Genomic DNA, 58,998 nt, shown 5'->3' with positions numbered 1-58,998 from the left:
CTTCTGTCTGACATTTGGCATCTTTGAAAACTTTTAAAATAAGGTTCTGTGACTTTTAACAAAGTTTGACTACACAGCCAGAGTTTGTACTGACTGACACACAAGTGAGGTTTTTAAACATATTAAGCCAATAAATTTATTCCAATAGAGCGGACAATCCCGCTTGTTGTTCAGGCAAAGTGGACAACTAGCTAATTAGCTAATTAACTTAATGTTTTGAAGCAATATCAGATTAACAAGAGCTCATCATTTAAATTAGCTAAAAAAACACACACAACTGCTTTTTAACCCCCACTGGACAACCTTCGTTTGTTTGCAGCATCCCTTTGCCCAATTTGCTAACGTGTGTTATGCTAGCTAGCTAAAGCTCCTATTCTGGATTAAGAGGAAAAAAGACCGTTAATTTAGTAGCATAACTATTGTAGCTAACGGCTAGCTAAAGTTACCGTTGAGCTTCAAGAAAACTGCTTTGACTAATATGTATTATGTATAATTTACCTCCAACTAGCTAATCTTTGTGTATCTGTGGCGACTTTCAAAACTCACCACACATCAAAAACCTCCAAATCATCCAGTCCCCCACACCAGGACACTCTCCCCGCCCCGCCCCGGCCCGGCCCGCCCCGCCTGCTTCCCGGCCCGCCCCGCCTGCTTCCCCCGGCCGGCACTAACCTGGTTGTAGTGTCCCTGTGTTCAACAGCGGGAGCGACGTGGAGAGGTCTCGGTAGGTACTTGAAGGGGACTTTCTCCTCCATCTCCACCGCACCGTCTGTCTGTTGCTTCCTCTCCCCAAACATGGGCTTTGAGGGTCTCGGTTCAACGGTGCTCTTGGCCTCCTTGGTAGCTCTTGTCGGCGTTTGCTCCGCGCGCTCGGACTCGCCCCGGGGAGTCGCGTTCGGGTTCGTTTTCGACCCCAAAGCGAAGTGCGAACCGCCGTGCGAACACGCAGGAATCTGCACCCGCAACAACACATGTTTCTGCTCCAGGGGCTATGAAGGAGAGACCTGCCAGTATGGTGATGTTACAAACCTTTTGTCTACGTTTATATTTAAGTGAATTTAATGTGTAAAAGTTTTCCTCAAGTTTATTTAGTTTCAACCTATCAGTACAATATACAGTAAAGTTTAATGTACATTCCTCCTCCTGTAGAAGAACTGATGCTTATAGAGATTTGTGTATAAATCAATAAAGACCTTGAGTCATGCACTTACCTGTGGTAAGACAAACAACTACAAATATAAACAAAAATAAAGCATATTATGCTTTCCCCTTAAAGCAGATTTAATGTAATTTACGTCAGTTTAATGCAGAAATTATTCTACAAAGATTTGAGTCAGCATAAGCAGGACAAAAAAAAATCTTGATTTTAAGATATAAAATGCTCATTTCCAGAATACTATGAGCGAGTATATTCCTCATCATAATAACTTATTTTGCTACTCACTTTTACAATATCTAATATTAATACTATAATATAGTATGAACGGTAATGTCAAAATCTTGTGTTTCCTTGTGTGAACGCAGCCAACTGTTATCCCAAATGTAAGAATGGAGGAGAGTGTCTTCGCCCTGGAAAATGCAGATGTCCTCCAGGATTTGGAGGAAGATACTGTCACAAAGGTAAGCAGGTTTCTTTGCAGTGACTTGTAAATGAAATATCTGCTTGCTCCGGTTATTGTGAACTTGTTGACAGAGTTGTGTGATTTGGAAGCCTGGAAGACTCTGAAAGCTGTCTACTTTTTACGAAGTTTTGCCAGGACAGTTCACATTGTGTGGAAGTCAGTCTTCATGCATTTACTCTGAATCTATCTGTAACTGTATGTGTTGTGTATTTTCCTTCTTCCACGTGATACAGTAAAACTATAGACATACATTCCAACACACAGCTGATCCTCTTTTACCAGACATTCACCGGATTCCTTCTCCAGTCGGGAAGTAGAGCAGCTACATTTTTTCCCAGGGACAAAACTGCAGCAGTAGTTCAGTAAGCATGCAGTAAACATTTCTCCAGTGGCTCAAGCTTTATGTGCTGTTATTGTAAATGAGCCTAAAGGTTAGGTTATCAGTATTAGCTATGCTGTAGTTATCACTGAGGTCATATCCTCAGTATTTTCTTTCTGTGAATTTGGGGATTTTACCAACGTGTGGAGGTGTTTATGTTACACAGTTACAGTCATATCACACATAGTGGGTTTTAAAAAGATATTTATGAGATTATTTAATAGTAAATATCTTTAAATGTGTCTATTTTTTGGGCAAAACATTAAGTTAAATCAAAATAAAATGACAGGATTTTTGTGTTTATCCAAAGAATTAACTGAAACAGCATTGTTTCCCAACATGGGGGTAGGGGCCCCCACAAGGGGTCGCAAGATAAATCTGAGGAGTCGCAAGACAATTAACAGGACAGGGACCAGACTTTCTTTAATCATTGCCTTTATTTTTTTACTGGATAATTTTACCATTAGACTTATGATAACTAGTGACTAGGGGGCCCAAGTATACATAGAATTATTTTAAGTGGTCACAAGCTCAAAAGATTGGGAAGCACTGATTTAGGCAATTGTGTAGGGTGATAACATTTACAGAAAATATAACTGAACAGTTAGGCTAAATTAATAAATAAAATGAGGTTTATTTGGTGTCCAGTCAGAACATTTTACAGGGGGATATCATGGCCAAGTTATATATTTCTAAAATCAATGCAGCCGAAAGCCGTAAATCTCATCGACATCACTGCTGATAGGTGTGATCTGTGTCTGTCCTTTGGCAGTGACGTGTGATGGGGGATGTTGGAACGGAGGGGAATGCATCGCTGTCAACGGAGTGGCCAAGTGCATCTGCCCCTCAAGCTGGACCGGCTCAAAATGCCAAGAGGGTGTGTTTCTAGCCGTATCTAATTACCCTATTAACACCACATGGAGCCGGGTTCTCATCTGGAGCTCATCAGCAGTACCCTACTAAAACATTTCTAAGCCTTTTCTGGTTCCAGGTTGCTGTCATGATGGGAAGCAACATTTAGTGTTCACCGGCAGCAATTAATCTAACTTAGTGGTTATGAATGACATTTAGGTTTACGGCTGTGAATGATGACTGAGACATTTTTGGCAGTTAATTGCAGTTCAAGTTGGGCGTAGCAAACATTTCTAAGAATCTTGTTGGTTGAGATAAACCTTGAAGCAAAGTTGTCCTCCCAAAATTACGAAAACCACTGCGATGAATGAATTAATATTTAAATTTGTCCTATTAAAATGTATGGTTTGACCACAGTCTCTTCTGCTACCACATTCACCCTTAAGCTAACCTGCTTCAAAAAAATGTTTTTCTCAATCTTCACCTACTAAGATTTAAAAGAATAGTTCAACATTTTGGGAAATGTGCTTATTTGCTTTCTTGCCCAGAGTTAGATGAGAAGATCGTTACCACTTTAATGTCTGTACACTAAATATGAGGCTACAGCCAGCAAGCTTATCTTAGCATAAAGATTGGAAAAGGGGGAAACAGCTAGTCTGGCTTTGTCCAAAGCAAACAAAATCCGCCTACCAGCACCTCTAAAGCTCACAGATTAACATGTTATATCTTGTTTGTTTAATCTGTACAAAACTGAAGTGTAAAAATGAAAAGTTGTGGGTTTTATGGACTACAAGGTTTTAAAGGAATAGTTTGACATTTGGGAAATATGCTTATTCACTTTACTGTCAAGAGTTAAGATGAGAAGATCCATACCTTTCTCATGCCTGTACACTAAATATGAAGCTGCAGCCGTATAGGTCAGCTTAGTTTAGCAGTAAAACCGGAGGCGGGTGAAACAGCTAGACTGGCCAAAAAACTGTCCAGTATATATCGCTTGTCAAACCACATCTTGTCCTTTTTCCGCTTTGGTATGGAAGACACAAGATATATAACATGTTGGAGCTTTAGAGGTGCTGGTAGATAGATTTTGTTACCTTTGGACAGAGCCAGGCTAGCTGTTGTTTCCAGTCTTTATGCTAAGCTAGGGTAATCAGCTGGCTGGCTTCATATTTAGCATACAGATATGAGAGGGGTATTGATCTTCTCAACCTAACTCCTCGCAAGAAAGCAAATAAGCGTATTTCCCAAAATGTCGACTATTCCTTTAACTCGTCCAAATGTGTTATTGTCTCTCGAACGCCTTCAGTAAATGTGTGTCACCTCTTGCTAAAGCTCAGATCTAGCATGCTGACAATGCCTTTCTATGGCTTGTTCTCCGTGCAGCGATCTGTCCGCAAGGCTGTAGGAACGGGGGAATCTGTGTGGCTCCAGGAATCTGCAGCTGTCCGGAGGGATGGCTGGGCGGTGCCTGTCACACTGGTGAGTTCAAAGACCAAACACTTTCATATGCATCAAAGCACTTTACAAGCATGATTTCTTTTGTACCTCTTCTTCCTCTCCGCCTCCTTCAGACTCTGTTCAGTTTTAGCCGTGCTTTGTCTGGATCCCTGTAAATCTTCTACATCTTACTGAGAATAATGTTACAGGTATCAGTCTGCCAAACAGCCGAGAATGATATAAATCATATGTATGTGTCTGCTAAGGGAACGTTTTCAGCTCAGTGTTTTTCCAGATGTGACAAAACCCAGACAAGGAAACACTTCTCACCTCGGTGGCCAGTTGCTGGATTTGTGGTGTTTGGATTTACAAGCTCTTCATTTACTTGTTTCTCAGGTTTTACAAATGATTAAACCCTGTTTTGTTTTGTTTTTTGTGTGTCTCGGTTGTAGCTGTGTGCGCCAAGCCCTGCCTGAATGGAGGGAAGTGTATTTCTCCCGACAAATGCCGCTGTCGCCCCCCTTTCTCTGGCCCTCGCTGCGAGGAGAGGAAAAAGTCCCACTAGTGTGACCCTGTCGGGGTCAGAGGTCAATGAGGCCCAATAAGGGACTTTATGCTGATGAGGATAATTATTATTTTTTTTAGCTGAAACATTGTTAGTTTTTACTTTTTTTTTAACCATATATGTAATTATTTTTTAAGAAACATCAAACCTGTTTAATGTTCTCATTTGACTGTATAAACATGTACTGTACTGTAATTTGTGTCATTAAATGAATAAAAGAGTGAATTGCATGCATTATCAAAGCTCATTTAACAAAACAAAAGCATAGAAGTAGTACATTTTCTTTATTTTGTCACATGTAACTTGTATCACATCGATGATTAATCTGGATTTTGTTTTAGAAAACAAACCACTGACTGTATATTGACTGACTTTAAATACAGTCTATGAAACAAACCCTATATATAACTCCAACAGGTGGTCATTACTTTAAGACATATGTTTAGTATCAGTGTAAATGGATAACAGTCCATAACTTAAACTGGCCCAATCAAACAATACATTAATGAAAGCAATAAAGAAAAATAAACAAATGCAATTTTTGTCAAATTGCCACATATTCATATCAGTATCTTCAGTCTAAAACACGTTACTGATGTGTACCATCTAAATTAGGCATAATTAAAGCAGACTTGCATTAATTTTTCTCATAACTAAGAAACAAACAGTGCGCATCAGTTTGGTAAAAGTTAGACCAGGCTATAATTTGGCTAAATTGTGAAAAAACTAAAAAGTTGCTGGTAATAACCTACAGCTTATGAATGAATCATCATTGAAACAGATTCATTTGTCATTTACCTATTTTACATAATACCGTGCAGTAACACTCACATATCTGCATAAAGTCTCTGTAAGCACTGCTGATGCATTCAACAGATGTGTGTCACTTTGAACCTTGAGGTAGCGATAAACAGGGACGAAAAGACAAGTGCAATACATCAAGTCCCTCTGTTAGCCTTCAAATTTGCACAGAGCCGCACATTCAAGCACAGTATCCACCAGCACACACTCTCACACACACACACACACACACACTCATACACACACGATTTATGCTTGCTTTGTGCATTTTGTAGCTTCTTTCATCCCATTTCTCATTTCTTTTCCATCACGCTTGTGATGCCTGTAAAGGTGCAAACGTAAAAATTAATTAAAACTAGATTTCACATACTACGTTTTTCTATATATCCAAGGTGGTGGATGCCTTTTAATCCTAAGAGTAAAACCGTAGCATGGAGAGGCTAAGGTGAAGCTAGTGCCTCTAATGTATTAGCGTTACATCTGAGTCACAGAGCTAGGCATCTTTTTTTCTGAAAGATACCGCTGTTCTGAAGGTATTTCCAGAATCCTCTTTTGACCATCTGGAAGAAAAAATATTTGGTCCTGTGACTGTTAAACGGCCGTCTGGGTCTTTCAAACACCGCCAGGTATTTTATCTTTCAGGTGAAACGGATGCTTAGCTCTGTGACTCGAATGTAATGCTAATACATGAGAGGCACAAACTGGGGATAGGAGAGCCCCAGAGGGAATACAACCTTTAACCCTGGAATCATTAGTGCTGCTTAGTACTTTCCCCACTGAGTTACACAGAGACATGTATGCATGAAGTGTGACTCCAATGCTGACCTTATTTGCGCAGGTGAGGCCCTTGTAGCCTTTCCGACAGTGGCAGTAGTCAGGAAGGACACACCTCCCTCCGTTCAGGCACTGCTGTTTACAGACCGCTGAGGAGGGAATCAATATTATAGGATTTTCTTAACACAGTAAGCGCTCATGATTACATAATTCCAAAAAATTATTCAAAACAATATAGCCTGATAAAATATATTTGTCTGTTTATCCTGACAACAAACTGCGAAATGGTAAAAATAAAGTTCAGGTAGAACAGGAGGCAAGTTAACTACTGTACTCGATTGTATGTCCTGGCCAGAGTCTCTATATTGCTGCATTGTTTTATCATGAATAAACTCACGTGTTTGACACTGCAGACCTTCCCAGCCGGTGGGACAGTGGCAGGTGTTTGGTCCCAAACACTCGCCGCCATTTTTACACCTTTGCAGACAGACAGCTACAGTGAAAACAGAGAGGGAGGCATGAACACAGCCTACAGCAGCTTAGCCAAAGATGTGGATGAAAACCACAACTCTTTTTAACAAAAAAGATAGTATGACACATTGTTTATAAAGTATAGAATCCTGTGGGAAAAAAACATAAAATACTGTATATTCTTATTGAACATAGCAAAACAATACAAGCTTGACATGACAACAACTTTTCAAGTGACAGCAGGAGAAAGTGTTAAAGCCTGAAGTTCAGAAATAATGTGCTGCGATATCAGTGGGGACCTACATTTTGTATTCTTAGTGGCTACTTGGGGTGAAGAAAGTAAACATATCTTCACTGCAGTGCTCACCTGCTGCTGTGTAGTAGAGCGTCCTGTGTTTTTGTATATAAAGTCACATTGAAACAGCATTTGCAGAGTGGGCAAGGGACTAATTTTGCCCTGAACTGAGCCTCCTAGGCAGTGATTCCACCCACTCTGAGCTCTACTACTCAAATGACTTACTTTATAGATATTTTAGCTGGGGTTAAGGTCTTGAAATTAGAGGTGCAACGATTAGAAAATGAATCGGCAACGGTCAAATAAAACAAGCCATTTGAATACATCCCCTTGCGCTGTGGGAAATTATGATGAACATTTTTCATTATTTTCTGACATTTTACAGACAAATCACTTAATCGAGAAAACGACCGGAATTGAAAGTAATTGTCCTGATTTTGATATGAAAATACAAGAAAATAAAAAATATGTTTTGCAGTGTATTGATACTTGTGTGTATATTATGGCAACAGTGGCAAACAAGGTGAAAATGTCATTTTTCTGTGATGTTTGTTTTGAGTCACTTCTTCCTGTGGTTTCAGAGGATTTCTTACAGCAGCTGTACTCAATGTTAAACTTTGAAATTAAATATTTGGACATTTATGGAGAATGTGTCTAAACCCTAACCTTCCTATGCAGATACCACTGCATGATCTTTATATTGCCTGTGATGTATTTGGTGTGTACGAATAAAACATGGAGTCACTCACGTATGTTACACCTCTTCCCTCTCCATCCTGACGCACAGGAGCATGTGTTGGGTCCCACACACTTGCCTTTGTTCATGCACATTGGATCACATACACCTGGAACACATTTGTTTACACATTAGGTTACCAGTATTTTACCAGTGGCAAGCATTTAATCAAATAAGGCCGCATTCAAATATGCAGTCAGTCATTTTACTTACTCTTTTGACACCTTTTTCCTGTGTAGCCTTCAGGGCAGGAGCACACATTGTTTCTCATACACTGACCTCCATTCTTACAAGGAGGACTGCATACAGCTGAAAAACACAACAAAATTCAACTGTGAAGATATCAAGAGGCATTAGCTAATAGAAATATAAATCAGACTTGTAAACACTGACCCATATTTTTAAAGAAATATTGACATAACCTCCAACCTCTTGTGCATAAATACGTCAAATTAAATAGGAAGGAAGCCCCACAGCGAGGTCTATGTACCTGACCCTGAACACTGACCTGTTTGTGTAGAGGGGAAGGGAAGTATGTCTGCCTGCAGGGATCAGCAAATAATCACCATATTATTAGTGAAAATAAACCCTCAGCACTGCAACCTTGCCGATATCTTTGTATTAAAAGTGCTAATTTCTTCTGGCAATTTTCATTCTTTAAATCTGGCATTTCATTCTTGCCACTGAAACAGCTGTTAGACCACTGCGGGACACTCTCCATAAATTAATTGAAACCCAGACTAATGAAATTCTTCTAGGTTTTGCAGCTTGGTGACCCACATTTAACAAATGTTTAGGGGAACTTTGGAAAACATTATAATTAATTGACTAAAAAAAGATAGAGCTCCAATGCAGGATTTACAATCTGTTTTTATGCAGCTGCTGTCAGAAAGGAACCTTCATCATATTAGGGGTAGAGTTTAAATAATAAAAAGCCAGTATCAGCAAACCAATGCATCTCTTTAATCCTGATTGTTACTGTATTGAAAGCCTCATCATGTAAGCGACCACCTCAAAGATCCTTCTCTGCATCTCCTAGTAGCTGAAATGCAATCAGGATTTTCTGCACAATTCCTCTCTGTGTGTCACTGTGATAAATATTCATCACAGTCTTACCGATTTGACACTGAGAGCCATAGAAGCCGCTGGGACAGGCACAGATGTTGGGCTTAATGCAGGTTCCTCCATTCAGACAGACAGGGTTACAGAGAGCTGGAAGACACAAGGAGCTACATTTAGATTCCACGGATTTAATATTTGTATTTCAAGCTTTCTTTTGAATCTGTATGGCAGAGAAACGCCTGTACGTTTTGCTGTCTCAGGTGCATGATGTTTGATGTACTGTGTTGTTATGGCAACAGTTCCAATTAAAAGGGCTCACATTAAGATCCAGTTGTATGCCACCTAGCAATGTGCTCTATATAATAATGGATGTGTGTTACATGTGAGGAAAACATTTCAGCAGAAACACTTTGTAGCTGCAGTGTGAATGCACACTTGGTTACAGGTGTTATGTTGTACCTGAGTTACACGTTGGTCCGTACCAGCCAGGTTTGCATTTGCAGACATCAGGAGAAACACATTCGCCTCCATTTTCACAGTGCCTGTTACACACCACTGAAACAGACAAATTATTATTTTACACATTTCTAAATTTTATCATACAGACATGAGAGTGGTATCGATGTTATCATCTAACTCTTGGCAAGAAAGTGAATTAGTTTATTTCCCAAAATGTTGAATGACAGTATTCCTTTAAAGTCGGCACCTCGCAATTATTATTTCATTTGAATTCTAATGTGCTCGAGGTCAATACAACAAAAAATGTGTCACTGTCCTACTACTTACAGACAGACTGCCACTTTAATACAAATTGTAAACACATCAAAAAATGTAAAGTAACTCACTGATTTCACATCTGGGTCCCACGTAGCCGTAGGGGCAGGTACACAGGTTTCTGGCCAGACAGGTGCCTCCATGTTGACAAGGCGGTTCGCAGCTTGCTACACACCGACACAGGGTTGTAAACAACACAAGGATACTCATCAGTATTCTGTGAGCAGAGAGCGTGTGTCAGCGTGTTAGACAGGTGTGAATATAACTTCAGGTTACCTTCCTCACAGGTGGGCCCACTGTAGCCCGCAGGACATTCACACACATTAGGTTTCACGCACTTCCCCTGGTTCTTGCAGTCAGGCCGACACACGGCTGAGAGGGAAGAAAAGAGGCAGGTTTGACGATCAAAATCAGACGCTGAGATAAATTCCAAGCCAAATCCTCAGAGGTGATTTAACAGTAATGTGCCATGACAGCATGCAGAGTACTCCAAGGTTTACTGTCTTGAAACTGTGTGAGCTGCAGAGGTTCGTTCAAGAGTGATATGATTTAATGAACTTGTTTCCAAGTCAAAATGCTCTCCCTCTCACCGATATGACAGTTGTATCCGGTGTAGCCTTCCTTGCAGGTGCAGGTGTTGGGCACAGTGCACTCCATATTCCTCCCACACTGATACCTGCACACAGCTGAAATCAAATCACAAGTTTACTTGAAGAAATCCCCCCCTTATGGAAGGACATGCCACTCCAGTGCGTAAAGAAGTTGAGACTGAAACGATTAGTTACCTCTTTAAGTAATTGATCCTGCAATACAAATACAAACACAAACAAAAATAAGCAGATTGAAGGAATCATTTTGGGCCGGGAGCCTTTGTCATTATTCTTTTACATTTTAAAGCTACACTAAGTAACTTTTGCTCAACAGTGGCCACCGGTGACAATTATGAGATAATAGTAACATAGTGTAACAGTAGCACAGGTCATAAAGTCAGTGAACTGACTTAGTAACATAGTTACACAGCAATATTAATCTAAAGCTTCTTATTTCATTGCAAAAGACACACTATCTACTTTCTACAACTTTCTACTTTTATCTTAATAATGATGCATTATTTTCTTGAAATTAGTAGTTATGTTCTCTTTTATTTTGTTTAAACTTTGTTTAAATTGCCACAACATGCCATATTGTATTTTCATACACTACAAATTTATATTTGAAGTGTCCTGCAATCTCATTTGAAACATTTTCCCTTAGTGACACCTTATCATTAATATCTGATATGTTTTTCCATAATTTCAAAGAGTTGGAAGTGTTAGTGTGAACAATCTTGATTAAAACAGCCTCACCTATGAATAATATTATGTAGACAAAGATGCATATAACTTACATAAAAGTGACAGAATCGCAGGCACAAAGACGTTTTTATCTTTGTCTCACATTATCGGACATCTTAACAGCCATTTTACACAATGAAGGAAGGGCATAATAGTGTGATTTGGACAATTTGGGCCAAACAGTATGTATTCTCTTCCTTTCAGAAACAGTGTATGTACAGAAAGTAATACCGTATTAGTAGTGAATCACCTATAGTTTGCCTGGCACTGCCTCTGTGTTCTGTATTGAATGTCTGCAAGTCAGCATCTCTAATTCCCATATCAACATTTACGGTCCTCTGGAAGCTGTTTTAAGACTACCTTGACACTAAGTACCTTTACATGTGACTCCGTCTCCAGTGTAACCGTACGGGCAGCGACCACACCTGAAGGACCCGGTGACGGTGGGCTCACAGGGAACACCGGGGAAGCAGGGAGAGTCAGCACAGGTCACATGGTGAGATGGTGACCCCCATTTGACCCCGGTGGTGAGGTCGGGGTCGGGCTCCACCCCGCTGGGCTGACCTCTGTGGACAGTAGGGGCGAACACTCTGGTTGCAGTTTGATTCTGTGGCGTTGCTGTGGTCTTTCTGTCACTGGAAGACGTTCTCCTGATACTGGAGCTGGTGGCGTCTGGTCTTGTCCTCCTGTCAGGGGGTCGTTTGGGTGAGGTGGGAGATGACGAAGAGGAGGATGTGGGAGTCATTTCCTTGCTGGAATTTGATTTGATGATATGAATATGACCATCTGCTCCGCTGGCGACAGTCCCCTGACCTGTAAAATACTGGAAGTTAGAGGATATGACGTAAAAAACTAACACAAATATAGCTTTGGTTTGTCAACATGTGACCACATGGAATGATAAACAATTTTTCAAAAACAACAGCAATAAATTAATAATAATAAGTTTAATTTAGTTTAGATTTCTCTTACAATGAGACAAAGAAACATTACAGACATCAGGGAGGCGAACATTCGCCCGTTTTAAACAATATAACAATTAACTAGTGTCCCTCTATTCTTATACTCATATCTTTTGGATCATTGATCCCACTGTCATATTTTTAATGGTTATTAGATTTAAATGTCTTTAATCTAATCCCGTTCTCTTAAAACTTGCACTTGTTTATTTACTTCTTATTCATTGTTAATATTACTGATATTTCCCATTCAATTCGTTGCTGTGCTTTTTGTCCTCTGTCTTCTGTTTTTTTTTATGTTAACGACTTTGAGCTGCATTCATTGCATGAACTGTGATATATAAAGAAAATTATTATCTAATGATTTCTACTGTATAGCCCTAATGACAATATACATCACAATCCATCACAGTAAATAATATATAAACAAAAAAGTAAAAAAACTCACGACTACTAACAACAACAATAATGATAATAACAACATTTATAATTGAATTGATACGTTTTAAATATTATGCATCCTTACAGTTTAGAAGTTAAAATGTTGGTTTTTATACATGAGCATGTGGAATTTCTCATTTCTCCAGTATAATAACATTTTCATCAGTGAAATGTCACTTTGAGAGTTTTATTGTTTGAATGACTATTGTCATATAATAAACAACATGTGTCCAAATATTACATATTTTGAACTTGCGTATGGATTTCTCTGTGAGGGTATGGCCTACTGTTTAAAAATTAAAACCACAAAGCATACAACATGGTCACCATTGTCCTTTCACCAGCATCAGGTTTGAATTCAAAGAATTGCTTCACGCTCACCTGGTATTGCGCACGTTCGTCCGTTTCCATAAAGACCTGGAGGACAGGGTCCACAGACGAAGCCTGCCGAGACGTGGGCGCTCTGAAAACACTGAACTCCCGGGTGACACGGCTGTCTGGAGCACGGCGTCGGGCCCGAGGGTTTGAGCCTCAGTGAAACCTCTGAACCTCTTGCTGGTGTGGACACTGCTTTGACCGGAGAGTCTTGGTTACCTTGGAAACAAAAAGGATGAAAACAACCTTAAACTGGACAACAAACATTTTCTTATTTATGTAAGAATGCATGAATCCCAGAGAAAGAAGTGGACAGATGTACATCTTTAGAAATGAGAGGATGTGGTTTAGAAATGAGCCAACAAATCATGAATTAGCATTAGATCAGCATTATTTAAAGGATAAGTTTGGTGATATTCTATATTTTTCTTATTATCAGCAACTCCCATGAAAAGACCAAAACCATCAATGAATGTATCTACTAACAAGTATTACAGTATGTGTGTATCCAAAGCCTGATATATCTTATTCCTCTGTGCCATAGAGCTCCACTGTTGTCCAAAAACTATTAAAAACACATCAATGAGCAACACTGTTGACATGTTCCTTCATTACTATGAACACACACACACACACACACACACACACACTGTAGTTTATTTTAACTCAATCACACATACATTGTCCTGTTGCTGGAAATACTCATTAGGGCACCAAATCCACGGCAGAAAATTCCTCCTGTTTAAGTAACGTTCGGAAAGTCCTGAGAGACGGACCAACACATTGTTGGTTTTGGTCTTTTTATGGGATTTGTTGGTAATAACAAAAATATAGACTACCAGCCTTACCCTTGAAATGAATGAAACCATCTATTTTTAAAATAAAAGTTGAGGTAGAAGTCTTACGCGTGCAGTTTTTCCCGTCACCACTGTATCCTTGTGGGCAGACTCCGCAGATGAAGGAGCCCAGCGTGTTGTTGCAGCCCGCTCCAGGGAAACAAGGCTGAGAGACGCACTCATCTATATCCTCTCTACATGTGCGGCCTGAAAGCACATGAAACACCAGACGATATAATGTGGAAACACTGCACAACTTAAACTAAAGTGCACCACGACCTTAATATGGTCGACCGGCTTTCAGTTTCACACTGGCTGCTTTCTTGTTGTTAAGATGTCTTGCCCCTTCCAAGTGCAGCCCTGCAGGAAAGGAATCCACTACTAAATCCATACTTTCCTCCTAAGCCTTTTGCTCTGTGTTTTTGAGGTGGTTTGAAGGAAACAGTTCTGCAGGTGGATCCCTACCTGTCATTCCAGGTGGACAGATACAGGAGAAGGAGTTGGGGCCGTCACTACAGCGGCCCAGTCTGCAGGGGTTCGGCTTACAGTCATCAATGTCCACCTCACACCTTTCGCCTGTAAATCCATCGAGACACACACACAGGTGTTCCCCACTGCCGGCAGGGAGGTTGACGTTGGTCACACAGGAAGCTCCATTCAGACATTCACAGGAGCGCACAGACACCTGAAGGAGAGGGAAAACTGGAGGTTTCGTTTGCAGTCTGATTTAGTCTGATTCATCATTTGAACTACAGGTTTGTAATGTGAAAACAATGTTTTGGCACATGGTGTATTTCATGCGTCTGGCTTTAGGTGTTCTTTAGACTTTCTTTATTCCACAATGACCCCTCATGGAGGTATATGGACATACTGTTGTTACATATGTAAGAAAACAAAAGAAACAGAAATAAAGTAAGTGGACAGCGACACTGAAATCACAAATATATTCAAAAGCTACTAGAAGCCATTTTTATTTTTAACAAACTTAGCGAGACTGGTTGACTGTTCCTGTGAAACCTAAAGTACACAGTCTTGGAATATAAACGTGTAAATATCTCTTCTCTTCATACTACATACAATTACTACTGTATACAGAATGTGCTGTATACTACACAAAAATATTATATATCTGTATATAGTTATATAAAAAAATCAAAGTAATTCACCACTTTATACGAACAGGAAATTATACAAGATGTCCACGATGAAGAACGTCAAACTGTGGCACTGATTAAGGAATTAAGAAAGGAAGAGAAATATTAAATCCTTATTTTTTGTTTTCTGAGATGTCCCTGGAGCTTTCTCACCATCATCTGCATCTGAATCTGAATGTTTTGCAGCTGTGAGCAGGTCTTTTATTTCCTGTGTGCGCTGCATTGTAGGACAATAGTATCCATCAACACAGAACTAATTAAATCAAGCAGATATAGAAAGCATCGCTGGCATATGTGGGTATTCTTACTTTTGTCACTTTTTCAGTGTAAACACACAACAAACACAAAACCTGCTTAGAATTACTCTGTAATATGGAGTTGTGACACAGAGAGTGGCCATGAGCAGAGAACTACATATCATTAGCGCCCTCTAGTGGGAAGAAGCAACAGAGAATTATCAATTGAGAGCCAAAAACTGTGGCAGGCTCTTAACCACAAGTTTGCCTCTTGTCTGCCCCCAAGAATTCACTTACCTGTCCAAAACGACTGACACTCAACATACACATTGAGTTGCTGTTAAACAAGTAATTAAGGCCTATTGCTACAGTACACATATAAAAAACAACATTGGTGCCAAATTAACCAATCCTGGGTTAATTGGACAGACACGAGGTGAAAAGGGGAAGAAAGTCCTTAAAATGCTACTAGAAAAAATATAAAAATAAATAAACCGACCAAGTGAAAAAAGTCTTAAGCTTTCAATCAGATACTTTTTTTAATTTATATTTAAAAAAATGCAGAAAAAACAGCATTCACATATTTCATGATTAATTTATCCCCAGAAACAGAAGATAAAATATCAACAGAAATATTTAAACAGAAAATTATATTTAAATGATGTACAACTTTTGTTAAAATCATTCATCCCTAACATCTAGGCTACTAGAACTTGTCCCTTCTCACAAGCACAACTGTAATCAGAAAATAATGCAAACAAAAAACCTGCATGACGTTTTTGGTCAGTGCTATAAACTGCATCCTGTACCACTTCACAAACATACTCATACTTACTTTCAGTGGTAGAGGAAGTATTCAGATCCTTTACTTAAGTTAACACCACACTGTAAAAATACTCTGTTACAAGTAAAAGTTCTGCATTGAAAATGTTACTTAAATAAAAGTATGTTAAGTATAATCAGAAAAATGTAATTAAAGTATTAAATGTAAAAGTAGTAAAATGCAGAAAAATGTCCCCTGTGACTTTTATACTATTATATATTATATAATTAGATTTTTATTATTCATGCATTAATGTAAAATCAGGATTTTGCCGTTGTAGTTAGTTGAGGTGGAGCTCATTTTGAACTATTTTGTATCGGAATGCAACTAATGATTATTTTCATTATGCATTAATCTGCTGATGATCTTCTCTATTAATCGATTGATTGTTGCAAAAAAAATGTATGCAAAAAAACTTGATTTGTAAGGCAACTAGTAACTAAAGCAGTCAGATAAAGTAGTAGAAAGTAGAAGTAGAAAGTGGCATGAAAAGAAAATACTCAAGCAAAAGTAAAAGTCCCTCAAATATGTGTGCATTACCTGTATGGAGGCTCTGGTCTCAGCGCTGCAATCGTCCATCACAGTAAACTGGAAAGTGTGTGTGTCTGTAGTTTCAGCTGTGGCCTTCCACATCAGCAGGCCGGCCGGAGACAGAGATGCACCTTCGGGACTTGAGTCCAGGGTGAAGAGCACCGCTGAGCCCTCAGGGTCCCGAGCTTGTAGCTGGTAGATGAAGTTCTCCCCCTGGAAGGACCAGAGACGAAAAGGCAGCGACTGGAGCACCGGAGGCTCGTTCTCTGATGGGAAACACAAAGGAGGGAATAATAATAATAATAATAATAAGTAAGAGACTGAAAAATAAAATAAAATAAATAAGTGAGTCATGATGTGGTGAGTGACAGACTGGATAAAAAGGTGGGAATCAGAGAAGTCTAAAACTGCACGTTTCATAATTTTACGCTTTTTTCACCCAGATATGAAAATGTGAAAAAATGCTGATTTAGATTTGTTGATTTTTGAAAATTGTTGTTTAAATAGTTTGAAGGACTTTGTTATCATAAGTCAGACTCTGGTCAGAAAATGACCACAGTATGATACAGACATGCAGAACAAATTTATGTTGTCTTACTTTATTTGGGCTTATGTGCTCTTCTGCAGCCCCAATTAGTTTGTTACAAGCCGAAAAAGGTACATTTTAACATAAGAATTCTGCCTAGTATACCTTTTGACAGAGCTCAAACATTACATTGCAGTACAGAAAATGCTAATAAAAAAGAGTTACAGGTCATAAAGATGAATTTTGTGCTTATTTAACTCTAAATAATAAATCTAATGTTCACAATACAGCCTTACCTACACCACACAGTAGTTAATTTGCCGTTTATTATAGCTCAGCGCATTTGTAATAGCTCTATTTTTTTTAGTTTTTTCGGCTGCATTTTCATATATATATTTTCATCTATTTTTCTGATCTTAACTTATAGTATATTTTTATGGTATTTTTGTTGTTGTTTATAGTTTTTATTGATACTATTTGGGGGGCATTTTTGCCTTTATTCAAAGAGGGCAGTGGAGAGCTCACAGGAAATTATATAAGAGAGAGAGGGAGTGACAAGTTCATGCTTTTTTTCAGTGCTAATTTAATTTCCAGTGATGTTAAGTGTTTATAATTTACTGTATTTGCTGTTAGTGGTATGTTTTTGACGTTAATCTTTCATCTGTGAAATGTCCCACTCAGTACACATCTTGGTTGAAACACACTCACTCTCAAACCAAATTTAAGAAATGCTGATGACATTTTTTTATGTTAAAAAATTACAGATTTTATCAGATTTTGTAACTCTAAAATATCAACATCAGCCTCAAAAATCCAGTATGGATCGGGCTTTACCTTTTAATATATAAATGAATAATTCATCAAATGCATGCATGAACAAATTAGCTTGATTTGTGAGTAGATGGAATCAGCCTAATCAATAATCCACACCATGTCCTACTATCATTAGGATCAGCGATTTAACTTCAGTAAAGTCAATGCTACATATTCTGTTATTTCTTCTAAACGGAGCAGAGCACTGTTTGACCTACTTTAAGTTGAAGAAGCAAAGTTGGTCAGAAAGTCTAACAATGAGGTAAGCTGTCCTCATATCAGCGCCGGGGGGACTGAAGCAACTTCAATGGCTCCAATCTGCACAGAGCTGCTGACAAATTATCAAAACAGCCCTGAGCAACTATCAGAAAACTCAGTGATGGCTATCCAACCTGTGCTTTACTGAGGACGTGACACATTAAACACTTCTTCAATCTTACATCGCGTACAGTGTAGTCTTCTTCTGTGCTGTTTATGAGAATATGAACGAGCTGTGAGACAAACCAGATGAGAAACAATGACATTTTAGTGTACATACTCTCTGCTATGGACCATGTGTGTTTGGACGAGTCTGGGCGACATGTGAGGCAAGGGCTGCTGGGATTGGACTCCCCCTCACTGTAACATAGGCCGTCAATGTTGCAGGTTTTCTCCTGTGAAGCAAAGACAATAAATAAAACTAATTATGTTCAGTGTTTATTTCTCTTTGAAACAAACTGCCTTTCAGAACTTAAAACATGCCGTTTGGTGGCCACTTCTCCAAAAATGCAACCCCGACCTTCCGCAGTGAGCTATATAGGTTTATGTAAAGCATGTGCAGAACATGGCAGCAGCAGAACAAGGCCAGTTTTGTTGAAACACTCCAACAAAATGAACCCGTACATTTGGTTTGAGGAAAACAAACCTAATTGTTTCCTGTGTTTATGGATACCTCACACATTCAGCAACACTGAATTATAAGCCAATCAGAGGTTGTACTGTTACAATTCACAGTTGCATGATGAATGTTCACTCTCCTGCAGAAAACATGGTTGGATGTTTGTTCAAAAAAAAAATATATATACAAAAACAACAGTTTATTATGTAAAATAATAAAAGTCTAAATCATCTAATCATAAATATCTAGTTGATTATAATAAGTTGAATTTAGAAATATTCGACACTAACCACATTACAAGTATATTTAGTTAACATACAGTCTTTCAAATCATTTGCTAAATCAGTTTTACAGAGAATTTACTGCAATAACTGATACTGATTTCTTTGTAAGGTGCCTAATCATATTTTTGAGTTACATGTCCTGCGACAAAATACCACCTTTCTGTTGGATGTTATTTCCCCAAATGGCCAATAACTGTCCCTGTCAGCGAACATTTCTCATAAAACTCAGTCAAATTGTTATTTCTCCAGGACATGTATGATCTTTTTCAGGAACTTTCTGCTTAAAACTAACTTTCACATAAAGCGTGGGCTCTGAACATGACCGTGGGGCCCCAGGGAACTGTAGGAGCGCACAATGGCTGGGGGAAATAAATAAATAAACAAATAAAAAATGCAGATTGCAGAGACAAATGCACCCTCCATTTTATCAGTGAATGATTTTTAACTTGTTTTTCCGCCTGTTCTGTTATAGCAAACGCAAGCAGCACAAAGATCAATTTTAATGGCTTGTTGGCGTACACTCGCCAAAATGCAGAATGTCACTTATGTTGGTTTTGCCTCTTACAATTTGATATAGAGCGGAAAGAATTAGTCTATTAATCAATCGAGAGAAAATTGTCAACAATTTGATAATCAATTAATTGTCGTTTACCAAGCAAAACATACATTTGCTGTTTCCTGCCTCTCAGAATATGATGATTTGCTGCTGTTTTATATTATTGTAAAGTGAAAATTGTTTGGTTTTGGATGGCTGGAGACATCACCTTGGACTGTGGGAAACTGTGATTTTGTTTGCTATTTTCTGACATTTTTTAGACTATTCGTAAAAATAATCGAAAATAATCGTTAGCTGCAGCCCTACTTCGATATATGTTTGCATTCAAGGGGAGATTGAAATGCACATCTTTCTGACTTTCTTTAATTTAACTGCTGTATAATGTATAAAGCTTTAATTTTCAGTAGATTAAAGAGCTGTGAGCAGCAGATGTATTTCATCTGCAGTCCAGGTTATGCATGGCTGGCACAGGTCTGTCAGGGTGCCACCTAGGCTAGAACTGGCACTGGTTCTGAGCTTTGCTAAGAGATGTTAATTCTACATCTCTATGTTTTAAGCACCCGGCACAGATAGAAACAGAGCTCTAAAACCTGATTCAGAGTTTTGGGGCTGAGAGTGCGGGTGAAGATGTGACAGTTGAAGGTAGGCAGGCTGAGAGGAAAATGTATCTTTGGAGATATTACTACTTTTTGATCCATGTATTAAATTTATATCCCTATCAAGAAAGATGTCTCACCCTCAGGGTACAGAGGACTTCAGTGTCGAGGCTGCAGATCTGGCAGGCTCCATCAAACAGAGTCAGTATCTTGGCGTTACTGTAGCTGTAGCCATCATTGGATACCTGCCATCAGCAGAAGCTTGATTACTGTGGATCACTGGGAAAAGGCATTAAACAAATAAACTGAAGTGTAGTAAGGTGAACAGTAGTTGCTCAAACTGGCTCATTTTCAACTACTCACATATTTCAATACATTTCATTGTCCATTTATAATAAATAAAAGCTGAAAGAGAGAAACTTGAGAGAGAAGGAGACCAGTATCAGTATTTTACATCAGTACCACCAGTGTGCATTGCAGAAATGATTGGAGACATGACTAACTTTGATCTGCCAGCGGGCCAGTGGTCTGTTCGTGACAGTTTCCAGGTCCAGGTCTGCAGGAGCCCAGCTGTCCTCCAGGGGGAGCTGGCAATCAAGAGTCATCGCATCCAGAAAGATGGCCAAGACAAACTGTGGCTCATCCAGAGCCCACTCCCCATCCACAAACTTGACAAGAGACACAGAGGGAGAGAGGGAGGAAGCCATGAGTGGTAGGGGGTGCAAAAGAGAGAGAGACATTAGAGAACAAGGAAGGACAGAGAAAAAGTAGCAAGACAGAGAAAGAAAGAGATGAAAAAAGATGAAAATACAGATGTTGGCTGGGTATGAGTGTAAAAATCATGCGTTTACCTGTTTCAATCACAAGCTGATTGTTTAGCTATATTCTGACCAGAATAGTGCATTGAGAAAGGGACATGTTAGCTGTAAAGATAGGTTTATACTTGACACAAGGGGTTAACGGGAGTCCCACCATAAATACCTATGCTTTGATTTGTAGTTCAGCGTTGGATTCACCCACTGGTATCACCACCACAACACTAAATGGATGTTTTTTACACGATCAGGCCGTATCGTGCTTTAATTACATCCCCACAACAACTGTGCTTACATACTTTCATGTGCTTTGTGATACAGAGCAAAGGTGAGCTATGCCTGTACTTGAACTGGAGTTACATCCAAGTAACTTCTATTTCGCCTTGTCTCACTACAGAATAGGAAACTACTGCCATGCAATGGCCTTGTTTACATTTTTGTCATTCACTGTGACAGAGAGCGGCAATTGAGAATTATGAGCAGAAGGTTTGCAGTGGAGATGTCTTTGCTAGGTGAGGAGAAGATAATGAGCCTTTCTTCAACCTGCTTAATGTTGTCTTCACTGTCACAGCAGCAAAGGTCAGAAAAATGATGATTGCTTTAAAAGTAATAAATGCATAAAAGAATAAATAAAGTCTTATAATAATAATCTTAATATAAAGTCGGTGCTGAACATGGTCCTATGACAAAGAACGCTGCCCCCAGTTGTACAAGAACATGGAAGTTTCTTGTTTCTCCTCTTTGTTACTAAACTTAAGCTCTCACACAGAGAATATTTGAATAGGGCATTCACATGGCATCAGAATCAGAATCATGATAATACTTACATTACATTATACTCAACATTATCTACAATATCATAGTCTGCAGTTTGTAGTTCCATGGCCAACAAGTGAAGAAAAAATTGACAACTCCGAGGTATAAAATGTCAATGATAGTGTAAACAAGGGAAAAACAAAGTACCTTTTCTTTAACAAACTCACACTTGAGCTCGTAGGAGTCCTTGAAGCCTTGACCGTAGACCTGGATGGTGGAGCAGTCTCCCTGTCGTACGTCACACAGACCCTCCTTCCCCAACTCAGTGATCTCTGGGATCTGGTCTTCACAACATCAACAACAAAAAAGTGCAGACGAGCATGAACTGTTAGACCTGAGAATTTATTGCATTTCACAAACCATATGTCTCGTGACCTTAAGTCTGTCATTGTTGAGGTCCTGTGGAAAGACAGGTGTGTGTAGGTGAAGTAACTTCTAAATGTGTTACACTTAGACTAGAAACTTAAAATGTTCTTGCGGTGTGGGTGTAGGTCAATTTAATGACATTCTAAGTAATTTTAGTTTGTTTTTACTTTAATGTACTGTGAGCTGTAGCTGTAGTCTGCTCAATGAACCTGAAGAAAAAGCTGGATGTTAGTTTCCTTATATAGTAATCTAGCCAGATGAGAAATTTAGTAAAACAACAAACATTAATGTTAAAATGTGACTGTAAAAGTGCATCTCAAACTTTCCCTGTCATGCCTTTCGTTCAAAGCAGAAAAGATTTCATGGGGGAAATTCATAACAAAAACAGGCCAGACTGGACATTATTTATATTGAAGTAACATCAACGTGAACTGTGTGTTTCTATTGCTGTTTTCAGCAAAAAAGCTTTGATAAAATGCACTGTACACTACCTACCCAGCATCAAACCACAGACAGACAAAATTAGCGACTAGCTGGTGAGAATAGTGGAGCAATTAGCAGCTAAAGAGCCAGATATTTCCCTCAGAAGTTGGTGGAGATCAAAACAGAGCTAAAAGGGTAGTGAATATTTGACTTAAATTCATCGGGTGGACAGAAACACAACTCCAAATTAATGTTAATGTTGCTCCACGTCTGCTGAAAATAGTGTAAATAGGCAATTGTTTGCTAAAATGATCACCATAACAACTAGATCATAATATGGTAATTTTATGTCATTGTTATGCTAACAGCTGGCTTTGCCGCCCAAAGGCGGGCAAAAAATACCGCTTTAATAGCCAGAACTTCCTGTAAAGGGTAGATATATTTGTGTGTGGGCCTGCCTTCTACTTAATGTACTTGTATGTATTTTGTAGGGAGTCTTCAAGTTGCAGATAGACCTATTTGTGACCAGATTAATCAACAAAAAAACAACCAAATTAATCAAAATGCAGTTTTAGAGAAAAAATACAAATTCACATCTAAATTAATTAATATATCAAATTTTCACTCAGCTGTCACATCTACTGTTGCTTTTGAAGCAAAGATTTTCCAAAGGCTGTGTTGTGTCATTCAAAGATATTGGATTTGTGAAGCAGATACTGATATTTGAGAGTTTAAAAAATCTGATAGCGATATATTGGCTGATATTCACATAACATGAACAAACATTTTTGATAAGAAATCCTTAAATTTGTTTTGTTTATGTTTTTTTTTAAAGGAATTTGGGACATTTTACAGTTGAAACTTGTCAGTGCTCACTACTGGACAAACTATGTAATGGAAACTAAATTCAAAATTACCTCAAACATATCTTTAGCATTTCAGTACTGCAATTCCTGGTTACTTTTCAGCCATCATATATACTGATACCGATATATCCTCAATAAACTAATATTGGCTTTATTAAAGACCTCTCTACGACTAGTGTGTCTGTGTCAGTGGATGTTAAATATGTTACCAGACAGCACACTGCAGTCATATGACCCAAATCCTGGGAAGCAGACACAACCCCACTCTGAGCACTGGCCGTTCCAGTTGCACAGATTGGGACACTTGACGACAGCCAGAACATCCCGGTACTCCTCTTCTCTCCTCCTCTCCTCCATTAGCCTCCTCTCACACTCATTTTCCAGCAGTGGTAATGTTGCATTGAGCCACGACAGCTCATCCTTCAGCTGTAGGTCGGTAACACACATAGCCACCACATGGCTAATTATTGACTCCTCTAACAGGCTCCTGCAACCTAACGCTATGTTCGAGTTTGCCACAGCGTGCTGGCACTGAGTCCTGGCCTGCTGCTCGGTCAGCCCAGAAGGTGTGGGCCACATTAGGGAAAGGTCTGGTTGAACTGCGGCTTCATGGTCCTCTGGGAAAAAGTACGTGAAGCCCTCCAGATCAGACTGGCTGAGGCTTTGGTGCGGAGAGTTAGAAACGTAATGGTGGGTCTGTCGCCTGCCTCTGTGTCGCTGGTGGTGAGCTGAGGTTGAAGCTTCATCCCTGAAGGCTCTCAAGGGGAAGCTTCTTTCACGCTGCTGAGCGTCACTACCTCGATCCCAGGTGTTTCGGCTGGAGTGACCAGGAGGCAGGAGTCTTTCATTTCCTTCACCTTTGAGTAGTTCCACTGAGCTGATGTACTCAGCTGTGACGTCCAGAGTGGGGATGACCCAGGGGAGACGCACGTTGCCATGATGAGAGCAGGTGGAGTCGGAGGAGGTGACAGGTTGAGATTGGGCTCTGGGAGATGTGAGGCGGGGCTCTGCCTGACAGTCGCAGTACCTGCGTGGGCTCAGTGTACTCAGATGGGATGGCATGGTGTCAAACAGGCTGCTGCCTGGAGGGAGCCTGAGAGAGGAAAGGAGAAGATGTCAGTGAAGTGGCAACAGGGTTTGACAGGGTCTCTGCATGGCTGCATTAACCGGACAGGAGGCCTGGGCTCCCGTAGTGGATATTGTGGTTAGCTAATTCCTGAAGAAATCTTTAAATAATCAAATTACATACATCAAACTGACACACATTGAATGGTGCTTTGGAGAAGATGCTTGGCTCCTAAAAGACTACTAAAAATGTCTAAAATGATGTATAGATATCATAAATGGTTAACAGGCAAAACGCCCTGTGTAGTTTAACAGCTAATATGCTGCTAGCCAGGTTCTCTCTGAATCCTTGTCCACATCTCAGATTTGTTCAGTGATTCAAATAGGTCAAGTGTTGTGCTCATTGATGGCTTTTAAAGGCGGTTAGAGAAACAACTGACCAATCAGAGTTTAGTAGGCAGGATTACATGTCCTCTTCCTACATAGCTAGCTGCCTAGCTACATTCCTGAAAAATAACGACAAAAAAATGGTCAAAAAGTCAATTTACAGACAATATGTCTGTGATCAATGTAAAACATGTTAACTGCTCCCAGCAACCACTACCAAAACAACACAGGTACGTCACTCTGAAACGCACTGACCTCCACTCAGAGATAAAAGCGTGCAGATCCTCCAGTGTGGCGCCCCCTGCTGAGTGGAAGTCATTGTCTAACTGTCCGTCGTAGGTCCCACAAAGGCCCTTAGTGTGGCTCCGGTCTGAACTGGGGGCTCTCAGTGTCAGACTCATTCCCCAGTCAGACACGTCTGCACGAACAAATGCTCCCGATGAGAAGGTCATCTGCAAACAGTCAAAGATTCAGGAGTATCACATGAAGACAGAGAGCATGTTATCTTCAACAACACGCAGCCAGCTAAATATTACATAGGTTGTCACATTTCGAAACCAAGGTGGTCCTGGGGACCTTTAGTGTGCAGATTTTAATAAATTAGATTTCTTTTATTGCAAGAGTTCAGTCATATTTCCATATTTTTTTCTTCTCACACCTCCTCTGACCTCAGTACTAATGTTTCCAAACAGTTTAAAATATTTTTGGAAGCACTCTGTAAGTTGGTGAGGCTTTGAGTAGGTATTAAAGTGTGTGCTGAATGAAAAACATACATTAGTATCATAATTAATTTAAATATTATTGTTTTCCCCCCATAAAAATGCAATTAATATTATTTTCGCTGTCAAAATTGAACAATTTAATTCATTTAATGATATATTCATGTTGATGTTTCTTCTAAATACTGTTATGTTATTTATGAACTAGAAGATATGTAAATAGAGTATATATAATATAGAGTACTACTAAAGTAATTCAGTTGTACTCTTTATTGTTTTCTGTAGACAGATTTCTGAAGTGTGTCTGACTCGTCCTCACTCACCGTGACTTTGCGTCCCTGGTAGGACTCGGTGATGCGGATGCCGCTCTTGCTCAAGTCTCTGTTCTTCACGGACAGGTGAGGCTTGGTTTCACCCATTTCTCCGCTGCACATGTCAAAAGCGATAACATCGCCGCCGTCCCTCACCACGAAGCCGCACACACACGAGGCGGCGTGCACCACGCTGCCGCACTCCCACTGACGAACATGGACCTCAAACGGCCAGAAACTGCTCTTACAGAGAACAAAGGTGCCAATTTGGTAGTTCTCATAGCGCCTGTAAATAAACAAAGAAAAATATTCATTGAATTTCTTGCCTTCCAGCTCCTTTTTATAGATCATTAGACATTTGCTATTATATTACAGTGCAAAACAGACAGAAAAGCCATCATTCATAATGGACAATTTAAAATGTCCACATATAATGAAATCTGTTAAACTGCAATTAAATTAAAGTTTATGATACAAAATATAAAGTATGTTTCCTGATTAACTGAATAAGAGACTGAAGTACCTGCCATCAAATGTGATAATGTGAGGATCAGTGAAGGAGTAGCAGTAGGCTGAGGGGACATCCTTCACTGTTATCTGAAATGAAAGATCAATTTAATTCCTTCTTAAAATAAAATAGTCAGGATATATTATTACAGTACAGGAATGTACAGTTGGTTCTCCACTGTATTATTTAAAAAAACCAACAGGGTCATATCATAAAAGCAGTTTGAAACAAGCAAAAATCATAAGAAAAAAGTATTAAAAGGTGGGTTAAATAGGAATACTACAATGTGCAAAAATATCAGTTTTTCAAATTCCCCCAGGACAATTTAATTCGTTTACCTCCACAGGTTCTGGTGAGTATCCGTTCCAGAGAAAATTCTGTGTGACGATGGATTTAACGGAGATCTGAGTTGTCCTGTTGCCATCTTTGACAAAGTCAGTGACGGGGCTGAAGTGGATCAGCGCTCGGCTACAAACCCCGTCCCTACAGGGGCTCCGGGACAGATCCACCACACAGGAGGACAGAGACAGATCGGCACCCAATAAACCCTCACCTACAACACAACAAGGAATGAGGTTCGATTTATTTGAAACTGCAAATTTGGATCAAATGTTTAGACATGGGGAATTTTCTATGAAAAAAATCAATCAACCACACTTACATCTCCTCCCATTATTCGCATAATTATTCCTTATATGCATATGTATAAAGGAGAGAGGAGACCTTCAATCATCACATGCAAGGTGCATAGCACGTCTAACATGTCTAAAATAAGGAGCAAAAGCTTTAATGGATAGCAGGTGTGGATATGTGTGGTATCAATCCGTGGTGTATATTTATGAAATATTAAAAGGTATTAAAGGTAAATATCGTACACAGTCATATAATAACTGTCGGCAAGAGTTAAAGTGTAAGGGAATGGATTAAAGCTTTAAAGCTCTACCTGCTACCGTTAGCATGCCTGGCTACTTATATTAGTAATCTAGCTTTACTTCAAAGGCCAAAAGTTAATAGGCTATAACATTAGTTAACTACATTATGAGGTTACAGGTTACGTTAGAAAGCTTAACGTTAGATTAAAACATCCACTGCTTCAGAGCCGATATAACACAGGTTTTTAAAAATGTTTTTTACATGGGACCTGTAAGCATTAACCCCATTACACAGCACTGTATAAGCATGATATCATGTATGATGTCGTCAAATGCATATTGCATATCCTTTAGCAGGTTCCTTATTTTCATACAAGTCAACTGTAAACACTAAAAAGTCAGCCGGAAACTGAGTTTTCAACTAACTCACTATGGCAATGAGTTGCTGGCTAAAATTGAGAAGCCTGCTTTTGTTTACTGTCTAAAGTAAAGGGCCCATTGTTTCAAAAATTACAATGGATTTTGATTGGTAAATCTGCCACCATTTTCACTGTAAAAAGGGTGCTTGTCATAGGACAGGTTGTCACGGAGGGTGGGGGGCTGTAAGTCCTCACCTTCACTGCTTGTGCTGAGCTGCACAGACAGAGAACACTGCTCTGCAGAGGAAATGGACTCATCCAGACATGGGACAGGAACTGTGCTCTCAACCACCAACTCATACAGCCTCCCATCCTCAGATACACTGCTCACCTCTGGTTTTAGCTGCACAAAACAGTTATAAAACTGGTCAGTCCTTTTATACATAGAACCTTCATCAACAACACATGCCATTCAGAGGGAGAGGCTTTAGGCAAAGAGATATTTCTTGGAGGAACAAATAATCTCTTTAGCCAACAAGTTTTTGAGAGAGCATCAGCTAACAGGCTTGTCAAAATCTAAATTAAATATATTGTAGTTTGAGTAGGATTTATTTGGGAGGGACAAATGAATCTGGGGTTTTCAAATGTTGTCTTTAGTAACCAGCAAATGAGTCTAAATCAGCCTTGTGGACCAGAAATAATAATCCTGTAACTTTTGGTCTGTTTTGTGTTACACAACATCTCTGCAGCCAGATGGCCAACTTCTCATTAACACTGGGTCATGGCCCACTAATTAAATGTATATAAACATCAGTGAGTGACATACAGCTGATTTAAGCTGCTAAGCAGCGCATATGCGTAGGAATACGGAAGTCCCGCAGTTGAGAAAATGTAGTGCCAAAGGAAAGGGCTGTCTGACAGCACAGTAAAGCGGTGAGAATTTTACTTTTATAGCGTACACTTACACTGATATTGATTTTTTTTAGGTCGAACTTTTTTTGCAGGTTAAAATACGTATTACTGTCGATGCCCATTCACAACAATACAGAGCTCAGCGTCTGTGGCGAAGCAGCTGTCTGCTTCTCCACACTGGCTGCGTGCCGACCCCCATCTACTGTAGGTAATACACTGACTATCGATAAGTACCTCATACAACTCCACTTCAAAAACTGTCACTTTTTCTTCTGTGTAAGTACACACGCACACATACACACACACACACACACACACAGAGGAATGTAATGAGAGCATACAGATAGAACCACACAGACATGCATGCAAAAACATACACCAGCACAAATAAATTATCTCTCTTTGCTCCAAAAAAGTCTATATAATAAATAAAACTCCAGATTACTGTGATATACCCTAATCCCAGCAAAGAACTCTTGACTTTCCACTGAAGCACCATGGACGTCAGGCGAGTCCAAGAAGAAACTGGAGCTGGAGCAGTAAATCTGAGAGAGGGAGAGAGAGAGATTTGTTGTCTTTTTTTGATCTGATCTGAATTATTATGTCTTCATTGTAAAGAGAGAGAGAGAGAGAGAGAGAGAGAGAGAGAGAGAGAGAGAGAGAAGAGCAGAAGGAACCACACTGCAAATAAAAGGGAAAAAATACTGGATGTATAAAAGTTTTATAGTTAAGGCCAGGTCACACACACATGGCCTGTGGACAGTAAAACATAACGACATGTTGACAGGTTTCAATAACAGCTTCAGTCACTGTTGGCTGAAAGTCCAAGAGCAAAATCTTTGTTTTATACAGTAAGTCTTATTTCTAGAAGTATGGAAAGCCGATTGCCATAGGAATGCTCTACTGACAGCAATAGACGCTTGACATGAGGTTAAGTTAGCCCTGACTGTTAGCTTTCACTAGGCTAGGGTTATTATTAGCCCAGTGCTAATTCTATTATACGTGCTGTAGTGTTGAGTCCTGACTGTTAGCTTTCATTAGCTTATGATTATTATTAGCCAATGATAAGAAATGCAAAAGTCTGATAGAGTGTGTTATTAATAAAATACTGTCACTGAATGAATTGGACGTTAAGAATAAGGCGTCTCCTGATACATCTACATGTTAGTTGTTCTTAAACTATTATCTGCACACTGTTTATTACCTCTCGTCTTTTGCGAGAGAAGATGGATTTGTTTTATTCTTGCTTTTGTCTTTGGGAGCCCCCCCCCAGTCCACTTTTTGACTAGAACTAGAACATTGTGAAACTGAACCAGACTCAACAAAGATCATGTTAAACAACTGTAGCCCCTGCATCAGACCTTGTCCCCCAGACGGAGGTTGAAGCCGTCCAGCTCGATAAAGGCGGAGGTCTGGATGGTGGTCTCCTGTTTGAGCTCCTCCTTCCTGCCCTCAGGTGAGAGGCGGGACCAGGCCACCACGTAACCCAGGGAGCTGTTGGGGCTGCTCCCAAAGCTGCACTTCAGGTGGACAGTGTTTCCTGTCACCTCTGAGACGATCACTGGTGCAGATGGAGTGGGAGGCTGCTTTGCTGACAGGAGAGAAGCAGAAAGTGTAAAAACCACAACGGAGGTGGAAAAGGAAGCAAATACAGCTGTTTGAGCTTTTATTAAGAAATCAAGGTCTTATATACAGTATGTTGTAAAGTAAATGTATCAGTGTCTTATGTCAAAGTGAAATTAAATCTGCAATTTGACTCAAGTTTCTTCAACCTCCTCATACAAGTGTTTGTTCGCATCTAAGAAAGTCCACCCACAGACTCCCTTTTCGACCTCATTAATCGTTTGAGTATACAGTACAGTATATGGCCAAAAGTATGTGGACATCCTGTCTCCATACAGCTTGTACTTTCAAACTGGGGCTATTTTTCATAGTTTAGGCTAGGACCCTTACTTCCAATTCAGGGAACTCTTAAGGTTACAGCATGATATTTTAGACAATATTGTGCGGCCTTGTGCACAAAGCCAGGTCCATAAATAAATGGTTTTCCCAGTTTGGAGTGGAAGAGCTTGACTGGTCTGGCCTGACTTCAACCCCATTCAGGTTCAGATATCTTGAGAAATGTCGTCCCAGAAGAGTGGAGGCTGTTATAGCAACATATCATGGTTCAGGAAATAGATGTTATCACATATGGGTTTAACGTTTAGTTGTCTACATCCTTTGTTCAGGTGTCCATGTATTTTTGGCCATACATTCTATATAGTCTTGACAGAGAAAATGAGAGTCCTAACCCAGGTGATAAACCGTAAGCTCCATGTTTTATCCAGGAACATGTGGGCAGCACCACTACTTTGTGGGTTCAGTTTGTTGTATCACTAACTTTTTTGTTTACCGATACTATTAAATTAACAACCATAAACTGATAATATACTAACATTTGGCTGGAGACTGGTGCTAATTTCCGTTCCACGTGGACTTAATGACAAAAAAGGTCCCATTCTGGGAAAGTAATACAACTGCTGCATCTAAATAAAACTTGGTCATAACTGACAAATGCAGCAAATGCGTATGCAGAGGAAGGTAGCTTAAGCTGAGGAACATGAATTCATGTATATGATCAGTTCTAGCCAGAAAATATTCAGCAAAGCCTGTTCTCTGAATTCAAAAGTAGAAAAGTGAGCTTGGGAATCACAGCAACCTGGATTCAATTATTTAAAACAAATTAATGAACATGTTCAGTGATATTTCATCTATCTTACACCTCCCTCCTCCTTTCCACCTCTGCCAGCTTCCTAAAACCTGCCTTGGCTTAATTCACGACCTTGCTGAGGGCCGTCGTCATGGAGACGAGGCCCAGCGGACGCCGGGACACATGCTCAGCTCATTAAGAGGAGCGGTGAGGGGGCCAACGGTGCATTCCTGACCGCATGGCAACTCCCTGACCTCCTGATTGTTTTGGTGTTTGACCTAACACGAGGAGACAAGCGTAAGCCATAAACACAGCAGCAGGATCCTCACTTTTACATGTTCCATCGACGTTCACCTCGTCAGGGCCACAGGGCAGCGACGTGGGTGAAGTGTCCAACATCTCTGTTGATGGGATATATAGATAGGATTATAAATCAACATGAATTAACATAATAGATGTGAGTTTGGTGCCAACATACACTTTCTATCTTATCTGGAAAAAACGTTTAATTTATGCAAGTGTTGCAAAAGTATATTACAGGTAACTATGGCAACAATACTTCTGCTTCATGTATTACCATTTAAGTCTGAGGTGAAACAAACCCTGGCAGCAAACAAACTTTAAAGAAATTACAATTTGAATCACAGATCTTTTATTTCTGTGGTAACTGGCCATGCTATAAGCTTGATACTATACTCTGAAGAGCCCGATTACAGAAAATAATGGACTTGGCAGACTATGCGTTACCTCGTCTGTTTTATCTGTTCTGTCAGATGCGTGTGAGACGGACGACTGGAATACGAGGCTGAAATGCTTTCTGTGTAGACACGCCGTGAGAGCTTCTAACCTTTAATGCAAAATTCTTTGAGCAAAAATGAGCAATTATCACTCAACATTGCCTTATGACTGCTGTTACTTCAAAGAAAGTCACTTGTTAAGTTGAAGGTTGAACTGAAATAAATACTGCATTCATGTTGAGCTGCTTGTAGCTGTGTGCCTGACACACAGCAAAACTGCTTCTCCAACTGAGTTTAATTCAGGTTCATAGAGATTTTATAGCACGTACATACACTTACTTTTTTGACGGACAAAAAGTGACTTATACACTGTACAAGTAACTGGTCAAAGCTATAAAGTAGAAAGTCTTATTTTTTCCATTTGTATGATATAAATACATTAGGATTATTACAAATACAGATCAATACAAATCTTTCTGTTCTGACATACCCTGTGCGCAGTATCCCATGCATCCCTGCGTAGGCTGGAGCAGGTAAACATAGAAGTCCCCACAGTTGCGGACGGTGACCGGGATGCGGAACAGGCAGCAGTCTTTGCTGCTGCTCGGGAAGAATTGCCAGGCAGCGCAGGCCGTCAGCTGCCTGACCTCCAGAGGACCCGGCAGGGACTCACCTTCACCCAGGGACAGCCACACAGGAGCCTGAGTCCCACAGTGGTTCACCTGGATGTTTAGAAAGCGATAGAGGGAAGACATTCATACAGTTTGGTGACAGTGCACACATTTTGACTGTCTAAGTTGAAATATGACAGATTAATGAAAGCTTTTACATTTCTATTCTTAATAATAATGTTTTCTGCTCGTTCTTTCCCAAAAACAAATCCTCCTGAGTACAGGAAGTAATATGTTTTGTTTCAGAGACAACATTTTGTTAGGGATAACAATGAGAAATAGAAATAGGTAGTACGGGCAACATACTGCCATGATGACTGAACAAAGAAATGTATGCACATGTACACTGACAGCCACTGGAACACAAATTCCTTGTGTGTCATAACATATTTGGACAATAAAGCTGATTCTGAAAACAGCAACACTTTCAGAAACCAAAATGTCACCAAAAGAAAATTAACCCATAAAACATACACAACCACTTTTAACCAATATGGCATAAATTTGAAAATGCGAAAAATCTGGATATGTCAGCTACAGTTTGTTGTTAATTCCCCTTTGAAAAACTCTTTGGCCTGACAAATCTAGCCATTTATCCGCCATCATCATAAAGACATTGCCTTATTATGTAACACATGTTCACAGCAATCCTCTCTTCCTTCCTCCGCCCACTCGTGTGGATATTCATCACCCAGGGAGAGCAGCGGTGCCCTGGGAAGGCAGAGGGATGCTGACACTTCAGATGGATCCTGCAGGCTCCTCACAGCAGGCCGCCCGCAGAAAATGAGACACATTCCAGCTCTCCTTGCACTCTCCTTCATAAATATGTACACACACATATATGGATAACTTTGACAGTTGACAAACTCAGTCAGGTGAGGACAGAGAGGCCACCTCAGAGTTTCTCCACATGAGGTCTCAAATGGGGTCACGAGAGATTTGAAAGACTGATGTATTGATATTTGTAATAACAAAAGCTAAATCAAACATCTGAAATATATCAACACTTCTATATAATGATCCTGGACCTCAACACATGCTTCTGAAAGAAGAGAATACAAAAGTGATAAAATAACTCCCTAAATGCAGGGGTCATGAGAGTTTTACGACCTTCGACTAAGGTCACAGCCGACACATGGTTAAGAAACACTGGGATACCTGAAGTCTGACTTGACTGACATGGAATCTTTGGAGACTAATCGCAAAATTTTGTGACTGAGGCTTCTAAAATCTGATTTTGTGCCAACATTTGAACTGTAAATTTAAATGTGATAATTTTTCTGCCAAAGAAATTCCCCAAAATAGAAGTACAGAGAGTTTACCCAGATTTTTTTTTTTTTGAGAGTCGGAAAAATCTCTCTCCAAACCATTGGTAATTAAATAGTTTGCAGCGTCTTAACATAAATGTAGCATTTTGGCCACATCTTTTTTTATAGGAGCTTCATCTAAGGAGGGTAATAACAGTCGATTCACGATGCTGCAACTGAGAGGCTGAGGTAGCTGAAAGGTTAGAGAGGTGAACTTGTAGCTCAAAGTTTAGTCCTTGACTAAGTATGTTAAAGCCCAAAACTGATGAGGTGAAGATTCTAACTGACCAAAAGTAGAGCTGAAGTTGCACTGGAGCATCCTGCAGATGTAGAAACCGGCTGAAAAAGTGCTTGCATGCTCAGCAAACATTCACTGGATCTGTACATGTTAAGGAATAGTTAACATTTTGGGAAATATGCTTATTCACGTTTTTGTCTAACTTAGTGTTCACTATGATGATTTAAACAACTCAAGCAATGTTAAAATTCTGCTAACTGATTTTCATGACATACTCAAATGAATGGAGACCAAGGGTAAAAATACATCCAAATTTCTAAAACACAGGATTTGCAAAATAGTTAGCTGTGATGGTAAGTAGACATGATAAACACACAAATCCCCTGGAATGGACCTATAAGGAACATAAGCCACAGCATAGATGTTTCTAAATATTCCTTATGGTTTATATAATGTATGACAGAGCTACACAACACATGTAGTCACATTATTTCCTTGTTAAATCCTCCAGTCTGTGTCTTTGCGAGATGTTTTATAAAAAAAGAGATAATTTACCTCCACACACTGGGTGGGCATGCTCGCTGGCTTGTCAAAAATCTGAAACTGGTACCAGCCCGGAGTGAGGGAGTGGTCGCAGATGAAGTCCTGCAGGGCCGACTGCTGCAGCCAGCTGGAGCTGAAGGTGGTGCTGCGGTAGGGGTTCTGGAGGATGGAGTGGCCTCCCGGCGCACACTCAGGAGGGAGCACTGCTAGTGCAGCCAGAGAGACAACATAAGCACTGGATGTACAAATACAAATACCAGTAATGAAGAATACAGACTGTGGATACAGTATATATTGAAATTATAAGCAATGTATTATAAGCAATGTATTATAATTATTGATGCACCAACATTTCAGCCTTGATCAGGGTGTCTGATGGACCTACTGTCTGTAGGTGCAGTGGTGGAAGAAGCATTCAGATCTTTTACTTAAGTAAAAGTCGCAATACCACTGTGTAAAAATACTCTGTTACGTTAAGTAAAAGTCCTGCATTCAAATTTTTACTTAAGTAAAAATACAAAAGTATTAGCAATATATGTTACTGGATTTTAATTACTGATGCATTAATGAGTAAGCATTAGTAATGTTGCAGCTGGTAAAGGTGGGGCTGATTTCAACTACTTTACATAACTGCTGGGTGGCTTTATATATGATAATACATCATCATCAACAGTATTAGTTGATTTATATTTTGCATTAATAATCTGAATCTGTAAACTAACTAGTAACTAATGTTGTCAAATAAATGTAGCGGAGCACAATGTATAATATTGGCTTCCAAAATGTAGTGGAGCAGAAGTATAAAGTTGCATAAAATGGAAATACTCAAGTACAAGTACCTCAAAATTGTACTTAAGTACAGTACTTAGGAAATGTACTTAGTTACAGTCCACCACCGTGTAGTTGTCATCATACACAAAATATATATATATATAAAAATACAAAAGTAGAGTTATTCCAAAAATACAATCTACATATTTGCTGTTTCAAGCTTTCTGTTTTACTTTAAAATCATCAGGACCAAGTAGAGGAGTCAGGAAACAAGAGCTAATTCAGGTGAGCGCACTTGCATTAATTAGACTGACGATGTCACAGGCTTAAACTGTTTGTAAGATCAACACATATCAACACCCAATACTCTCAACGTCATATGAACAACTTCAGTTCCTTAGAAGCCTTTAAACTACTGTTCAAAGAGGTAACACATACCAGTATTTACTTTCACCAGTTATTTCTGTGTTTTTGTCCATCTACCTAAAATTACATAACACCAAAAATGCAAGATCTTATGACGATACTGTGCACACTAATGACCATGGATAGATTATTTAATGGGCCTACTAGGCACAGGCCCAGTTGCCCCCAGGCCAGAGCCTTTTTTGACAGTCACTGTCAAATGTATGAATGTCCGGGACGCCCCGGGAGCTCACCTGGTAGAGCGAGTACCATTAAGACTCCTTACCGCAGCGACCCAGGTTCGATTCATTCAAACCCGGGGCCCTTTGCTGCATGTCATCCCCTCTCTCTCTCTCCCCTGCCTTTCCTGTCCCTCTCTGCAGCTGTCACTATCTAATAAAGGACGAAATAACCTTTAAAAAAATGCATTGATGTCCTGAACCAAGCTAGGATGGGAGCCTAAGTCACTAAACTGGGCATTGGACCATTAACATCACTGCAATCCTTAAAATAATTCTGCAATATTCTCTGTTTAATACTGCTGTGCAAAATACTCAGTTCTCAGTTAAAAATTCCCAATTTATTGATATTTATTCATACTTCTATTTCTGCTGTGCAATATCCACCGTCTCATAATCATCTTAATAAGCAACACTTAACTTGACAGTACTCATTATTGCACTATTACTTATATTATTACAAAGTATTATTTTTATACCGTTCATACTTTTCAACTTATCAACCTGTAAATCCACTTTGGTACTTACTCTTATTTTAGCTTTTATACTTATATGCACTTTGTACTTAATTTATCTTGTATTATAGTGTATTATATTTTGATTTGCTTAGTACTTCTATTCCTGTGTGCACTGACGTGATAGTGAGCTGCTATAACAAAAGAGTTTCCCCTCGGGGATCAATAAAGTATTTCTGATTCTGATTGTCTGTCCACACTGGTGACAGTGAAGTAAACAAAGGAAAAAAAGCGTGATGAAACTTGTCGCTAAGGTCCATCTGGACAGAGTTGGGATTTCTGCCACAGCTTCACCTACTTTAAAGATGCATCGAGAAGGGAAAAAGTCTAAAGAGGTCAAAACTCCAGCAATACTTGTAGTATAAAGAGCAACTTTATTGTGAGCCTTCATCAGTGTCATGCATGGTCTTCATCAGAGAGTTTTGACCTCGTCAAAGTCCATCTGGCCAACGAGAACACATCACTATCTCATGAAGACCCTCATCGCATGTTAAATTCAAGACTGTTGTGATGATGTTCCTCCAGAAAAATAATTGCCATCATCTCCTGCCATGAGCCTCCTCTTGACTCAACCAGAAGAACATTCAATACAACAGAGTCTTAAAGAAAGGCCGAAATCTCCACAACATTTTACATGATGGAAAACCTGGAGCAGGTCCAGGAAAGGTCAGTCTGGGTCTCAATACTGAGGATGGATGACAACAGGTAGGCTCCTTTTAGAGAGACAACTGTCCTGATGGAAAAGAGTGACAGCTGTTCTTTCATAAAGACAAAATCATCCATCCATCCATCCATTTTCTACCGCTTGGTCCCCGTTAGGGGGTCGCGGGTGACTGGAGCCTATCCCAGTGACTTCGGGCCTTAGGCAGGGCACACCCTGGACAGTGGCCAACTCGTCGCAGGGCGAACACAGACACAGACAAGGACAGACAACCATTCACTCACACATTCATTCAATACGGGCAATTTAGAGTTATCAATTAACCTACACATGCATGTCTTTGGACGGTGGGAGGAAGCCGGAGAACCCAGAGAGAACCCACGGTAACACGGGGAGGACATGCAGACTCCACCCAGAGAGATTGTGTGATGTTGGTCCGGTCCGGGAATCGAACCCACGAACCCACGATCTCCTTATTGGGAGGCAGGAGCTGTAGCCGCTCTGCCACCGTGCACCCCAGACAAAATCATGACAGCACAAAATCAAATTGAGGTAGGTTAATCTACTTACTGGTGTTAAGTAATGAATTACCTACTGTATGAATCTCCTACACAAACCTAACAGCATTGTTATTAATAGATTTTCCCAGCAGGATGTGACTGCTGATGTCCATATGATCCATTTTAAAGATATGGTTTCACATGAGTTGTAACAGGAAGGAAGGAAGTGCTTGGTATTCATCAGCTTGTGGTAAAGAGCTGTTGCAAACATCATTCATCATGCTTAAGATAAGCTTGTTGAAAAAACTTCAAAGAATCTTGTTCTTGTCAGTTTGAGGTCAAATGTGAATTTATTTATTTGGATCAATTGAAAGACATCTTCTTTAAAACTTTGCTGAGTGGGAGGAAGTCCTAAAACTGCTGAAGAGAAAGGAAAAGGTCAGCAGGTTAAACGTTAACGGAGGACTCTTAGACACAGTTAGAGTGCTTTGGGATCAACAGCCAATAAAATAAAACAAGGACATCTTACATCTGAGTACAAAACTTTTACCAAGGAAGATGTCAAGGAAACCTGTGGACATGACTCTACACTGTTTTGTTGTGACCACATGAGCCATTTCCATGTGTGAAACTTAGAATGGACAGCGGCTATAGGAACCAGTAGGAGAGGATCAAGACTTTAAGATGAAATCTCATTAACATGGCTGAATTAATCTGCTGGGGGCCCTGGGGCAAAAATTAGCTTCCAGGCCCCTCTTAACTAGCCTGGTTCCAGACCTCTGAATCTCCACCCCCATCTCACATTTGTTCAGCCATTCAAATAGGTCTGGTGTTGTGCCCACAAGTGTAAATGAGATTGATGCAGCTGCAGAGGTTGTTGTAAGTCAACTTACAGAAAATCAACATATTTGGAAATTAGGGTAAGGATGTAACGTTGAACTCGAGATCAGGAAGTGAAGACAGGTGACTAAGGAGGGCAAAAGACAGACAGAGGCTTGAGGTTTATAGTGTGTGGCCATAGAAGTTAAAACATGACCATAAAAGTGAGAGCAGAGAGAAAGAAAAAGATCCAAGCTGTAACCAGGAAGTAGCGGCCTCTGCTACTGTGCAGCAAAGTTTTCTGGTCCTGACCTGAGAGGTCAAGTGAAAGGTGATAGCCTGACTGGGTCTGCCACGGACGAGCCGCTGCCAATAGACATCCTTCATTCTCAACACCTGGTGCTTCAGTCCCCATCAGCTGGACAGGAACTCTGAGCGTCGACATCCTGTGTGTCTGTCAGAGTGAGCGGCTGAGTGATTATACACTCTGACCATGAGACTTGGAGGTATGTGGCCTTGGATGACAGTTAAAAGATGGATGAGAAGGTGTCAGCTTCTTTTTGGCAGAGGGACACAAAGGACTTTGTGCTCTTTGGTATACAGTGATTCAAGTAGATTTGTCAAACCATTTTTGTTATTTTAAATTGATATTTTTTTTTAACTAAAGAAAGCTGAAGCCATCGTCATCACCAGAGAATAGTTTAACAAGATGTTTGTCCATTAAATGTGTGAAAACAGTGCGCCCGCACCTCCTGTACCGCACTTAAACGGTCAAAGTCCGAGTTTTTGAATCACTTAAGAGAGGTGAGCTTACCTGTTTGAGCGTGCATTGCGTTGGGGAGTAAAAACACAACGCAGGGAAGAAGTTTCAAAACTGTTTCAAGTCTCATCGTCCTGCAGCGTCCGGCGCGCGACTATGCAACCAAGCAGCGCGAGCACTGGCACCGTTATTACCGAAAGCCCTTTGTCTGCTCGGAGCAGCAGGAGCGCAGCCGTCGTTTCCGTTATCTGACCCAAAACAAGTGAAGCAGGAGAGACTCCTTGCAGGAGGTAGTTCAGGTTTGTTAAAGTCACTTCTGGTCGGGGGGGGGTTGGAGGCAGTCGGCTGATCTGAGACGCCGGACTGCGGCTGCGGACCACAGACTGCTGCAGGCTGCAGCATCAGCGTGTGTTAGGAGGGGCATCAGCGGTACACCTTCTGACCCAGACCTCCAACACCTCTGCACACACGCCACTGAGCTGCAGGAGTATTACGTCTGGGAAAGGTTTAAGATTCAGCTCTTATTCTGAAAGATCAGAATGTTTTATCAGAATAGGGCTGCAAACGGCAATTATTTACACTGTCGATTCATCTGCAGATTTTCTCAATTAATCGATTAGTTGTTTGATCTCTAAAACATCAGAAAATAGAAAATAATGAACGTCATATTTTCCCAGAGCCAGTGGTGGAATGTAACTAAGTACATTTACTCTACTGTACTTAAGTACAATTTTGGTATACTTGTACTTTACTAGAGTATTTCCATTTTATGCTACATATATACTTCTACTCCATTTCTGAGGGAAATATTGTACGGGTACTGTATAGTACTGCACTACATTTATTTGACACTTAAAGTTACTAGTTATTTTTTACATAAAAATATGATATGTTTATATATGATGCAGTATTATACTACTAATCTACCCAGTAGTATACAAAGTATCTAAAATAGGCTATACATTGACGAACTACAACATTAATATGCTCTTACATGTTAGTGATAACAAAATAATATATTCTATAATAATATAACTCTGTGAAAGGAGCCATTCTGAATAATGAGTATTTTTACTTTTGATACTTCAAGTACATTTTGCTGATAATACTTCTGTACTTTTACTTAAAGAACATTTTGAATTCAGAACTTTAAGACTTTTATTATTACTATTTTAAGGATCTGAGTACTTTTTCCAGCACTGCCCAGAGACCACGGTGTCTTCAACAGTCCAAAACCTAAAAGATTTTTAATTTACTATAATGTAAGACTGGAAGAAGCAGAAAATCCTCACACTCGAGAAGCTGAAACCATCACATGTTTGACATTTTTGTTATAAAACTGACTTAAACGATTAATTGATTATCAAAATAGTTGCAGATAAATTTTCTGTCAATTGGCTAATTGATTAATGGACTAATTGTTTCAGCTCTATATCAGAATCTACATTTGATCATTCTGGGTAACTACTCATTTAGTGAAGATATAATATTAGTGATTTTGTTTGCTTTCACCTGTGGTTATGTAACAGGAAAACAAACTATTTTACACGAAAGCCATATGCACTAAACAATAGGGCTGCAGCTAACAACTAACCAATCGATTAATCGTTTGTTCTATAAAATGTCACCAAAAAAAAAGTGAAAAATGCCCATTAAAAATTCCCAAAGCGTCTTCAAATTGCTTGTTTGGTCCAACAGTCCAAAACCCAAAGATATTTAGTTTACTTTCACAAAAGACAAAGAACAAGGGAGTGTTTTGAATTTCGCTTGAAAAATTACTCAAACAATCACTCGATTATCAAAATAGTTGCCGAATAATTTTTTGTCGATGGAATAATTGAATAATCAGCTATTGTTTCAGCTCTAAACAACAGGCATCTAAACAACAACTAAACAAATCTGAGAACATATCATTTAATTTGAATACCATAATACTACAAAAAAATTGAAAAGTCAATCAAAAATAAAAACAAATTTGGCCATTAAAAATGTTCTGTCGACACTGTCAAAATCATGTTCTGACATATCAAGTCAAAATTTTATTTACAGGTCAAAATGTATTTAAAACTACAATACTGCAAGGCTCAATTTTACATTTATAATGTTCTATATGCAGATATAGAGATTAATCAGGGTGAAGCATCATACACCTAAATTACTTTATTCTGTAGGCTTCTGTTTTCTGTTTCACATTTACTTTCCAAACATTAAAGATACCCACTTCATCAGTCGAATTACACTGGGTGTCTGTCATTCGGAGCAAATTAAACTCAACTAGGCCCGTAAAACTGTCTCCACCAAAGTTTGTTTTCTCCATATCTAAAGGGGGAAAAGCAGACTAATCATGGAAGTTCACTACTGGCCAGCCAGTGATATTTCATTAGTCACCACTCCAAACCACTAAAACAGATGGCTCACATGCTGCATTTTTCAGGGAAACGGCCTCAGCCAAAGAGTGGGATTTTGGATAAGCCAGATATCACATTCACGTCCTTTCCAAACTGCTCGTTTCCATTCTCACGCTTTAACTGCAGCCGTGCTACTCAGATATAGAGTTTCACTGGCAGGAGCTGAGGAGCTGGAGATGATTGTTCTGTCAAACACCTGAAACTGATCTCTTTAGAAGAGCAAATAAAAGGAGGAGGAAGTGATGGCTCAATTTCTAATAGTAAAAAACTGTAGATTCTGCTAGTTCATTCAGGGATGTTAGGTGAAGAGCAGAAGAAGCAGGGTGTGAAATGTGTTATTTTCATCTGTTTTATGCTAATATGGTAAGAGCTACAAGGATAGATAAGATGAGATTCTCCCATGCAGAGTATAAAGTCAATTCTAAACAGGAATCCAGATTTCTAATATGTTGCCTGGTACAGACATTTAGGGCTACAACTAACAATTCTTTTCATTACTGATTCATCTGCCGATTATTTTCTCAATTAACTGATTACTCTTTTTGCCTAGAAAATGTAAGAAAACAATTTGGAAAAATGAGTCCAGATTTCAGTCCAAGGTGACATCTTCAAATGTCTTATTTTGTCCAACCAAAAGATATTCAGTTACAAATGATATAAAACAGAAAAAGGCAGGAAATACTCACATTTTAGAAGCAAATGTTTGGCATTTTTGCTTGAAAAGTGAAGAAGATAGTTGCCGATTTGTTTTCTGTCGACTGACTAATCGACTAATTGTTTCAGCTCTATAACAATTTTCCCATTTAAAAGCTGCTTGAGCTGATTTTGCTTGTTCAAAAGGGGAAATTAACTCTGGTGTAGAGGTAGAGTCTCTGCTGTGTCAGAGATCTGTCATTTTTTTGTCAACTCAGACTAATGATTTTGCCAAGTATCAGCAGGAGGATTATTTTTTGACAGTTTAAGTAAACTGTGAAGTTTCAATAAAGCCAGTAAGACAATATTTGGTGATTAATAATGAATAAACCTTTAGACAATAATTTCTGCAGGTCTAGAGAGGACCAATGGGTAGCTGACAGCTGTGCAGGTCGTAGACTTTTCCTACTGTCTTCTCCCAGTGCAACATGGAGGTGCCTGACTGTCTTGTTGAGACGCTCGTCTGTTTGACTCCCAGGCGGAGGAGGGATATAACCCCTCCCTCATAAATCTCCTGGACCATCAACCTGCTAACAGCCTGGAATAGCCATCAAGTAAAAACCCACTTTCTTCCCGTCTGGTCATGCCTCCTCTTATACAACAGGCAATTGAATCTAAATCAGCCTCCTGGATAGAAAACATGAATTCATGTCCAGTGAACATATGCGTACATGATATGTGTTGGTTTGTAGCTTTCAAGTTAAATCCAGGGAGCAAAAAAAAAAAAAAAAGGTAAACAAATGGGGATAATTGCCTCATTTGATACTTAAATCTACACACGAGCTAATTTTGTGTATTTTCTCTCATTATAATCAGCTTTGCAGACGTGGGAGAAATGGCACCACTGCAGTGTACCCTGGGATATGTGATATCAGCTAAATGAAGCAGGGAATGCAAACTGTATATAATTACCTTAACCTCCACCCCTGACAGGAAAACTGATTGTACAACTTAAAAGACATCAAGTGTACAGAAGGAGAACACAAGCAGAGCAGGAAAGCACAGGAAAATGATTCAAGCACAGATAAATCGGTCCTAAACCCCAGTCCGAAACCATGTTCTAAAGGTCTAAACACACTTTCCCAGTTTTACCTTTTTGTCTTCCTTGCTGTTGTTTCTCACACCATCACCTGCATGTAAATCACAAACATCAGTTGAAATGAATAAGTAAGCACCTGTACAAGACTAAATCATCACTCTGATTTGCAGCCCACATGAGACTGCTCATGTTCAGTAGGTGAAAGTGCTTATTTAGTACTCACGCACATTGGGATGATGGGACTTCCCTATTGCCTTTGTTGGGCCCCTGTGGCAAAGATTTGGACACCACCATGTAATGATTCGTCAGCTTGTGTCTTGGCTAACACGTGCATTATGTTTTGGCAACAAGAGTGGTGGAAGAAGTGCTCAAAATGCCAGTGGAGATTCATCTTAATCATTCAGTTGTTGATACGTCTCACTAAAAACCACAAATGTCAACGTCATGGTGGCGCTAAGGGAAAAGTCAAGGGATAACCAGTGGTTGGGATTTCGTCCTTAGAGGAACATCGCTAGCATGGCTAAAAATAGTGATGAAAGAAGTAAGGAAAAAATTAAAGAAAGAAAGAAAGACAGAGAATGATGTAAAGACAGATTTAAAAAAAGATATTAGCCATTTCCCAAGCATTTATCTCATGTTTTGAATGCAAAATCTGATTCTGCAAGGTATTTCAGATTTTCAGATAAAAAGAAGACAAGGTACTATGTGTCTCTGTGAAATGTAGTCGAGAAAAAGTAGACAGTCTCCTAAAATGAAAATACTACTGATTGAAAGTTGTATTTAGTTGCAATACTTGAGTAAATGGACTTCAGTAGATTAACTTTCCACATCTGGAGAGCAAAAACACAGTGTGGGTTTGTTTTGTAACTGCTCCACGCTGCAGAAGGAACCGCTTTGTGTTTGGTTACTGTAGAGGACAAATGTGACCTCAGAGCAGCTGGGTCACGACAAGAGCTATTCCTGCTTCCACCCCCGACATCCAGCCTCCCATCACATACCCCAACCCAGACTGACCACTCAACACCAACAATGCAAACAATGTCTTTTACAGTCTTTGATCCAGTGACAAACTAAATCCCCAAATCCCATCAGTGACTGTAACAGTCACAAAATAGGTTATAGGTGAGCTTACCATGAAATTTGAGAGCCTTAAGACTTACAGAAACTAAAACAGTGATGGTAAATAACAGCTTTTTAAACTAATACTCAACAATGACACAGCAGAATATGAAGGGATACCAATTTATACACCATCAGCAGCATGTTTTGTTTCTTTGCAGATCTGTTGCATTACAAAGATCTCTCAAAATGTGTCCCACCAAGCATCCATTCTCAAAAGATAAAAATTTTCTTACTAAATCTAGTTTGTTGCCTAAAACTTGGTGTCAAAAGTCATAGTATGTTTAGTCTGTCTGTTTTGGTCCAAATGAAACCTGAGAGGGGTGACCACCCAAATATCTCATCAAGACCAGACAATACACAACTTCAAGGTTACTTTGCAGAAGCATCTCTTTTGCGTTTGAACATACTTAAAGCCCCTGAGTTCATAAAAAACATCCCTAGATATTATTTATTAAGCGTTCAACAGTCACAAATTCAGTTAATCTGCTTCATCTGGACTGTGTGGGTGTGGTTTGATCAGTTTTGATTGACAGTGCTGGCAATAAAAGCAAACGACCACACAACTGTCGTCCCATTTGATTTAAATGTTGCCTAGTAAGAAAAGTAAGGACAAAAACACAAAATCCAACTAACTTTGGCAGAAAATGGTGTGCTCACATACTGTAGGACTCTATCGCTCATAATAAGAAGCTGATTGAGAAAATATGTTTTCAGTGCCTTTGAATTCTGTCAAAGGTTTTAACAAATTGGACTACTTTTCAACTTTAAATTTCAAACAAAACTAGATGTACTGTATGATAACTTGTGCTATTGTCATTTCATAATGTTTGCATGTTCCTGTTCTGGGGACTGTGATTTCCTTCTCTCTGGAAAAAGCTTAGGTGGATGTAGGAGTTAAAGGAAAAGGTGCACTGTAAAAGTAAAAAAATCCACTTCATCATCAAAATAACAGTGTGATTTGTCCACATTCATGACATTACATTGATTTACAGTATACCCCCTCCTCTGTCTGAGCCGAAATGAAAGTAAAGAGGAAAGGGAAGGAAGAGCTTTTGATCTGCCTCAGTGACAGTGCTCAAACAACAGTAAAAACAGATGGAGGTCCTGACACACAGTCAGACATCAGAAAGGAATATAATAAAGTTAAAAAATGAGACCAGTAGTTTCCTCAGATCAGTCTCGGATACTTGGATACTACAGCTTGTTTCTCTTTCCTTCAGCAGTTACGTAGACATAATTTACAAGCTTCTGTGTGTTGCAGCATGATTTATCTGTGGTACAACAATGCAATTAGGCTCCATCATGTTGTCGGAGTGACATGGAGACGTCTCTGAGGCCAGTGAAAGGCAGGGTCAACCTCAGCATCTCAGGTTGTCACGTCTGACAAAAGGCTCCTGTAATTGTTTCAGCCAAGCCACTGATTGCACGGTGGCTGTAAATGTCACTGGATACAGTGGTAGGAGTTTTTCAGACACAGAGCTGAGGGGCAAAAGGTCGAGAGGAGCCTCTGAAGATGGCATCGCCTGGTTTAATAGGGGCAGCGAGGTCAGCTCCTTCACAGGCGCAGCTGTCCGAGTCGGCACGAACAAAGTGACTGCTGCAACAACTGTCTGGAAAAACTCTGCTGCATACAGATCAGTGTTTACATAGGGGGAGCTCTTCTGCTTACTGTCTGGCTCTTGTAAATCACAGCTATGACCTCTGATGTTACAGTTTTTCTAGTATTATGACCTTTCATAACACATTTGTTCCAATACAGTGACTAAGAGAGACCAAGTTTTTCACTGACTCTTTAACTGTAATAAGTTATGATAACTTATGTAGCAAAAACAAATTTATTTTCCAGGTTTTCTCAAAGCCAATTGCACAAGTCACCATCAAGTGCGGTATATACCAAGGTGATGCACTATCCCCACTGTTGCTCTGCATATGCCTGAACCCCCTCAGCCAGATCATCCCAAAGAGTGGTTACGCATACCGGTTTCGAAGTGGAGCAACCATCAGTCACCTCCTCTACATGTATGACATCAAACTGCATGCTAGGAATGAGCGAGACATCGACTCACTGATCCACACTGCCAGAATCTACAGCAACGACATTGAAATGTCAATCGGACTGGACAAGTGCGGTCGGATGGTATCAAACAGAGGGAAAATGATCAGAACCGAGGGCAACATTGCAGATGTTCAGGACAGCTAAAAATACTGGCTTTAGAAGATGCATGTCTAACATATTTGAAATCCAAAACAGAAAGAAAAGTTGCTTCAACTTTCCCTGACTTTTCTTCAAGGAAAAAAAGGAAAATACTTAATGTATTGTCCTGTTGTATGTATGTATTTCATATTGTATATTTGGCTACTTAGGATGCCAAATGTTTGCTCTAATCAATAAAGCTCTTGGCATAAATGAAATACAGCAGCCTTCCTTTTTGCTACAAGCTCCCTTTCCAGACTATTTCCCTGACTTTTCTTGGAGGTTTAGTGAGTAAAGTTGCCTTATGTAGCGATGGCAGACATTAAACAGCTTTCTCTTTCGGGGTGATTGCAGCATGAATCTGTAAGAAGCATCATCTCTGCATGCCAAGTTCTGGCCTGCCGCAGGGGACTCTGCACATACTGTAAGCATTCATTATGCTGGTGAAATACACTGAGTTAGGGACAGTGTATATACAGTACTTTCATATTAAGTCATGCGTCCAACCCCCAACCGTTTTTCTTCCCAGTCTACATGACAGCCTCTTCACTGAATCCTACATTTTTTGCCGTATTTTACCTTCTCTGCCTCAGTCTGAACTTTACAACTACAGTACAGAAAAAGGGGAGTGAACTGTCTGCTTCTGTTAAAAGAATTAAAGTAGCACTTCATACCATCAGCTGTTCTCTGACTGCCACCACCTGAATTATACGCTGCCATCTGGTGGAATTATCCTGACATTACAAAGTCATACACAGTTGTTTCTGCTACTTGTGAGGACATTATACAAACTTAAAGTGGTGGAAAACAACTATGTACATTTACTCAAGTAGTGTACTTAAGTACGGTTTTGAGGAACTTGTGCTTTACTTGAGTATTTCCATTACACTTCTACTCAACTACATTTCAGAGGAAGATATTGTACTTTTTATTCCACTACATTCCTTTGACAGCTACAATTACTAGTTACTCAGATTAAGATTTTACATAAAGAAAGAGATTACAAAATACAGTGCATTGTTAAAGGTTAAACCAGTGTTTTCCAGTCGTTTTGGCAGTGTCTAGTTTGGGCCCCTTGTCATGTTTCAGATGTTCATGAGTTTGCAGTTCCACAAAAGAGTGATTTCCCCTCAAAATTTCTCTGATAATTTAATTTAAATAACTGGGCATTTAAATAACAGGCCCAAAGAGTCAAATTATCTATTATTTCACAAAAACAGTGAGTGGAAAAAATAAATAAATACAGAGTGGGTATCAGAACTTTGATTTTTCTTCTTTCCAACCCCATTTATCATCTCACAACCCCTCAGATGTATCTTGTGACCATTTGGAGACCGGACCCCTAGGTTGGGAACCACAGAAAATATTTTGCTTACACAATGCCGCATCAGAATGAACAATCTAATAACAATCACTCATATTTTTCTGCAGAACGAGTACTTTTACTTTTGATACTTTAAGTACATTTTACTGACCTTTAAGCCACTATGTGTAGATTTGTATGCAATTATAGGATCTTACAAATTACTCTGATGACATACATTTTTGTTGGTAGAAACAGACAATCCTTGCTTTTAAATACTCTGCTCCTGCCTCCTGGAACAATGTACAGAATGACTTGAAATTGTCAGATGTGACTATGTCTCATGAGTTTAAGTCCGTTTTAAAGGATCTCGAAAGTAGCACTTTTGGTAAATGCATTTACTTCTGAATATATTGTTTTTACTTTATTTTGATTGTTTTGGAGACTCATACCTGTCTATGCATCTTAACTGGATCTTGTCTATACTCTTTGGAAGCATGCGACTGTTGTGTTAGACTGTGAATGTTTGTATTTATTGTAACAATGTTTTTATGCTGCCCTCTTGGCGAGGTCTCTCTTGAGAAAGAGAGAAGCAGCGTTCAGTTTTTATGCACCACATATCTGAAGAGGTCTGCTCTAACTCTCTCGTTCTTTTAAATCAAGGCTTAAGACTTTTCTGTTTGCCACTGCCTTTTATTGAATTAAATCTGAGACTGTTACTCATATCTTGCATCCTGTTTAATCTCTCAATTTATTTAATTTTACTCTGTTTAAATCCTATTTATCTGACTTTTATGTTCTCCTGTGTTTCTTTTATATCTTTTCTTGCCTTTTATGTCTTATGTAAAGCACTTTGAATTGCCTTGTTGTTGAAAGGTGCCTTACAGATAAACCTGCCTTGCCTTGCCTATGTGTAACTTTAACCGTGACCAAAAACCAAGTCTTAAACCGTAACACTCCTTACAGCGTGACTGTGTAAACAGGATTTCTACTGTGACTCTACAAAATCTGAAAACACAAACCATTTTATTTCTACAGTAAAAACGTCAACAAAGTTCTGGCACACCATAAAGCCAAAATGCTGGATTTGTAAATGGAAAACTAAATGTAATATAATAAATAAATAATAAAACTTTATTTATAGAGCACTTATCAAAACAAAGTACAAAGTGCTTCACAACAAGAGAAATAAAATACCAGAAAATGTAAAGATTTGTTCTTCAAGACAGAAAGAAAGATGATAATTACACATAATCTACTGTATCTGTAAGTGAATATTCTACCTGCAACAGTATATCTTTAAATGGATTGGTATGGTATTCTGATTTCAAGATGCCATGATTTCTTCTATTCATGGGGTGCTTTGTTTGCAGTGTTGCTAAGTTCCTGTTTTTGTCCTACTGAGCTCAGCCCACTTAACGTAATTCTTTTTGTTCAGAAGACTAAAGGCACTCGTTACCAAGCAGCACTTTTTATGTGTTGTGTCTGTTATCAGCCCTTGTGCCACTGTCTTGTGGCTACTTTCTCCTGGGGCAATACAACAAGTTCAAACTCAAACTCTATGGATTTAAACTTGTAAGTCTCTAGAAGCGACAGGTCAGGAGATATTTCCAGGAAATTCAAGGTAAGCAGATACCTCATTTGTCCATCAACAAATCAAAATGGCTCCACATAGTTTGTTGCATCCACTGTCCTCAGTCTGCTTTGAAGAAAAAACGCAGTTCTCCGCAAGTCACAATCTCTCTTTTGCAAGAAGCAAATGGTTCACGCTCCCCGAGACTGAGAGCCAAAGCGATGTGTGGAGCATCAAGCCACCAGATTTCTCTCTTAAACTGTACAGATCTCTGTCAGTTCCTCAAAAGAAAGTAAGAAAGACACATTCAAATCTAGCTGTACCTCAATCTAGTGAAACTAAGAGGAGAACTGGAATATTTCTACCAAAGCTTTTACATGAGAGGTACCAGAGTGAAGACCCTCCAAAGTTCATCACATCACACAGGCCTCCTGATGCTCTGGAATCTGAGCTGATGTTTGTCAAGACAGGGAAGTACCCTTCTGGACCTTACAAGAACCCCAAACCACATAACTTCAGACTGGTAAGTGTCTGCAAACACAAAATATGCTTTATACCTTCTTCTGTATGTTTGTCATGTGTATCTTAAAATGGTGATAAACATGCAGACTGAATACAAGTACGGCAAGAAGGGTCTTACACACTTTACCTTGGAGTGCAGCACACATCTCTGTAGTTTGTAATGTTTGATTTGACCACAAGATGGCGATAAATGTTAATTGTTTTTTTTTACCTTTTGCTTTTTAATCACTGACTTCAGCTTGATGAGGACCTTCCAGGCATAGTTACTACATATGAGAGAGATCCTGGTAACCTGAATTTAAAATTGAAGCACATGGACATTCGTAAGTGGATTAACTTTATCTTTGCATCTTGTGTCAATGTCTGCATTGAAAAGAATAAAGGCCTGAACTTAAACAAGACTTTAAAGAGGGCAGAACATGTCTTTTAAAATACAGTTGTAGGCACAAATGACTGGCTGACTGAATGAATATATTTTCTTTTCCAGTTCGGACCACTAATTCTGACCCAGAATTTAGTTCAAGGGACACCAAGACAAGGATGAACACCTATAAACCTGCAGAGCCCAGATGGGATGCGAGGCTCATACTCCCTCAGTCACTCTGGCCTCCAAAATCAGCTTCCTATACTGTCAGTGACACTTTGGCATCATATCTACATAAAGAACCACTTACTTTACTTGAGTATTTCCATTCTGTGCTACTTTTTACTTATACTCAGGACCACTAAATATCAGAGGGAGATATTCTAGTTTTTAATCCACTACATTTATCTGACAGTTACAGTTCCTTTCAGATTAAGATTTTACATACAAAACATATCATGAGTTTATAAAATATGATGCATTGTTGAAGATTAAACTACCCACCAGTATATGAAGTAGTTAAAGTTAGCTCCACCTCAACCAACAGTAAAGTACCGCTTGCATATTAATAAATCAATAATAATGATTCAATAACAATGAGTACTTTTAAATTTGAAAATGCAAGTACATTGTGTTGCTAATACTTTTGAACTTTTACTTGTAATGGAGTACTTTTATAGTGTGGTATTGCTACTTTTACTTGAGTAAATTATTTGAATACATCACAGTATAATGTTGTCAGAGGTGTTAAAACTTTTCAACCTGTACAGGAGTATTGACTGAAAAAAAAAGTTAATCAAAATATTACACATGCATAAGTTTGTATACTAAGAAAACAAAGATCTATATGTAGCTAAATAATTACTCCAACTTTCAACAAACCGTTCGGTTTCTGGTGCTTTATGTGAATTACAGGCAAAGTGGGGAAAAACAGCTTGTTTAATTTACATCGCTTGACTGAAGCTACAGTTTAGATAGCTTGGAGTTACCCCCATTTTAATACTGACATTGAATATCTGTTTCGCAGAGACACCAGCGAAGAAGAGGAGCATACAGCGCATTCTTGGACCGTGTGGAGGACAAACTCTCAAGATCGTGGAAAAATAGATCATGACTCTCTCTTTTCAAATTCTATTAAATGCTGACTTTTGGAGATATCGGCCGTAGAGATGTCTGCATTTTTTGAATATGACCTTTGAATTACCTTGTTGTGAGCAGTTTCATGTAGGAACTATCGGTAGAAAGAAAATAGTTCCTACATGAAACTGCTTACAACAAATCTGTGGATTACCTTGAGTAACCAGGTCGGTCATGATTTCTGGAAAGAGACATTGCTGTTGCGCTTTGAGCACCACAAGCCGAGTGCCATATAGTACCATTATATATATATAAAAAAAAAAAAACAGACATCTCTACGCCCGATATCTCCAAAACTTGGCAACTCACACCAAAACAATCTAGATGGATATATAGCACTACAGGTAAGAGAAAAAATATGTATTTTTGATTTTGGGGTGAACTGTCCCTTTAAGTGTTATATACTAACAGATGACTATACTAACAGATGTAAAACAAAATAGACTTGACAAGTTTTGATCATAGGACACAGCAAAAAGTTAAGCTTTAGGAAAGAAATAAGACAAAGATTTTTTAAAAGACCACATCAGTGATAATGAATGTTTTAGTCCATTTACTACACTTCAAATCTACTTAATATTGTAGCACATCTTACGCACAGCCATTTTCAAATGCATATAGTGTATTTTTTTTTATATATTGAATGTGTTTTTATTATCCTCCAGGTAAGGGTTGTATTGGTTTCAATAAAGTTTAAATGAAATACACGAAGTAACAAAGTTACAGTATGTTGAAGTTGACTTGTAACACAGCTGAGAGCACAAAAAAGGACTGCATAGATCTGACATATTCAGAGAGTCATGAAGGCCATCGCACCACATTATGAAGCCCACCGCTCCACTGACAGCTGCTCATTCGGTACCCCAAGAATTATAAACACGTGAAGCCTGCACATGTTCGAAGCATATCTGAAAGAGCTGAACATATGTGTTTAATGACTCATCTGTGACTCTGTACATAACTCGCAGACTAAATATAAAATGAAACAAATATCAGTCACATTTAACCAGATGACCCACAGGCTGCTATGTGTTTTTCTTATTTTAATCCCCCGTTATCCTTTCCAATACTGAACAATGTAATGAAATAAAGAAAAAAAAAGGAAGCTTATGGCAGCATGACTAATAAATATTCTACTTACTAGTTTCATTGTTCTTTACAGTACTGTGCAAAAGTCTTATGGCAGTTGGGACAAATCTATACAGGGAAAACACAAAAAGTAGCCAAAGTCAAAAGAAGAGTCATGAAAAATCCTTGGAACACAATAAATCTCATCCAAATCTGTCCAATAAATCCTCTATAAAAGGAAGGTAAAGTATAAAAATAGCCAGCACTACCTAAACAAACAAACAAATACTTAAATAAAACATATGAGTCATACGTCTACCATATGGAATTGGTTTTAAATTACATTATCATTGCAAAATACTGAGAGATTTTAGCTGTTTATTTGTTTCCTTTCATATTTTTTCTGTAGTTTGAGATTTTAAGAGCAGCCAATATGACTTAAAATGGACCATATGTAACCTGTTTTATTAGCTACATAGCGTAAATACATAGCATTAAAATATACGCCAGGTACCAAATTAAGGAATGAAGGAATCAAGGGTAGATGGATAGATGAAAAAATGGGTCATGGATAGGATATCATTTAAAAGTCAAGTTGAAAATGATCTGGTGATGATCACTTTAGACTTTTATTGTATCATTGTTTGTGTATTGTGCTCTTTTATAAGTATATTCTGTTGAGTTTTGTGTTTTTGTATAAAACCCCATCTAGGGACATGCACTGCAAACTAGTTTAGGGTATAAATGCTGAGAAAATAAACATTAAATGTAGTAAAACAGCAAAACTAGCAAACAGGCCCCTATAGGAATGTTACAGAGATACCATATGAGATGAATAATATAAACTTAGTACTGTACAATATGGTTGCTATAAGCACATTATTTTGGACTTCTACATTTAAATTTGCACAATTGCAATGGGTCGGATTTTATAAGTTGAAAATGATCATATCATTTTGGACTTTTATGGTAATTTCATTGCATCTTTGTTTGTGCTGTTTTGGATGTAATTTTTGTTGAGTTTTGTGTATTTGTATAAAACCCCACAGGGACAGGCTTTGCAAACTAGCTTAGGCTGTAAAAGAACATCAACCTTAAGTACTGCTTTAAACCTATAACTAAAAATTAAATAAATCTAGACTAAATAAGTAATGTCTAATAGCCTATGATTACACATATCATGGTGCTGCTCCTTATGTCCAAATGTTGTCTGGCTGGTACAAACTGTATCTCATGTTTTGTGTTGTATTCCCTGTCTTGGTGAGAAAAGAAACAAAATCAAACAAACGATTGTGACCTAAAAGAGTTTCTAAACAGAAACAGCTTATATAAACCGGCGGCCAGAAGGCCAGTTTGTTGTTTGTTATCCTCCATGCATGATGGGCTGCAGTCAGCGTGGTGCTTTTCCTCTCCTTTCTGACCAATCATTTCAAACAAAAACACACGGATGGAGGGGCGGCGCTGTTTCTGCACAGCCACCCACACACACACACACACACACACACACACGACAGAAAAGGGAAAAACACGCTGACTCGCCGAGTTGAATCAACGGTAAGTTTGAATTTTACTTTTAACGGTTACTAACGTTTACTGTTACTCTGGTTGCGGCTACTAGCTATCTTAGCTTATCCCGGAGTGTTTATATGCTATCTGAATGTCCGTTTATGGTTTAATATGGCCTACAAAATACCGCGGATGATAATGAAGCTTTATATTGTAGACTAACTGGCCTGGATTTTATTTGAAAGTGGATTTTGGTCTCTTTGTTGTCAAAAGTCCTGTATCTGCAACTTGGTGATACGATAAATTTCTTAGCAACGTCATCTGGACAGTGCTTTTAGAGTTTAAAGCATATACAACCTTTAAATGAGATGTACCTTTGTTTCTTATGACAGCTGAGTTGAAGTTGCCTCTCCAGTCGTTTTTTTAAAGAAAGACAATTGACTTAAAAACCATCGGCTACAATCTGTTTGCGGCTCAATAACGCTGAAATATTGATGTCAAAAGTAAGATGGTGTGACGGACAGACGGAGCAACAGGTGATCCTGGCTTCCCGGGCAGACGTGTTATTGACAGCAGTGTTAGCCAATCAGCTGGCAGAGAACGGGGTACACGCACCAATCGCATGCGCCCGCAATGTTCGTGTGGGCGTTGATCCAGACTGACAGCAGTGTCATCAGCGGTAGATCCACACTGGGACGCCGAGGAGAAGACAGGGAGGGTTTGTCTGCTTCTGGGGAAGGATTTTCTGTCGTCGTTGCCGACATAGGCGGTGGAAATACACTGAGCTGAATTTCAGGTGGTGTAGACGCTGGAGAGGACCGCGTTTCTGTTCAGAGAGCAATAGATTGAATATTTTTTTCTACAGATGGCTCAGACTGGTAGGTAACCAATTTTGGACTGGACATAAAAATGCATTTGTTGCACCTGCCGTGTAAATACTGTTTACAGTCCTTTGTAAATTTAGTGCAATCTCATATCCAGATAAAATATCGGAACCTAAACTCTGATTTTTAGTACAATTAAGGATGTAATATTATACTAAAATCACAGTAAAACACAGCAAACAGGCCCAGAACACAGAGATGCATTAATTAAACTTTAGATTTAGCACAATAAGGTGGCTGTAAACTCCTTATTGTGTGGCTCTAAATATGAAATTAAGTAAATGAAAGTAATTTTCTGTCATGGTGCTTTGGATAATACTTTGGCTCTGTTACACAGCTGGTTTATATATCAATATAATGACATTGTGATGTCAGACTAGATATAGGGTATTGCTCAAAAGTCTTTTCCTGGTCATGGTATGTTTTATAGTAAGTGATGCACTACTGTGGACTTTGACTGAGTGAAATGAAAAATGAATACCACCATCTGTTTGGTCATCATCTACATAAATACCCATTTCTTAGAAAATTGTTGAAAATCTTCTGATAGCGCCAAAAAACAACCCTAAAATGTCGCCGCATTTTCAATATGAACATATTCTGTCAAAAATACCATGATATTTATGTTTTTGCATGCTGATGTAATGCTAAATATTTTTCCACTGCTCACTTGACGTTGCAGATAATATAATAGAGACAGCTAACACATTACATATAGTGATTGTTATAAAAAAATATTGATAGTACAGCTTTAATGTAACTTTTGAAAGAGAATGTCTTCCTCTTACAAATGAAAAGTTGGAAATTCATAAGGAATAAAAATGTACCCTTGCTCAAATCATTACGCTCAGGGTTTTACTGCTACAGCCTTACTTGGTCTGGTAAGACCAGTAGCTTACGGTGGCTTATGTTAGCAAACTTTAGATAGATGTTGTGTAACTTACCTTACTTAGTCTGAGTTTGACTTTATGACTCTTCTCTACTTGTGCTACTGTTTTTACTACAATTCAGCTCATACAGATTACCCAATGATAATGTCTTTAAAGCAACAGACTCAAGAGAATCTTGGGAAATGTGGGGAAATTGAATGTGTCATTATCCTGTAATTGCCACTTGTGGCCACAGTTGCGGTTCATTTACAAAGTCTCGCTTTAAGTCCTACTGCTTCTGTAAGCCTGTGTTTCACCCACAATAACGTGCAGTATGCTTTTCAGGTCATTGCTGCAGTCATTTTGGAATATCAGCAGCTCTCAGGATTATTGCTGGACAATTGGATCAAATCTACCAAATCACAAATCCTTCCTCATGAGGAAAGATGGGGAACGGATTGTCAGAGCAACCTAGCTTCTTCTCAAACATCCCGTTCTTCCAGTCTTTTCACATCGCCATCCTCGGGCTGGACTCCGCAGGGAAGACCACCGTTCTGTACAGACTGCAGTTCAATGAGTTTGTTAACACTGTGCCCACCAAAGGTTTCAATGCGGAGAAGGTCAAGCTGTCTCTGGGTGGCCACAGGACTGGGACGTTCCACTTCTGGGATGTAGGTGGCCAGGAGAAGCTACGGCCCCTGTGGAAGTCGTACACGCGATGCACGGACGGCATCATATTCGTGGTGGATTCTGTGGACGCAGAGCGCATGGAGGAGGCCAAGACGGAGCTCCATAAAATCGCCAAGACCTCTGAAAACCAGGGGGTGCCCCTGCTGGTGGTAGCCAACAAACAGGACTTGAGGCACTCTCTGGGACTTGCTGAAATTGAGAAATTGCTGGCACTGAAAGAACTGGGTCCTGCAACTCCTTGGCACCTGCAGCCAGCCTGTGCTATCATAGGAGACGGACTCAGGGAGGGCCTGGAGAAGCTCCACGACATGGTCCTTAAAAGGAGAAAGGTGCTCCGGCAACAAAAGAAAAAGAGATAAACTTGTCATGAGAAAGACTTGTCTGCTGTTTATATGTGAAGGAATCAAAGGAAATTCTTCTGGATGAATACAGGCATCCACTGCAGGTCCAGATTCAACATACTGAGTTTTATCAGTCCAAAATTGAGATTTAGGATTCACGGTCTTGGTCTTGGGATGATGCTGTTGATCAGGAAGTGACACATAAAGGAATACAGTATGAAGATGAGAAAGTTACAGACATGTGTGGATATGATGTAAAGAGTTTATATGGATTAAAAAGCACTGAGGGTTTGGGGTCTGGAAGGGTGATAGAAGTTAAGGATGCCGTATGTTTCATGACTGGCTAATGGCTGCTCCAAACAATATTACCAAAAATAATTTAAGAAAAGGCTTTGACAAGTTGAAGGGTTATTTGGTAAATGATAACACTGTTAAACCAGAGGGGCAATGAAATATACATCAGTTTTATTTTACTGTTTTATATGTTATTATAATTTGTTCATTTTTTACACTGGACTTTATTGGTTAAAGAAAAGTATTATGAATCATCACATTATCGATTTGTTTGCTGGCTTATATCTCTTGCACTTTAGATTATCACTTCGTATGAAGTTTACAGTTTAAATAGAAGATATTGTGTTGGATTTTACAGAAATGTTTGGGCAAAATACAACAGATGTTACTGTAGTTGGTCCACACTGGCCACATTGTCATTAGACAGGTAATGCATTATGTTTTGCTTAATAAAACATATTTAGAGCAATGTTGACGGTGTTATGGAGGGTGTTATTATGTCCACTTTGTTATTCAAGAGCTTTAAGAAGCAGGTACTCAGAGATGTTCAGGATTGTAACCTTCAATTCATTTGGGTGATAGTAGGCTTGAGCTTTAAGAAGCTTGTTTGAATCCGTAGAGAGGGATGATTATTGAAACAAGCAATATGTGAAAACACCCTTTAGCAAGGCTCTAAACCACCAGTTCCCCCAGTGAACCGCTGAATATCCGACATTACAGGACTAGTTGTTCTGTCACATGTGAATGTGAGGCAAGGGGTTTCCGAAAAACAAAATACATGCTCAGTCAACCTACCCTCTAATTATCACTGTAAAAAAACTTCCTCGGTTTCATTTCAAGCAACTTGCACAATTATTGTGTTGACACAGGAACACGCCCAAAACTTAAAGCTCCATTTAAATGATTGCGTGCAGTTGTAGAGTGCTGTATAGTCTGTACTGAAAACCTTTCTTTCATCATAGCTTTTATTTCTAACCAAATATATACGCTGACTTGCAGTATTTGCCTGTTGTGTATGGAACTAACTATGATATTAGACTGACAGTAATTTTACCCATGTCTGTATACGCATCAAAAGCAAAGCAGGTGCACATCAGTGAAGCTTAATACGATCATCCAAAAAACAATCCAAAGCTCTCCACAGTAAAAAAGCTTAAATGTCTTTCCATTATTGGCCGCTGCAGTGTAAGGGTTAAGAAATGCAGTGATGCGTTGCAGCACAGACAGGCCATCCTCAGTACTTTAAAATGTTGTCAGGGCAGTCTGGAGACCAGACCCAGCACAGCAGGCTGGGGCAGGATACTGTGAAGCCATGGGCATTACCGAGTATTTTTGGACTGAGCTGGGCGGATATGTAGCTCAGTATATTAATGCCATTTGCTCTCCCATTCCTTTGAAACAATTAATGACTGCGAGCCCAACAGGCCAGTGCAGCAGCTGGCTTTCTAAAATAACTGATGAAACTGTGTGATGCAGATCGGTAGTTTGCACTGCTCTCAGGCTGAATCACCAAACATCCTCTCCATAGAAATATCCGTTCCATTTAAATGTGATAATTGTGACCTTGATGTGGGGTTTTGGTGCTGTATCTCAGGGGGTCTATTGGAT

The 58,998-nt window shown here is 39.3% G+C and overlaps 4 protein-coding genes across 14 annotated transcripts; 3 read left to right on the top strand and 1 right to left on the bottom strand.

The window, feature by feature from the left end:
* The first annotated feature begins 493 nt into the window (after nt 1–493).
* Nucleotides 494–5,085, top strand: vwde (von Willebrand factor D and EGF domains). The gene is made up of 5 exons (XM_044208182.1): nt 494–1,015; nt 1,525–1,620; nt 2,774–2,878; nt 4,237–4,332; nt 4,743–5,085. The coding sequence occupies exons 1-5, from the start codon at nt 796–798 to the stop codon at nt 4,853–4,855; spliced, it is 630 nt and encodes a 209-aa protein (XP_044064117.1). The 5' UTR covers nt 494–795; the 3' UTR covers nt 4,856–5,085.
* A 35-nt stretch (nt 5,086–5,120) lies between these two features.
* On the bottom strand, nt 5,121–54,817 carry vwdel (von Willebrand factor D and EGF domains-like). 10 transcript variants are annotated; one of them, XM_044208167.1, is made up of 35 exons: nt 54,687–54,817; nt 52,880–52,935; nt 50,449–50,529; nt 43,751–43,790; nt 43,577–43,614; nt 34,726–34,916; nt 32,445–32,676; nt 31,547–31,618; nt 29,890–30,119; nt 28,984–29,073; nt 27,872–28,019; nt 26,724–26,938; nt 26,401–26,474; nt 25,890–26,163; nt 25,103–25,299; nt 23,605–24,488; nt 21,888–22,024; nt 20,613–20,777; nt 20,250–20,354; nt 18,335–18,449; nt 16,467–16,723; nt 14,179–14,398; nt 13,783–13,920; nt 12,884–13,096; nt 11,478–11,915; nt 10,359–10,454; nt 10,045–10,140; nt 9,840–9,935; nt 9,454–9,549; nt 9,049–9,144; nt 8,146–8,241; nt 7,946–8,041; nt 6,828–6,923; nt 6,482–6,579; nt 5,121–5,978 (listed from the first exon to the last, which is right to left on the bottom strand). In XM_044208167.1, exons 6-35 carry the CDS (start codon nt 34,744–34,746, stop codon nt 5,964–5,966), a joined length of 5,106 nt encoding a protein of 1,701 aa, XP_044064102.1. In that variant the 5' UTR covers nt 34,747–34,916; nt 43,577–43,614; nt 43,751–43,790; nt 50,449–50,529; nt 52,880–52,935; nt 54,687–54,817; the 3' UTR covers nt 5,121–5,963. The 10 variants fall into 10 exon arrangements, with proteins under 10 accessions (XP_044064102.1, XP_044064105.1, XP_044064103.1 ...); XM_044208170.1 differs by lacking the exon at nt 52,880–52,935; XM_044208168.1 differs by lacking the exons at nt 43,577–43,614; nt 43,751–43,790 and having other exon boundaries at nt 34,726–34,919.
* Nucleotides 49,362–51,843, top strand: si:dkey-30e9.6 (uncharacterized protein LOC564083 homolog). Its single transcript, XM_044208179.1, has 4 exons — nt 49,362–50,238; nt 50,476–50,560; nt 50,725–50,867; nt 51,629–51,843. The coding sequence occupies exons 1-4, from the start codon at nt 49,804–49,806 to the stop codon at nt 51,713–51,715; spliced, it is 750 nt and encodes a 249-aa protein (XP_044064114.1). The 5' UTR covers nt 49,362–49,803; the 3' UTR covers nt 51,716–51,843.
* arl4aa (ADP-ribosylation factor-like 4aa) lies at nt 54,212–57,859 on the top strand. 2 transcript variants are annotated; one of them, XM_044208181.1, is made up of 2 exons: nt 54,212–54,360; nt 56,411–57,859. In XM_044208181.1, exon 2 carries the CDS (start codon nt 56,512–56,514, stop codon nt 57,112–57,114), a length of 603 nt encoding a protein of 200 aa, XP_044064116.1. In that variant the 5' UTR covers nt 54,212–54,360; nt 56,411–56,511; the 3' UTR covers nt 57,115–57,859. The 2 variants fall into 2 exon arrangements, with proteins under 2 accessions (XP_044064116.1, XP_044064115.1); XM_044208180.1 differs by lacking the exon at nt 54,212–54,360 and adding an exon at nt 55,004–55,190.
* The last annotated feature ends 1,139 nt before the right edge of the window (nt 57,860–58,998 follow it).

Source organism: Siniperca chuatsi, linkage group LG9 (assembly GCF_020085105.1).
Source record: "Siniperca chuatsi isolate FFG_IHB_CAS linkage group LG9, ASM2008510v1, whole genome shotgun sequence".
Lineage (NCBI taxonomy): Eukaryota > Metazoa > Chordata > Actinopteri > Centrarchiformes > Sinipercidae > Siniperca > Siniperca chuatsi.
The sequence above is the reverse complement of the archived record's forward strand: the minus strand, read 5'-3'. Positions and strand labels throughout refer to the sequence as shown.

What these genes read in the sequence shown, in the direction of transcription:
- vwde (XM_044208182.1), top strand. Translation starts at nt 796, where the DNA reads ATGGGCTTTGAGGGTCTCGGTTCAACGGTGCTCTTGGCCTCCTTGGTA. An exon ending in AGGAAGATACTGTCACAAAG is followed by an intron (nt 1,621 to 2,773) that starts GTAAGCAGGTTT and finishes GTCCTTTGGCAG; the next exon opens with TGACGTGTGATGGGGGATGT. An exon ending in GGGCGGTGCCTGTCACACTG is followed by an intron (nt 4,333 to 4,742) that starts GTGAGTTCAAAG and finishes TCTCGGTTGTAG; the next exon opens with CTGTGTGCGCCAAGCCCTGC.
- vwdel (XM_044208162.1), bottom strand. Translation starts at nt 39,068, where the DNA reads ATGTCGACGCTCAGAGTTCCTGTCCAGCTGATGGGGACTGAAGCACCA. An exon ending in CACATGGTCCATAGCAGAGA is followed by an intron (nt 16,724 to 18,334) that starts GTATGTACACTA and finishes GTTTCCCATCAG; the next exon opens with AGAACGAGCCTCCGGTGCTC. An exon ending in TGGCTCTCAGTGTCAAATCG is followed by an intron (nt 8,242 to 9,048) that starts GTAAGACTGTGA and finishes TGTGTTTTTCAG; the next exon opens with CTGTATGCAGTCCTCCTTGT.
- si:dkey-30e9.6 (XM_044208179.1), top strand. Translation starts at nt 49,804, where the DNA reads ATGGCTCCACATAGTTTGTTGCATCCACTGTCCTCAGTCTGCTTTGAA. An exon ending in AACCACATAACTTCAGACTG is followed by an intron (nt 50,239 to 50,475) that starts GTAAGTGTCTGC and finishes CACTGACTTCAG; the next exon opens with CTTGATGAGGACCTTCCAGG. An exon ending in CAAAATCAGCTTCCTATACT is followed by an intron (nt 50,868 to 51,628) that starts GTCAGTGACACT and finishes TCTGTTTCGCAG; the next exon opens with AGACACCAGCGAAGAAGAGG.
- arl4aa (XM_044208181.1), top strand. Translation starts at nt 56,512, where the DNA reads ATGGGGAACGGATTGTCAGAGCAACCTAGCTTCTTCTCAAACATCCCG.